The 69762-nt window shown below is 32.2% G+C and overlaps 6 protein-coding genes and 1 long non-coding RNA gene across 8 annotated transcripts in view; 5 read left to right on the forward strand and 2 right to left on the reverse strand.

The window, feature by feature from the left end:
• The first annotated feature begins 18053 nt into the window (after positions 1-18053).
• LOC18038484 lies at positions 18054-22757 on the forward strand. Its single transcript, XM_024182507.1, has 11 exons — positions 18054-18116; positions 18881-19003; positions 19238-19279; positions 19357-19449; positions 20194-20274; positions 20357-20475; positions 20572-20673; positions 21785-21901; positions 22045-22104; positions 22262-22328; positions 22686-22757. Exons 1-11 carry the CDS (start codon positions 18093-18095, stop codon positions 22755-22757), a joined length of 900 nt encoding a protein of 299 aa, XP_024038275.1. The 5' UTR covers positions 18054-18092.
• A 96-nt stretch (positions 22758-22853) lies between these two features.
• Positions 22854-23645, forward strand: LOC112097171. Its single transcript, XR_002904788.1, has 4 exons — positions 22854-22924; positions 23119-23181; positions 23272-23310; positions 23409-23645. It is a non-coding gene; the product is annotated as an uncharacterized LOC112097171 (long non-coding RNA).
• Positions 23646-26855: 3210 nt separating this feature from the next.
• On the reverse strand, positions 26856-28162 carry LOC18038206. Its single transcript, XM_006428513.2, has 2 exons — positions 27746-28162; positions 26856-27609 (listed from the first exon to the last, which is right to left on the reverse strand). The coding sequence occupies exons 1-2, from the start codon at positions 27833-27835 to the stop codon at positions 27346-27348; spliced, it is 354 nt and encodes a 117-aa protein (XP_006428576.1). The 5' UTR covers positions 27836-28162; the 3' UTR covers positions 26856-27345.
• A 1968-nt stretch (positions 28163-30130) lies between these two features.
• LOC18038207 (zinc finger CCCH domain-containing protein ZFN-like) lies at positions 30131-40621 on the reverse strand. The gene is made up of 7 exons (XM_024181455.1): positions 40307-40621; positions 38566-38723; positions 37803-37865; positions 36130-36249; positions 35352-35642; positions 31792-32121; positions 30131-30783 (listed from the first exon to the last, which is right to left on the reverse strand). Exons 1-7 carry the CDS (start codon positions 40386-40388, stop codon positions 30508-30510), a joined length of 1320 nt encoding a protein of 439 aa, XP_024037223.1. The 5' UTR covers positions 40389-40621; the 3' UTR covers positions 30131-30507.
• Positions 40622-43773: 3152 nt separating this feature from the next.
• On the forward strand, positions 43774-50338 carry LOC18039541 (GDT1-like protein 3). The gene is made up of 8 exons (XM_006428518.2): positions 43774-44111; positions 44188-44301; positions 44480-44578; positions 44740-44812; positions 47841-47926; positions 48680-48763; positions 48904-48963; positions 50034-50338. The coding sequence occupies exons 1-8, from the start codon at positions 43962-43964 to the stop codon at positions 50220-50222; spliced, it is 855 nt and encodes a 284-aa protein (XP_006428581.1). The 5' UTR covers positions 43774-43961; the 3' UTR covers positions 50223-50338.
• Positions 50339-53057: 2719 nt separating this feature from the next.
• LOC18039519 (CRIB domain-containing protein RIC4) lies at positions 53058-54710 on the forward strand. 2 transcript variants are annotated; one of them, XM_006428519.2, is made up of 3 exons: positions 53058-53275; positions 53388-53522; positions 54323-54710. In XM_006428519.2, the coding sequence occupies exons 1-3, from the start codon at positions 53116-53118 to the stop codon at positions 54559-54561; spliced, it is 534 nt and encodes a 177-aa protein (XP_006428582.1). In that variant the 5' UTR covers positions 53058-53115; the 3' UTR covers positions 54562-54710. The 2 variants fall into 2 exon arrangements, with proteins under 2 accessions (XP_006428582.1, XP_024038182.1); XM_024182414.1 differs by having other exon boundaries at positions 54368-54710.
• A 13617-nt stretch (positions 54711-68327) lies between these two features.
• LOC18038304 (tyrosine-protein phosphatase DSP3) overlaps positions 68328-69762 on the forward strand; it is a 2305-nt gene continuing 870 nt past the window's right edge. The window contains exons 1-4 of the mRNA XM_006428520.2: positions 68328-68764; positions 68869-68962; positions 69142-69199; positions 69332-69375. Of these exons, the coding sequence (XP_006428583.2) occupies positions 68613-68764; positions 68869-68962; positions 69142-69199; positions 69332-69375 (348 nt within the window). The 5' untranslated portion in view covers positions 68328-68612. The remainder of the gene's footprint in view (positions 68765-68868; positions 68963-69141; positions 69200-69331; positions 69376-69762) is intronic.

Raw genomic sequence — 69762 nt, forward strand, 5'->3', positions numbered from 1 at the left:
GCAACTGAAGCTGTAAAAGAAGCTATCTAGTTGAAAGGCTTGTTAGGTGATTTGGGAGTAATCCACGAGAACATTGCGGTCTTCTGTGATAATCAAAGTGCGATATTCCTTGCGAAGAATCAAACATATCACGCTCGGACGAAGCACATAGATGTGAAATATCATTATGTGAGGGAGATTATCGAGAGTGGTGTCGTGTTGTTGAGAAAGATCGATACCAAAGATAATCCATCAGATATGTTAACGAAGGTAGTTTCTGGAGTTAAGTTTCAACATTGCTTGAAACTAATTCAAATCCTTCGATTGTATTAAGATATGTCCTTCGGGAATTTTGAACTACGGTTGGCTTGATCCCAAATTTTGGGTACGTAGGCAGTCATAGAGATGCAGCCACTTTAGAGATGATGATTGGTTGGTAGTCGGCTCAGATTTGGACAAATCTTTGCCGAAGTGGAGAATTGTTGAAAAATCAAAAAGTTTTGGTTGAAAAAAAAAAACAAAAGGAGCCACATGCATTGCTTTTATTTTTTCAAAGTCGGCACTAAATTGCAAGCTATAAAATATTTGGCATTTGACAATCCTGCACCAAATAAAGAAAAATGGAAAAGTGAGCAAAATTTGTCAAATTGACAGAGATGGAGATTGACAAATTACAGAGGGATTAGGTGGAATAGTGCATGCTTGAAGCCTATAAATTGAAGTCATTTCTTCATTCTATGACATCCCAAAATTGTTAAGTTTATAAGTTTCTAAGCTTTTGAGAGAAGTGAGAGAAGTGTGTCTGAGGAATTTATCTTTCCTGCATAGTGTGAGAGTACTGGGTAAATTTGGGTTTTTGGGAAGTGAGATTCGTTACTCAAATATTGTACTCTATTAATTGTTAAATAAACAATTATTCTTTCTTGCCTCCGTGGATGTAGGTTTAATTACCGAACCACGTAAATTCTTGTATCCTTTATTTTTCTGTAATTATTTAGTGCGCTTGATTCTGCATTCCGCGCACAACAAATTCCATGTACCACTTATTACATAAGAGCATTACAATAAAATCCTTGCCATGTTATCCACAGGTATTCTAAATTCAACAGCGATTCTAGTAGGTATAGCATTTGTAGCCTTTCTCTTTCCGCTTGGATTATGGACACAAGTGCCATAAACCATATGTGCTTCCTTTTAGATCTTTCCTCTTTTTATAAATCATATCCAGAGTGTCCTAGAGTAAAATTACCAGACGGTACCACTGTTTCGGTTACAAATTTTGGAATTGTCGTTTTTTCTTTGGACTTTAAATTGGATAATGCCATTTACATCTCGTTCTTTAAATTTGGTCTTTTATCTGTTTACCAATAAACCAAATTCCAGTTCTTTTCAGTAACCTTCTTCTCTAATCATTGTATTTTTCAGGAACCGTACACGAAGAAGAAGATTGGAATGTGTAAAGTTCATGACAGCATTTATTATTTTCAACATCCAATGGCTTTACTCGCTATCACCACCTTACCAAATTTCGATCTTTGACATTGGTGACTTGGGCATCCATCTTCGAACCGTTTACAAACTTTAGCTAAACATTATTCCTCTACTGTGCGGGATAATGTTTATGATGCTTGTCCCCGAGCAAAACAAACTTGTTTATCTTTTCCAGTTAGTGTTATTTGCATAAATAGTTAATTCATTGCGATATTTAAGATGCTTTTTCCTAGCCTTCGATTTCTATGGCGTATTATTTTTTAACTATTATCGATGATTTCTCTCATTGTACTTGGTTACATCTCATGCATTCTAAAGCTGAAATGATAATTCACTTGAAATCAAATCATTCTTTGCTCTCACTAAAACCAATTTGATTCACAAATTCAAGAAATTTAGAATTGACAATGGTACTAAATTCATTTCTAAGGAGTTGCAATCTTTCTTTCAGATGCATCACATTATACATCAATGTAGCTGTATGGCCATACACAAAAATGGAGTGGTACAGCGAAAGCATCGGCACCTTCTTGAAGTTGCTCGAGCACTACGATTCCAAGCAAATTTACTAATAAAATTTTGGGGAGAGTGTGTTCTTATAGCTATGTCTCTCATCTATAAGATGCGAACATCATTACTGTCAGGTAAATCCCCTCATGCAATACTTTTCAAGTCCGGACCAAATTATTCTCACCTTCGTTTTTTTTGTGTGTCTATACTTTGCTCATAATCATAAAATTAAAAATAAATTTGACCAACAAGCCAAAGCTGGAATCTTTACTGGATATCCATATGGCCTAAAAAGATATTGCCTGTAAGACATTGAAACCAAAACTATTTACACCTCACGTGATGTTGTCTTTAATGAAACAATTTTTTCATTTCATAACGCAGTAGCCACTCATGACCAAGAACTTGTTTTACCAAACCCGCTTCAAGATTCCTTTGATTTTAGTTATCCTCCGTTACCTACTCATGATCTCCAGTTACTACCAGATATAAACACCAGCGACCCTCCAACTGAGCAGTTGAGATACCTATACTTGATACCAATTCTAATAACCAATTTAAACCAATTGTTGAGAAATGGCCTCGACATGATCATTGCCCTCCAACTTACCTTCAAGATTATCATTGTTCATCAACTTCCCATGACCCTTCATCTACTGCATTTTCTTCTAAGCAAACTGGTAAGCCATATCCTTTTTCTTATAATGTTTGTTATGATAAATTTCTTGCTACACATAAATCTTTTCTTTTAGCCGTATCTTCTACAAGTGAACCAAATACATTTGGTTAAGCTGTGAAAGTTCCTGAGTTTTGTGAAGCAATGGCTAGGGATGTTCAAAATCCAATCCAATCCAATCCGTTCAATCTGTCTGATCCGTTGAAATCAGATTCATAAAAATCTAATCCGTGGATTGGATTGGATTGGATTGAAATTTTGAAAATGCGCAGTCAGTGAATTGGAAATGGATTTACTTCTATAAATCCGCAAAAATCTGCGAATCCGTAAAAAGAATAAAAATTATTCATTTAATAAAAATTAAACTTGTAAATATGACATTATACTTACTAAAAAATAAATAAGTTAAAATATAGTTATATTAACACTATATTATAGCTTATCCGATAATAATATAAAATAAAATTAATTAAATAAAAAATATAGCTTCCTACGTAGTTAATTTTCATGTACTGATCTAAACAAATGAGATTTTTTTTCTTTTTAGTGTGTTATATTTTAAAACTTTGAATGTATTTTTTAGTTTTATTTAAATTTTATTTAATTTTGAATTTAATCAGTAGTAAAATTATTTTTATATTAATTTTTTTATTTAGTTAATTCGTGGATAGTACATGATTTAAAAATTTTAGCCTGCAAACCAATCCTTAAAATGTTGGATTGAATATGAATTGATATTCAATCTGCAAAATCCGATCCGCGGATACCCCTAGCAATGGTTGCTAAAATCAAAGCCTAGAGCAGAAAAATACTTAAATTCTTACTAAACTTCCAAAAGGCAAAAAGCCTATTAGATGTAAATGGGTATACAAGACAAAATTCAAATCTGATAGAAGCATAGAACATTACAAGGCACATCCCGTGCCAAAAGGTTACTTCCAAACTGAGGGACCAGATTATCACGCTACTTTTGCATTTGTGGCAAAATTAGTCACTATTCTAGCTTTATTGTCCTTAGCTGCAATTAAAGGTGGCCTTTGCATCAACTTGATGTTAACAATGCATTTCTAGATGAAGATCTTAATGAAGTTGTTCACATGACCTTGCCACTAGGATTTTCTCGAAGTAGAAAGCTTCTTGTTTGTAAATTAAACAAGTCATTGTACGGTTTAATGAAAGCGTCATGGAATTGATTTGCTTAATTCTGCAATTTAAGCAACTAGTTTTTCTCAATCTAAGGCAAACTACTCATTTTTTACCAAGATATAAGATAGCTCTTCAGCCTATAGTGTATGTTGATGATATCATAATTGACGTTAATGATGATTCTTTCATCATGAATTGAAGGCTTTTCTAGCCAAATTTTTTTTTTCCCAAAAGATTTATAGAGGCTTAAGTATTTTCTTGGGATGAAATGGCAAATTCTGGGCATGGGATCTTTTTATGTCAAAGGAAAACGTACCTTAGATGTTTTACGAGACATAGGCAAAATTGATACAAGAGTTTCAGATTTTTCTATGGAGCAATAAATTCGCCTTAAGCCAACTGATGGTGTTCTATTGCCGAGCCTTCCTGATATAGAAGGTTGATTGGTAGACTCTTTTATCTCACCATTATAAGGCCTGATATTATTTATGTTGTACATATTCTGAGCCAGTTTATGCACGAACTACGGTTTAGTCATGTGGATGAAGCTTTGAGACTTTTACGATAATTGAAGGGATCTTTAGGCAAAGGAATGCTTTTATCTTCTTCAAGCAATTTCAATATTTATGGTTGTTATAATTTTGATTAGGGAAGCTATCCAATCACACGTCGATCCGTTACTGGTTATTGTACTATTCTTGGTTGTAGTCCAATCCCCTGGAAGTCGAAGAAGCAATCTGTGGTATCTCATTCTTTGGTAGAGGTAGAATATCAATCGCTTGCAACATTAACCTGTAAGCTGTAGTTGCTTAAGTTTTTATTTCGTGATCTTAGTTTTCCTCATCAAGAGCCAATGATAGTCCTTTGCGACAATCAAGTTGCTATCCATATTGCCGAAAATCCAGTCTTTCATGAATAGACTAAACACGTAGTTTGATTGTTATTTCATTCGTGACAAGATCTAATCTTGATTGCTTATTCGTTATTATATAAGGACATTACTGCTGATTGTAGACATATTTACAAAACCACTTGCAAAGGATCCCCATCGATATATTTACGAGCCGGGCATGGTTGACCTCTATGCTCCACCTTGAGGGGGAGTATTAGGAAAGCAATCATGACGATCCTATACGCAATTATTTCATAATAATCATAGAATTCACTTTCTTATTTGACATTGTCTATTTATGTATATTGTAATTTTCCTAATTTGTTGGCTTGACTTTCTTTGTAATTTATCTATAAATAATACAGTTTTTAGAGTCTTCAATCCACCAAAGAACATACTATATTCCTTTGCCTCAATTCTCTTTCTCTAGATTTTATAAGAATTCTCAATGATTATGCGTATTATCGTAGATACTGGGTGACCAAGGCAATCATAATATAACATAAACATTTTTGGACCAATGAACTTCTTGTTCATTACTGTGTAGCTTTCACTTGAATTTGTAATTGCATAATATAATCCAGACGAGGAAGTTGGAAGTTTATCCAATATGCATTTTCTGCCTATGATATTTTTAGTAAGGCAAAGGTATTTTGCATTATTTTTATTTAAAGTCTCAATATGGTATCTATTTCTGCGTATATCTCTAAAACTTAGCAAATTTCTTTTGAATCTTACTGAATATAAGGTATTTGGAATATATAATTTTGTTTGTTCCATTTGCTAACAAGATAATGACTCTTCCAACGCCTTCAATCAAGTCTACAGGACTTGATATAGTGCTTACCTTTCCTTCAATAAAATTTTAATTTCTAGAAATATTTTTTATCTTAAAGGATAGTGTGTGGTACCACCATTAGCCTAGCATACATCTCTAATTTTCCTTTCTAGAATAGACAATTTATTTCTAAAATTCTTATTCTTTTAGTCAAGAAAAGTTCATGTTCAACATTAGAATTATTAAAACATAAAACAAGGTGAATCTTATGTGATAACAAAAGTACAATGTAGATAAAACATAAGCAAAGTAATGAATGAAGCTTAATTAGTATGGATATCTATAGTGAAAAGTTCATCAGGTTTAATTAAGAAATCAATGAACTGTAGGTTCTAATCAATAACTATTAAATAGAACTACAGGTTCTAATTTTAGAATTATTATTAGAAGTCAGCATGTTTTAATTTAATAATTTGTAGCGAGATTAGAACTTCAGGCTACAATTTACCACTTTGCACTGCAAAGCTTTAGGTTGTAATATTAATATTGAATAATCAATATATTGATGTTGATATTGAAGCAACCATAAATGTGGAAAAAGAAAACACAACATTTTAATTACCAACATTAATTTAAATAATATTGTACCAATATCATAATTCTTACTCTCTGATGTGGAAGATTCAACCTAGTGGCAACCATAGAGCATACTTACAAGGACCACTATTATAAAAGTAAAACTCTATACTTACCATAGCAGCTCTTATGTCAGCTAGTCATGCTGATAACATGTTATAATTTAACTAGGTTAATAATTCAATAATGACATTGATAAGAGGAAAATAATAGAGGCTGTTAACTCTTTCTTTGTATTAGATTCTTCATATTGATCAAGCGGAATACTTTTGATCACAATCCAAGGCTATTTATAATGAAAATTTCCATTACCCTTAATTAGTAAAATGAATGAAATGCAGGTTTATCAAATTTAAGCCATAACCCATAACTAAATTACATTAAACAACAAATATTAATTTGTCTTACAATTAAAACCAAACTTTGGAATGATTTTGGGTCCTAGCTAAGGTTTTAAATAAGGTTGCCATTGGTAAAATACTTTGAGAATTGGATATCAAAAATCCTCTTGCTAAATAATGGGGTTAATTTTTTCCGTGCCGCCAAGGTTTACAAAAATAAATAAATAAATAAATAAATAAAAATTGGAGTAATGCTATACTATTCAGTTAGTATTGCGACTAGTATTCCATGTGCTATCCATTGAAAGGTATAGTATTTCTCCAAAATTGTTAAGAGAAGAGACAATAAATTATTAGGCATTTGATTCACAACAAAATGAGTTCTAAATTCAAATGAAAAGTATAGCTCATGGAATTTGGGAAAATAAGGATTACCATTACCCATGTTGTTTAGAGAAATTAGGTGAATTTTTTCTCATCTTTTAAAATAGGTCTAAATCTCCCTATAGTTATAACGATATTATACCAATGCTGAGATATTTTTGGTTGCCGGTGGTACAGAAGTTGATGTGATATTTTTGGTTGCCAGTTTATCTAGCTAGTGTTACATGCATATCATATATGCAATCTAAATTTTTAATCTCAAATGAATCTAGGGTCAGGTTATTTTATTTTGACTTAAATTTTTATGCTTCGTTGATTTTTAAGTTAACATATATTTAAAGTCAGTATTAAACCTGATCTCACGGTTGATTTTTCAAAATATCTAGGCTCTATCACAAAAAGTCGAAGATGTGCTCGTGGTGCTTAATAGAGCTCTGGAAAAATACCTCATCCGGAGTTTGATTATGAATGGAACCCAATAGTCCAAATGCAAATAAATTCAACTCCCAGCTCGGGGTCATAGCGAAAAGACGGACAGAAAGTTCCTCTTACTTATGTATCTTGGACTGTCATGCCAGATGACAATATTAGAATACATTTGGAATGAAGTTAAGGCATAGAAGCACTTGCCAATAGGACACATTTGGCTAATATTTTAACCAAATTGGAATGTTATAATTATAGGATGATATGGATCTGGAGAAGGATGGGCGGATTGGAAAGCTTGAGCAAAACAAAAGTGGCATACCCCATTTGTTTATGATAAGCAACGACTAATGGTTGTCCTTAATTGTGTTGTTGCGGAGCAATAGAGGATACTAGTTGCTTATTGGAGAACTAATAAAGCAAAGGTATGCATATAAGTCATATTAGTTATTGCATATAATAGTTTTAGTTTCATCAACAGTGATAATAAATAAATCTTATAGGCAGTATTAGAGATAAATAAGGATAATCACAAGAAACAAACACAATTTCATGTCTTCGGTCGCACGTCATTTGTTCAAGTGCAAGATGAGCTAATATTTATACTGACCATCCCAAAAGAAACTGTACGCCGTTTGCTTCCCTTTGGAAAATAAATAAATGAAACAAGTCATAAAAATCCTTGATCTAGACTGGCTATCTTTCAATTTAATGTCACCGGTCTCACGCAGTGTTTTTGTATAGGTATTATATGTTTTATTTGATTCCGAAATTTCGGGGCCTTTGTTTCATGATATTCAGATGAAGGAAAATGGAGAGAAGACTGATACTAAAAAGGATGGACTATATGTGATACAGATAGGGATGGCAATTGTACCCGCAAACCCGTCCAAACCCACCCGCCAAAACCCGCCCGCTGCGGATAATTTTACCCGTTGCGGGCGGGTTTAGTATTATAAACTAAAACCCGCACATGGATGCGGGTGGGTTTGGTATTAACCTTATATCCGCATGGATATCTACCAAACCCAAAATATTTTTTCCAAATATTTTTAATTTAATTTTAATCTAAAAATGTATAAAAAAAATAATGTCATTATTCAAATTACCAAATAGTCAATGGCTTAAAGTTGTGTATGTGTGTATGTGACCCATCTCCCATTCTAAAGTCATAACCTAAAGAAAACTAAAGGCATTTCCCTTCGAATTAGTATTTGAAAATATTAATCTTAATTATTATTATAGGCATTGTGTTGAATGGGTGCTTATGGTGGTGAATGAAATGAATATATTCTCTTGGAGCTTATTTTAAATGATGATATGAAATGTAATTATCATTTTTAGATACTAGTTTATGTTTTTTAAATGAATTTGTGTAATTTATACTTAAATTTGAGAATTTGTGTTGGATTGATGTAGAAATTTTAATTTTTCAATTACATTGTTTAAATATAAAATTGAGTATGTTATATGGAATTTGAGGTTATTATTATAAATTTATTTATTAAACATTTGTGATTTTAAATACGAAAACCCACAAAAAATCTGCCGGGTACCATTGCGAGTTTGGTAATTGTTAAAACCCGCTGCGGGTGGGTTTTTTTTTTAAATTAAAACCCACTGCGAGTTGCGGGTGAGTTTGGTAATTTAAATTTTGTGCGGGTTTGGGTTTGATAATGGCAAACCCACTGCGGGCGGTGCCCATTGCCATCCCTAGATACAGAGGGTACAAATGGTATTGTAAGTTGGTAATCAGTTTCCTCTTTCCTATGATTTATTTTGTAGGGATCCTTTTCCACTAGTTGTTGTTACGGAAGTGCGGATTGAGTAATTACCAATATTATGGTGATTGTGAATTCTGAAGAAATATAAATGTAAAAAATAAAACATAATAATTTACATGGTTTAGCGTAAAGCTTAGGCCCACTGACAAAGAATGGAAGATAATTTTTCTAACAAATGAGAATTTATAAAATTGGAAAAAACTCTCAAAACCCAAAGCTCAATACACCTAAATGAATCCTTACTAGAGCACTCAAGTAGAAGCTCTTTGAAATCTCTCAAATTATTTCACTTGCAATTGCTCTCAACTCTCTCAATTGGGATACATTTGAAGCTCTTCATATCCTCTCTATTTATAGGAAAAAATAAGTACATTATTGCACCAACTCCAAAAATTTTGTCAACAAAAATTAGATGCTTAACTTAGCAACTAATTTTGAATGCATGCATGTAATTTTCTTTTCAATTTGAATGAATGTTTGTCAATTGTATGCATTAGCTAATTTTGAATGCATGTACTGAATTTTTCAATAATTCTCTACCTCGACAAAAATTTGTTCAAATCTGAGTTGACTATCGACAAACTATCTTACAATCTTTGCCTTCTCTGATTGCTTTCAAACTTATAGTATATTGATCAAGTTTAGACAATGCTCAAACTTGACCGTCGTCACTACCTTGGTCAACATATCTGCAGCATTCTCTGCAGTTTTGATTTTCTATAAAAGAATATTCCCCTTATCTATAATTTCCCGCATAAAGTGAAATCGTATGTTGATATATTTGGTATGTGCATGATAAACTTGGTTCTTTGTTAAGTGAATAGCACTTTGACTGTCGCAATACACATTAATGTGTTCTTGTACCAATCTCAAGTTTTCAAGCAAGCCTTACAACCAAATAGCATTTTTAATAGCCTCTGTAATTGCTATGTACTCCACCTATATGGTCGACAGTGCAACTGTGGAGTGTAGTATAGACTTCCAACTGATTGGTCCTCTAGCAAAAGTAATACATATCCAGTAGTTGATCGAAATTTGTCTAAATCACCAACGTAATCAAAATCGGTGTACTCAATCACACCTTGACCAAGTGTATCATCTCGCTCAAACAGTAAACCAACATTTACAATCTTCTAAATGTACCACAAAATCCATTTCACAGCTTGACAAGTCCTTTACCAAGATTATGCATATACCTACTCACTATACCAATTGCATGTGAAATGTCAGGCCTTGTTCACACCACTACATACATTAAGCCACCCACTGCTTTTGAATACGGAACTTGTAACATATATTCTCGTTCTACATCTATTGAAGGAGATAATTGTGCAGAAAGCCTGAAATGAGAAGCAGAGCACTAACGGATTTTGTCTGCTCAGTCATGTCAAACTGTTGTAGTGTCTTCTTTAAATATTGCTTCTGAAATAAACTGATTTTGCCACGAGCTCTATCTTTGCATATCTCCATGCTAAGAATCTTTTTAACTTCACTTAGATCTTTTATCTCAAATTCTTGATTGAGTCTTGTCTTTAACTTCTCAATCTCATTTTTACCCTTGGATGCTATTAGCATATCATCAACATACAAGAGCAAATATATGAAGGATTCCTCTTGTAGCTTATGAAAATACACACAATGATCAATTTTATTTCTCGTGTACCTTCGCATTTTCATAAACTAATCAAATCGCTTATACTAGGGGTGGCAATATGGGTTAGAATTCGTATATTCGATTCGACTCGATGCGAATTAAAATAGGTTTGAATTTGAAAATTTTGATTCGTTTAATAAATTGGTGAATTCAATTCGATTCACTAATTAAACAAATTGAATCCAGGTTTGAAGATATCAATTTGTTTATTCGTTTAGGATTCGTTTAATAAAAATGTCATAAACGAATTGAATACAGGTTGATTTGTTTTAAATTCGTTTATTATTCGTTTAATTAAATTACTTTTTTTCATTAAATTTATTTGATTTTTTTTAAAATTTGTAAGTTATTTATATTATTAAGGATTTATAATTTGGTATTTGGATGACTATATATTTAATCCTAAAATATAGTTTGAGTTGTTTGTATTTTGTCGTAGGATATTAAATTTGTGGCTTTTTTATATTTTATTTTGCTTAATTTTGTCTATTAATTATATTTTTCTAAACGAATTGTAAACAAATCATAATTCGATTCGATTCGTAATGAATTCGTAATAGGATAAATAAATAATAAACAAATATGTATTCGATTTAGTTCATTTATTAATTCTACTAAACGAATTAAACGAATCGAACTGAATATTCATTTAATAAACGAATCGAATCCGAATTCTGATATTTCAATTCGTTTAATAAATGAATCGAATTTGAATCAGTAGAATTTTGACCTAACTCGTTTATGATTCGATTCGAATTCGATTTGTTTACTCACTTTGCCACCCCTAACTTATACCACTGCTTCAGAGATTATTTCAATCCATACAGCGACTTTGTCAATTTGCAAATCCAATTTTCTATTCCAACAAACTTGAATCCATTTGGTTGAGTCATGTAGATTTTTTCTTCAAAATCTCTATGTAAAAATGCAGTTTTTACATCAAGCTGAACTAGTTTAAGATCAAATTGCGCAACTATGGCTAGTAAAATTTGAATAGATGAGTGTTTCAAAACTGGAGAAAATACTTCATTGTAGTCTATTCTTTCTTTCTGAGTGTAACCTCTCTCTATCAATCTAGTCTTATATCAAATTTCATTTTTATGAGGAAATCTTTCTTTCGCATGTACCCATTTGTACTAAATTGCCTTCTATTCCTTGAGCAGTGTAACCAACTCCTAAGTTTCATTTTTATGAAGAGACTACATTTCTTTATCAATTGCTAGCTTCCACTGTCTACTTTCAGGACTACTTACTGCTTCTTTGTAAGTGGAATGAACATCATCATCTACAACTGAAAGTGCATAGGCCACCATATCAACAAAGTAAGCAAGCTTACAAATTCTCTGCGTGACCTTCTATATGCAATTGAATCTTGTTGCTATGAAGGTTCTTAAGTCAAAACCTCTTTATCATCTTTGGTCAATGGAGAATTATTATTTGTCTCACCAACACCGATTGAATCATTTTTAACCTTTTCAAACTCTACATGCTGAAAAGTACCAACTAGTTTTGTCATCCTTTTGTGAATATTTTGTTTCAGCATGGTCGATTCATCAAAAGTCACATATTTGCTGAAAATAATTTTCTTTGTAACTGGACACCAAAGACGGTATCCTTTTACTCCACCAGTTATACCCATTAACAATGTTTTCTTTACTCTCAAGTCTAACTTAGATTCGTTTACATGATAATAAGCAGTGGAATCAAAAACATGTAAAGAATCATAATCAGTAGCAGGATTACCAAAAACATGCACATTAATGTAATACTTGAAAACTTGGGATTGGTACAAGAGCACATTAATATGTATTGCGACAGTCAAATTGCTATTAACTTAACAAATAACTAAGTTTATCATTAATGTAATACTTGAAAACTTAGGATTGGTACAGGAGCACATTAATGTATATTGCGACAGTCAAATTGTTATTCACTTAACAAAGAACTACGTTTATCATGTACGTATATATCAACGTACAATTTCAATTTGTGCGGGAAATTATAGCTAAGGGAAAGATTCTTCTATAGAAAATCAAGACTGTAAAGAATCTCGTAAATATGTTGTGACAGCGATCAAGTTTAAGTATTGTTCAAACTTGATCAATATCCTATAAGTTTGAAAACAGTCGGAGAAGGCATAGACTGGAGGAGAGTTTGTCGATAGTCGATTCAGATTTAAACAATTTTTTGTCGAAGTGGAGAATTATTGAAAAAATCAATATATGAATTCAAAATTGACTAATGCATGCAATTGACAAACATACATTCATATTAAAAAGAAAATCACATGCATGCATTCAAAATTAGTTACTAAGTTAGGCACCTAATTTTTGTTGACAAAATTGTTAGAGTTAGTGCAATAATGCACCTATTTTTTCCTATAAATAGAGAGGAGATGAAGAGTTTCAAATGTATCCCAATTGAGAAAGTTGAGAGCAATTACAAGTAAAGTAATTTGAGATATTTGAAAGAGCTTCTACTCTAGTATTCTAAAAAGGATCCATGGAGTGTATTGAAATTTTGGGTTTTTAGAGTTTTCCTTAATTTTGTAAATTCTCATTTATTAGTAAAATTATCTTTCAGTCTTTATTCGTGGATGTAGGCTTTACGTTGAACCACGTAAATTATTATGTCATATTTCTTTACATTTATTTGTACATTTATATTTCTTCAGAAATCGCAATCACCATAATATTAGTAATTGTTTAACTCGTGTTTCTGCAACAATTGGTATCAGAGCACATTAATCATACTTTAAATCATACTTTTCTTTTTTTTTATTAACACATTTAAATTCACTTTTCTTGTCTTTAAAATACTATCATGCGTTATTCAAAATCGATATAGAAAATCATTAGCAAACACTTTTTAATAACATATCAATACGTAAATAAAATTTATCTCGAGAAAATCATTAAATCCGAGTATTTAAATTACTTATTTCACAAACATGTTTTACTATCATAATAAATTATGAAAATGAGTTTTATATATTTCACTCACAGTGATGATGCTCAAATTTGATATTGTCAACATCTCGTTCGTGATTCCACCTAAGTTAAATAAACGACATAATTAATTTCCGTAATTAGCATATAACAATTATTACGCAAAATAGCTCCAAACAACATTTTAAATACCCCCAACAGCTTAGATGACCAAATTACAAAACTGCCCTCATTCCAAATTATGAAAATAACCTTAATTCAGAATTTACGAAATTACCCTCGATGTACGAAATTACCGAAATGCCCTTGCCGGTCAACGGCAACAGAAAGTCAACCGACGGCGACGGGAAGCTTCGGTCTGATGGTTTTGACCACGCTGAGTCCAATAGTGGCGGCGGCGACGTCCCACGCGCGGCGACGGCGGCGGATCGGACTCCCAAAGCCGTGAGCTTTCTGGCGGTCGATCGACGGCAATCCCGCCGTTTCAGGTGACGGGACTGGTCGGAAAATGATGAGGATGAGCTGAGGAACAAGATCCAAGCGGTGGCGCGACCTAAATCCGTGCACTAGCCAATTTTGAATTGAATGTACCGAATTTTTCAACAGTCGTGAGTTTATTGTCTATTTGGGTTAGAACATTGGGATCAGTTTGTTGCAAATACTTGTGAGTTTTCAATATTCTACATTTTGTTACTGAGAGTTTACCAGTTGCTAGCTAACCTGATTGCAACAAAGCAATTCTGAGAGGCTCCGCAGTCTGCACAATATAACGAACGTCTCGTTGAGATACCTGAAGATCAATCAGCAAACTGCAAGACGCACATGGACTCCAGGAATTGAAGTCAAAATGCGATGAACTCTATTCAGAGCTTCAGCTGAATCGGTCTCACTTTCAATCATGTAAATGCAGTTGTCAAGATATATATATATTTGGCTAGAAGTGAATAAGCATAATATATTTTGATTATTTTTTATTTTATTTTATTTTATTTTTTATTTTCAGCTTAGGCTTTTTTTCTTTTTTTTTGTGATTAACAGGTTGCAGAGTCTTGTAACATAACCACTAACAATCTGTACATCATCTGATTGTTATAAAATTATACTGATGGTGATCAGCATGAGCTAGCCGATGCAGCAGTCTAGGATAATTCTGGATATATTACAGGATAATGGTAATTTAAGGATGGATACACCAGTCTTGCTGGCAATGATTCTTAATGCTTGAATTTTTTTGGGACCATACAGGTTAATGGATCAACATCCCCATGGGGCTGATGGTGGTGTGATGTAGTGATGATGATTTCAGATTGGTGGTTGGGACATTTGAGTTGAAACTTTACTTGTAGGGTGTTGTTCTTTTAGACTTGCCTGTAATATGTTTTTTTTTTTTTTTTTTTTTTTGTGTATCTTTAAAGATGAAGAATCTATTGTACATCGAGTTTTAGGTATTTTTTATACAATTACTAAAAACACAATTAATTTTTCTTGCAAACCATATTCAATAATTTAGGGGAATGAGAAATGAGTATTTGATTCTAGGTAATATTATCTGCAGAGGACAGAAATTGCTATTGATAATGGCTAGCAAAAGTACCATGCATTTTCTATTTGCAGGGAAAAATTGGTAGTCAAAATTGGCACCAAAAGTTATGCACTATTTTGAACTTTTTGCGGAGAATTTTGTTGGCTGCAAAATTCTAACAAAATTCTCCGCAAATTCTATTTGGAGGGTGTCAAATGCACGAGACTTTTTGCGGGACAATTTATTGCAGCCATTATTATTCGACTGCAAATACATAAATTTTGTATTGTGGTTGTGGAGAATTTTTTTGGCTGCAAAAAAGTTTTTTTTCTCGTAGTGCCAAATTTCAAAAGTTGTTTTATGTCATTAAAATAAGGATTTGGTTATGTTGTAATTGTAGTATCTATTACAGTTGTAATTAATCATTGAATCTATTTGGATCCACTGTTGCACCTCTTCATCTAAGTGGATCCAATGGCTGGTTGCAACTGTGGTACGGTACCACAATTACAACATAGCTGGACCCTTAAAAAAATAGTGATACTGTTTTGACAAAAAAATTGTTATAAACTCTCGTGAACTTTTAAAAAATACCTTTGGATTAATTTATAGCATGATAGCAATCAAACCCTGTCTAAATTTATTCATATTATAAACCATTATACAGCTCTTATAAATTTAATTAAATTATTAACTATTATAGCTTTTACCCAATTATTTAAGGAAAATATTCACCAATTAACAAACTAAATCAAAATTTGTATTAGGCCGTGCTGTCGGTGTCAAAAGTTAGGTAGAAAGTAATTGTCCAGAAATTAATCCACAACAAACATCATGAATTGTATTGAAAGTTGAAATGAACCCTGCAAATGCTATATGAATTGGCAAATTCACATTGGGGAATTTTTTTTTAAAAGTTTATGTTTCTGAAATAGTCCTTTGATGCCACCATGAAAAGAGCAGTTTCAGAATTAACACATATAATATTTATTTGGTAATAGATTTAATCAGATTGGTGAATTATTAAAATGAGATCATATAATTTGGAAAATTGGATTTTAACATTATCATATATTTCTTGACTATTAGTTAAGTTCCAATTACTCTAGAACACTTGTAATACATAGAATCGATTGAAACAGATTTAATCAGCTAAAAGCTTATCGCTTCCTCGCTGGCAAATAAATCCTATTTGTTTTCATATTAGAATACAATTACTTTGTCGTTAAAGTTGTAATAGTACTAGTTAAGATTTTTTTTATACATTATAGGATATGTTATTTTAACTTAAATTTTTTACATACAATTTTGGTACAAAATTTTTTTTTGCCGTTAATTTCATGTAATATAATGATGGATAAATTGATAGCATTAAATGTTATTTTGATTTTTAATATTTATCCTTAGATTGCATGAGATTAATAACTTAAAATTTATGTCGAAATTTTAAGTCAAGAATTAAAAATGAAGTAATCCTTTCTAAATAAATAATTTTAATGGGAAAAGTAATTATTACCTTAATTATAATATTGATTTTCACATTGCAATCAATACATGACGCTAGAGAATAATAAGCTTAATTAATTTATTGATCATGCTTCAAAATATTTGTCAAAAAAGGATTTTTCATGCATGCATCATTCATATCTTTCAAAAAATACTGTATCAAAATCAGATAATTAATAAGACTTTATTATTTATTTAATTATTCTTTTTAAGAGGCAAGAAAAGGGTAAAATTCAAAATTTTAGACCCTAAATAATTACTTGAATATCTTATTAATTAATGAGATTGTGTTACATCATATCTCACGTGTAACTTGAGAAAAGTCCTCACTTATAATAATAAATAAGAAGAGAGAATAAAGGAATATTATATAATAAAAACAAGCAAATCGGAAGAACGTGCGTGGCCTTTATCTTTTGTTTTTTTGTCGATTAAAATATCGGTCCTTATACTTCTTCAATTTCTCAAGAAAAAGTACAGTGCATTTAATTATATCAAATTGGTCCCTTTATTAGTTTATTTTCTACTTTTCTTTTAAACGGTAGGATCTCTATCTTTTAGTGAAATAATCAAAATATTCTTTTGTGTTAAGTTACATACTCTTATATTTTAAAATTAGAATTCAATCTTATGAAGGTATTTTTGTCACTTCTATTAATATAAGTTACATTATTCGTAACATGACTGTCATTTAGTGTGTTAAATTTCACTAAATTACATACTCTTATATATTAAAATCAGAATTTAAACTTATAAAGGTATTTTTTTTCTCATTTCTATTGATGTATATTAAGTCATGATAACGAAAACAACCTAATCGTCATTCTGGTGTGTTAGCTTGTTAACAGACTAATAATAATAATACAATAATAATACTTAGATGGATGATATATTATAATAATAAGCATCATAAAGAAATCCTAATAATAATAATAATAACATAACAATAATAGGGGTCAAGCTACAGTGTAACCGTGGTACCGTGCCACAGTTACACCAGCCGTTGGATCCACTCAAATGAGTGCGATCCACTTGAATAAGTAAAAATTCAACAATTGGGTGCAACTGTAGCACGGTACCACAGTTGCACCACAATTTTATCCCAATAATAGATGGTGTAGTGGCATAGGCAAAACAAAAACTCCACTAAGTGGCCGTGCTTTTCGGGTCGTCCTATAAATTTATCCAATAACATTACTTGACACTCAACACTTTCTCCCGGTTCTTCTCTTCCCCAAAAGCTGTTTCTCTTTGTTTCAGTTTCTGTTTCAGTTGCTGTTTCAAAGTGCATTTTAAACACAAACAGGCGCTTTTGTCTTTTTGATATACATATATATACATTTGCACAGCCTTTTTTTTTTTTTTTGCCCTTTTATCACTGCTAGCTGCTGTCTTTTAATGTGGTTGCTTTGACGTTTCATGAGCATGAAGTCCACAAATATTGTGAGTATATTTTCTTTGCTATTTGGTATTAAGTTCTGTTTTGATATAATTCAACTTGTAGAATGACTTTGAGATAATCACACGTTTGAGAAAATATTCAAACGCTGTCTCATGTCTTCCTTTGCACTGCGAAATTTGATTGTCAACTCTTTAGCGAATATTCATTATATGATTCTGTAGTGATGGCAATATTTGAACCTCTTTAAATTTGGGTATTGGAGCTGTAATTCAGCTTCAGGGTATTTTCAATATTACACATTAAATTCATTAGAGTTGGGGTTTCACAGACTTTAGCATTGATTTCGGGCCTCGAGCTTTGATTTTTCTTTTTTTTTTGGGGTTGATAGTCATCATCTGCTCTGTACTTGTAACGTTGGCTAAATAATTATAAAAATACTCCTTGTACAATGCTGGGATGTTATTTCTTCTAGCTTCGCGTTTACTTTTATGGCTTTGGGCTAATTCAACACTCTATGCTGCTGTTAACTCAATATTATGGTCGAAAACATGTAGAAATTACAAGCCGTTACACTCATGGCTCATTGATCATACATAAACATATGAAATTCCCTGTTCTCTCATCAATGAAACTATATGCAGAACTTCTATTTGGTTTTTTAGTCCAAAAGTAGCAGATGGCCTGTGTAGCTGATGAATTCTGATTACATGGATGCATCTTCTGGGCAAAGTTTATGTCATTAATGTATTTGCTTCAAGTCATAAAGGGAAAGTGTTGTTTATATCTTTTTGACATATTTTTGCAGGTATCTCTGTTTGAAGATCCACACAATAGAAGATCGTGTGTTTATAGTGTTGTTCCAGCAGTTTCTGCACTATTTCTAATATTATTCTTTGGTGCTGCATTTATATCACCAAAATATGAATTGGTATATTTTTAAATCTGTACTCTCTTTTATATTGTACAATCACTATTAGTTTTGTGTTGTATCTGTTCTTATTTTTATTTCATTTAAAATAGCTTTTCATGTTTCTCATTCTTGACCTGAAGATTTGACTTTGAATTTTAATTCAACTCTGTTATTCTGCCTCTATCCTTATGCACCAAACTGCAGTGTTAGTTCATTGAATGTTTAGTATAACTTTTGAGTCCCGTTGTGCAGAAAATAGAAGCTTTGCCAATTCCAAAGTTCAATAAATGCCAGGTTTGTTTTGCTTCCTTAAAGATTTTGTATCAAATTAATTTGTGGGGATCACACTCTTACATTTGTTTGTGTTATAGAAATGTAAGCCTGATGGAAGTGAGGCATTACCTGAAGGTATTGTCGCAAAGACATCCAACTTGCAGATGCGACCTTTATGGGGCTTTCCCAAGGTAACAATCTTCGGAATAACTGATGGATGTCTTCAGTTTGTGATGTGTGATCACTTGAATTCCCAAAACATTTTCCATTGAGTTTCTTAATATAGTATTTAAGAACCATATATTCTATCATTTGGAGTAATTATTAAGTATCCGTCCTATGAACAGCCGGCAGCTCTAAGTTATGGCCTTCATTGTAATGTAGGAACTATGCAATTCACCTTAATGAATTCAATCTCTTCTTTTGCCCATGATACGAATAACCATGTCATCATTTTTTTTCACAACACATTAATGGTTGATGATTCAATTCAATGCCCCATACTGGATTTTAAGTGTTTGAACTGTCGTTTGAATCAATTTTCAAACAATGTTATCTTTTTACCAATAACTTTCGCTATTGTTGAAAAATTTCAGAAGTTATAGTTGGAATTGCTTAACTTCAAAGCCAATTAAAAATTTCAATGAACTTTACTGGGATAGCTGTCTGAACTCTGAAAACATGTTAAACAAGTGAGTTTGCATGATAATCTCTATAAATACTCTATAAATACGTTCGACTGTAAGGTCTCATGATAATCTCTATAAATACTCTATAAATACGTTCGACTGTAGGGTCTCATAACTATCTGCTTTTAAAACTTTCGTCTGGTACGTTTCAGACACAATATGATATGTGATACGTGGTTAGTCTGCTTTGCACCTTGGTTTTTAATTAGTTCCAGTATAATATTGGCTTGTTACCATTTTGAACAGAGTGATAATTCTTCGTTCAGCTTATTCGCAATAGCTGCAGGAATAAAGCAAAGTGATCTAGTGGATAAAATGGTCACAAAGGTATAAAACTAGCCCTTGCATTTCCAGATGACAATGTTCTTCTGTTTCAAATTTTGGTTAATTGTTATGTTCAAATTTGCAGTTTTTATCAAGTAATTTTTCTGTGATGCTTTTCCATTATGATGGAGTCGTTGATCAATGGAAGACTTTTGAGTGGTGTGATAGAGTAATACATGTTTCTGCAGCTAATCAAACAAAATGGTGAGTGGTCTAAACCATCTACTGTTGCAATCACTTCTAACTGAAGTTTCATTATCTTGAATTTGTTCTCTTGGAATTTGATTTCACGATGACTAGGTGGTTTGCAAAGCGCTTCTTACATCCAGATATAGTTGCAGAATACAGTTACATTTTTCTTTGGGATGAGGACCTTGGTGTAGAAGATTTCAACCCTCAAAAGTACGTAGACCACAACCCCATTTTTTACATGCATTAAATATGTGCTTGACTCAAATATTTCTAAAACATGCGCATAAAAGTGGAATCTGCTGTATTTTATATTGAAGTTGAGTGCCTCTTTGCTGTTAGATAAGTGATGACCTGAGTACACAATTGTTTCTGGTGTCCAAAAGGTTATAGAGACTGCAAAGCCTGAGAAATCTATCGAAGTGTTGAAATTCCTGTGATAACTTATTTCTTTCACCTAAATAAGGCTTGTCCTAGCTGCAAAATGAAGGATGGACTTAAATTTGCAAAGTTTTTCAGTCTCTACTAGATGATAAGTCTTGAAGATGATAAGAATTAGTAGAGCCTGAGACAGACTGAGAGGAATCCAAATGATATGGTCGAGTCTCGATAGGCTTAGATTAGTGACGTACACTAGCTTCCTAATGCATACCACACAAGCTGATTCTTCAACTGCATTCCACTTACAACAATGTACTCAATTCATTGTAGTTATACGTCTTGATTAACTAAGGTTGGATCTTAAAAGATAAACTCCCATTTGCACACTATACTCAGTGATAAAAGTTTTTCTAGGTCAGGAGATAGAAATATAGCCTTAACTGAACATCTTGAAGTCTGGGAATGGGAAATTTGCTTCATTCACTGCCTCTGATAATTAAAAGTGTCACAATCTGTCCACTGGTACATGTATTCCTAGCATGATGTTTCCGGTTTCTCCAATCTGGAAAGGTAGGATAAACGTAGAGTCATAGAAAAACCAGTTACGCGTATCAAAAATCTGGGAAAGCTTTTTTCTTATTGTTATTTTTCACATTTTTCTTGTATATTTATGAAAGAATTTTCTTTGCTCATTATCTGTTATAATGGTATACAGCTCTATGCGTGAACTTTTGTTGCATCTATGTATAAATATAAAAGTTCTTGTTAAAATAAATAAAGATAGACGTTGAATTGTTTAAATTTTAGATTTGAACTGTTTAAATTTTAGATTACTTGCATCTGCCTAGCAAACCAATATAACAAAATATATGTTTTGACAATTAACTTGTGACAAGTGCTCAAATGTGATTTTTTTTTTTGGCCAAATGTCGGAAACTTTTAGGTATGTCTCAATTGTTAAGAGTGAAGGACTCGAGATATCACAGCCAGCACTTGATCCTGCCAAATCAGAGGTGCATCATCAAATTACTGCACGTAGCCAGAGGTCAATAGTGCACAGGTACTTGTTACCTCCTTTTCTCCCCTCATAATTCCGCAGAATAATACTTATAGACTCACATTGGACTCAAAACTAATTACCTCTTTGCACATTAATTACTTTCTCTAGTAAGTTGTTTCCTGTGTTTTTCTCCACGCTGTCAGCAGAAGGACTTACAAGCCTGGACTTTGTGACAAGAACAGTACGGCACCTCCTTGCACAGGGTAAACTTTTACTAACAGCCAACCCATTACATGTATACAAAGTTCATCAATAGTTTTATTTTCACAGAAGAGGTCAAGAAGCTTCTCTCTTACCACTATTAAGAAATCATTTTTCTTTTAATTTTATTTAGAAAACTAAGATGAAAACTTATTATAGGTGGATAGAGATGATGGCCCCTGTTTTCTCAAGAGCTGCCTGGCGTTGTGTATGGTACCTGATTCAGGTGTGTCATTGTTCTATGTTACTATTGTTTTTTTATATTATTATTTTCTTCTTTTTCTTTTTAGACTGTAGCCTTTTGAATGCAATATGTCAAGCAATGCATCTATATTTTGAGTTCAAACTGATTGAAATGCCATTATAGTTTATAAGATATATTGCTTTAAGAAGTGCTGTTAATACTGTTTTAAAATTAGCTAGTGTTGGTATTACTTATGGTGTAGCTTGGTGAACTTGAACTATTATTGGTTTCGTGAATAATTTTTTTTTCACCCCTTCTAGTTTGGTGCAATTTATCCCATACTAGGTCATTTTATCTGACATACCATTTTACATGCCTTCCTCCTTTATGTTTCCACAGAATGACTTAATCCATGCTTGGGGTCTTGATATGCAGCTCGGTTACTGTGCACAGGCAAGCTCCTCTTCTTAATCTTATTTATTCTGTTTGTTTTTGCTTCCTGGTACTTTTGTTTGGCCCAAGGCCTATTGCTTAAGTCATTCTTTTGATAGGGTGATAGAACGAAAAATGTTGGTGTTGTTGATGCTGAGTATGTAGTCCATTATGGTCGCCCAACACTTGGAGTTCCAGAAAAAAAGGTGAGACATATGGTACCCCTTTATCAGTTTGAGTAATTTAAATATTTTCTTGGCTTCATCGTTGCCTTTCAGGCAATACTGAGCTCGTAGAGTTATCGACATTCTATTATCCTATCCATCCCTTGCTCAGATTTTCTTCAAAGCCCTTACTTTTATCGGATTTATTTTATGCTAATGAATGTTCATTAATGCAGACAGATTTGTTGGAAATCGGTTTTAGCCCTGAAACAGAAAATATAACCCATGTAATGACAAAGGTATCTTTTCCAAGCTTTTCAAGCTCGCTTCATCATTTCTCTCATCATTCATCAATGAAACTTAGTTTTGTCATTGGCTATTAATTGCAGACATCATCTCATTCTCACAAGAAAGATCCACGATTGGAAGTAAGTAGCAACGCTAAATATATCCGTGGCAACTACTTCCAATTTTATAGGTTCCTTAGTACCAAATCATTTCTTCTGTTTTATTTACTTTTACGCAGGTGAGGAGACAGTCGTTCCTCGAATTCAAAATTTTTAAAAGACGATGGATACAAGCTGCCAAGAAAGATAATTGCTGGATTGATCCATATTCACAGTCATTGAAATAGAGCATAAATGGTCTTTGAAGCTTTCATTTTTGCTCTACAGATGATTTAGTGGAAAGGCAAGAAGCCAGAGCAGGCATATCAATGATAGATTTCATGTTATATTTCATAAGTCAGGTCTTGTAAGTTGTAATTACACCATTCTTTTTTCTTTTTTTTTTTGGTGGAAATAAAAGAAAATGTAAGGTTGTAGACATAAGCAAAGGTATAGTAAAAATGATTATTACAATTATTAGTTTCCAAGCTCTCTCTTTACATTCTATTTATTTTGTAATGGATGAAAAAATCAGTCATTTTAATAAATCAAAATTTTAAGTTAAGGGAATCCAATCTATAGACATATAATGTGTGGGCATAATTAGACCATGATATACATTAGAAGTGGTTGTGTGTAACGGATCAGATTATATTGAATTAAAATTCAATTAAAATATAATTTTGTATGATAGTTCAAAATAATATTGGATTGTAAGTTCAAACGAAAACTTGTTAAATACAAAAATAAAAGTTCATTTTAATTAAAGTACTTCCTCAGAGCGATTAAACTAGCCTTTTAACTAAATAGATATGGACATAGAGATAATATATAAATGCTTTCTATTTCTAGTAGAATACATTTGTACTGTATATATATATATATATAGTACTATCAACTAGGGTTTGCAATGAGACGGGATGGGATGAGATTTACCAATCTCAGTCCCATTCCGTATATGCAAATGGGACGAAAAAATGTTCTAAAACATTCCCTATATTTTTTTTGGGACAAAAATATGTCTCAATCCCGTCCCAAAAGAGATGGGATCCTGCGGGATCCCATCTCAATTGGAAAATCTTTTATTCTTAATCAGTAATGAGACGGGATTGGACGAAATTTGTCAATCCCACTCCCGTCCCGCATATGTAATTGGAATAAAAAAAATGTCTCAATCCCGTCCCTAAATTTTTTTATGAGACAAAAATATGTCATAATCCCGTCCCAAATGGGATGGGATCCCGCAGGATCCCATCCCATCGGGAAAAATTGCAATCTCTACTATCAACTGAAGAAAAGGTGTATTATTTAAAGATTGTATCACTACTCATTATTCGCTATTCGAATAATATTATAACAAAACTAATTATATATAAATCAAATTTCAATAAGTTAATATTTTTATTTATGTAATATCTTTGTATTAGATTATTATTATATTATAGTTATATATTAAAATTTACAATTTTAATAGTTTAATAATAAATTTGTTGTTACAATATAATTTAATTTTATTAATTATGAAAATTACTAGAGAGCTTATCCCATTTCATTTCATTTGGAAGATTAATCGGTAGGCCTTTTGTGGGACCAATAAGACTTATTGGTTATTTTATGCATGAAGTAAGCTTGAAAATTGAAATTGATCCAAAAATTGTCCAATTCCATGAACCGTCTTACAACCAAACATATTCGGTTATTTTATGCATGAAGTAATGCTAGAAACACATCTAATGCAACATTATTGAAATAAATGAATAAAAATTTCAACAAAAGGTTGTATTTTTTTAATCTAAAATTTAAATGAATCTAAATACAAATGTCTGAATGACATTTATTTTTTTAAATATATGAATTAAAAAAATCTTAAATATAGTTATTTGACATTTATGTCATTATAAATCAAAACCAATATATAAAAAAAAAGAATACCTAATAGAGATATTATTTAATGTAATATTACTTCATATCTTTTCTCATTTAGATACAAATCACAATAGTTTACTTTGTTCATGTACATGTCTGAAAATCAAACATGTACATGAAAAAAGTAAACTATATAAATTATTAAAAAATAAATAAATAAATTTTTACAAAATTCTAAAATTAATAAAATTTCAAACATCATATTTAACAAACAAGCCCTAAGTTCACATCATCGCATTTTAAGCAATAAGCAATTTCACTAATTCAGAAGCTTCTAGAAGGATCTATGAGATGTATTCATATGTAGATAGAGTTCCATCGTGATGGGCCTCGGTGTATCTGAATTCTAATGTAATTTGTTCATGATTTCCACCGACATAAATGGAGACGGCCTCTCTAAGCATTCAAGTAAACACTTACACATGGCATAAGTAAAAAAAGTACAGAGAAAGAAAGTAAAATGGATTTTCATGGATGTTGGGGAAGGTACAAGTGAAGCAACCATTGTAACATCATCAATACTCAATAATAATCATTCTACTATTTTGCAATGTTCAAAACTTTTTTTAAAAAATAAATGAATAAACATAGTTTTGATCATGCTCATTTTCTTCACTTTATTTATATGTGCTGTACATTTTAGCTTTCTGATTGGACCAATTTTTTGAGTTGATCTTATGAGACTATTGTAATGCCAACTTTATGATTAGATGCAAGTCATTTTCTATAATGATTGTCATATTTTGAATTGGTGATATATTAGTATATATTTTCATCAATCAAATCTCATTCAAACCAATTATCAAGCAACAAGCAAAATTAGAGATGATAAATGATTGGTCAGCACAAAAACATTGACAAGAATTCTATATGAAAGCATAACCGTGCATGATGAAATTTGCCCAAACTTTTTATTACAATTGGTCCTCGGAACAAGCACATGGGTAGTTTGATTGCACTTGCAAGTTGCAATGTTGCAATGTTGCACTACAGAGTCACAGATGAGGTCAATGAGATTCCCAAATCACTCTTATCAATGCACTATGCACCACACCAACAAAAATTCTACCGCATGTGCCCCCACAAGCTTAGGCTTGAAAGAAAATGAAATCCATACCCAAATGTGAATGCAAGATTTTATGTCTGAAAACAATAATACAAAATAGAAAATATGTGTTATATATATATATATATATATATATATATTAATGGGACTCTCAAGAAGTCTAAAGCTACCACCCTTATAATTTGTAGCAAGTAGTAGCTAGAATTAATTGCTTCCACCCAACATCTACCCTCCTTCATATTTTGAGTTGGCAGCACCTATATGCATTAATTTCACCCATCAATCACAACTAACCGACCTTTAAAACTCATCTATTTTCACTTTTCTAAACTAAATATTAAAGGAAATTTATTTACGACCGTTTTTAAAAATTCAAACAGTCATTATCAATATATCTACCAAAAATAAGTGAACAAATAAATTTATGCTTCCTATAGAACAATCTCATTTTTTTTTTCGGATGAGATAGAAGAATCTCATTAGGTGGCCATGCCATCATTCAATCAATGTGCTAAAAAATTGGGATAGAGCAATACAAGAATGCTGAAGAATCAAATGGTAAATTAGAGTGGGAAGCAGCAAAAGCAATAGTGGAAAATTGAAGACTTTTGATGCTGATAAAATTATTATAAATAACCAACATGCAGGCTATTGCATTACACCCACTAATACAAAATAAACAAATGACAACAACAAAAAATAAAAATAATTAAGAAAAGATGATACCTTAATCTTTTGTCATGAGTAGTACAAGCCAGCCCTACTGTCTGCTGAACACTATTATTAAAATAATCTCAAGACAAGATTATGGTAACCCCAATAGCTTCATAAACAAAGAACATTGTCTCCTCAAATACTAATTTATTGCCCTAAACATTACTATTTTTTTCTTTCAAACTAAGGAAGAAACCCCGCTAGAAATAGCAATCCCCAAACAGTAATAATACTAACAGTTAATATTAATAAATAATAAAATTATAAACAAACAAATCAAGAACAGATATTCTTCTTTTGCTTCACATTTGACACTCCCCAAAAGAAATCAAGATTAAAACCCCAAAATTAAACAAAAAAACAAAGCTTAGTTAGAGATGGCATCTCAAGCAATTACAGGTTTGGGGAGTGAACGAACAAAAGCCAAAGGGCTTATTGGGAATGTTGCAATTAATGGCATAGCAACAAGGAGATGGCAAGCACAAGCCTTTAGCTCCACCACAGCAAGTGCAAACCGCACATATCTGAAAACTATTAAGCTTTCTTCTTGTTTCATTCATCATCATCACCGTCTTTATCTCCATTAATGGCACCATTTCTTCACTCTTAGACTCCAAGCTCAATGACCCATTTGCCTCCAAATCAAGAAACAAACACTCAATGCATACCCAGAAATTATAAACATATAAGAAGAGCAAAAGATCTATAAACTGGGTTTTGGGGGGGAAAAAGTGAAACATGCAAATAGAAGAGAAAAAAAAAAACACTTACTTGGTTTATTTTACTTGATTCATTGGGACTGATTACATTAGCTAAAATCAGGAGAAACAACAGAGAGAAAGAGACCCCATAAGCAGACATGATAGTTGCCTTCTCTTTTCGAAGATGGGCTTTCGACTTTTGATTCTTTGTGTGTTTGTAGAGAGGGTTTTGTTTTGTGATGGGTTTGATTTGATTTTGAATTCATACAAAAATATATACTTTTTTTTTATACTTTATTTTGGTGGGGTTTTAATGAGTTTTTGGTATATTGTTTTCAAGAACGGAGAAGACGGAGGATAGTTTTGGAAAAAGAAATAAAGGGTTTTGGTGGTGCACTTTTTCTTTAGTACGGTGGACTGTGAAGAGTGTGAGTGAATGTCATCAATCAACACTCAACAGTCAACACTCCTTATTCAATAAAAGTAAGAACACACACACTCATCGTGAGAGGCATTATACAGTGTTGACAAGACTGCGTGCTCTCTGAGATCAAATTGCCACGTGGCAGTATCATGTAGTGTGTTACTTAGAGGTTCACATGATAGGTTTTAAATAGTGTTGTTTCCATCAAAGTCGAGCTGTCATTCGCTCAAACGGACCCATCTATATTCTATCAAGTTTTTCCACGGGCATATCGGTGTGACCTGGATTTAATAAGATTTGCTCAAGAAAACCGACCATGGTAGGTATCACAACTTACAAATTTTTGATAAAATGCTGCTAAATATCAAGAATAACGAAAGAATAGACAAGAGAAACCATAATCTAAATTGTCGTTTTGCCTTATTTCTCTCTCTTCTGTCAGCTTTTTCGCTCTCTCTTTTCTCTCAGCACATGTTTCATTCCCTCATTTTTCTCTCGTTCTTCTTGATACTTAGTATTTTCCTTTCGGAAAAAGAAAAATACTCTTTTATATATTATATTAGTATCACCTTGATAGATGGTTTTTAAAATGAATGCTAAGAATGAAAAACTTACGAGCATTGTAAGCAAAGTTCCTTCGGTCAAACAGGGGGCTGTTCCGTGCTACTAGGTACAAATGAAGCAACTTAGGGGCTGCCATTTATATTAATCTAGTTATTTTGAATTTGGGGTGTTACAGAAGTTCCTTCTTCAAAACAAACATTATGATTTAGAGATTAAAATAGATGAGAGAGAAGCAAATTCTATCATGTTGTAAAAATTATTTTGATACTTAGAAATCAATCTGTTGTATTTATGTGACTAAGCCCCATATGCCAAGATTAATGAGATACAAGGACACCCAGGTTATGCTATGAACTTGTAAGATGCAATGATTCACAAATGAGATATCATGCGTTCTCAAAAGTATTAATACATAAATAATCCTAAATCCCCAACAACCGATAACCATTTTGTAAACCAATATCTAAGAAATAGCTGCAAACAAGGTCTAGGTTTGTTAGCACAAACTTTAAAAACTTTCTAGTAAGAATGGCAAAAATGATGCATGATCTTATAGAGCTACATAGGACAATTTCCAAAAGTCTTGATACTGTACAAAAATAAATCTAGCAAAAAGATTTGCTGCATAGTTGTCATTTCTTGGGTTTAACTGTTCGTGATTCACAGTTTAACATACATAGATATGCATATACGAAGATTCAAGAACCACTCAAGAGTAAATGAAGTATCATACAAAAATAATGCAAAACCTTGCTCATGTATAAGCCAAAATTCCAGCAAGTTCTTGATCATAGAAGATCCCATTTCGCCTTCAAACTTTGAAAGAGGCACCAATTTTTTTTCATTTTTCTCGAGTTACCTGCTATAGTTTCTTTGAGCGAAATTTTTCAGAAGACTGTTGTGGTTATTGGAGCGAATAAGCTGTGACTGTTTTTGTGGTATTTCAAGGCCCTGAAAAGATTAAATGTGATGTTACACCACAAAACAACACCAAACAACAAGGACGTGAAGCAAACTCCAAGGATGACATTAAAAAGAAAAAAAAAAGGTCTAGATATTCCATCATACAACTTACTACTTGAACTGAGATATATCCATCAACGAGGAAAGATTAGCCACAAAATTTGGAACTTAAAGGGGGCCCTATGGTTGGAACAGGAATAACATCATTCCACTCTGCTGCCTCCAATTTCTTCCGTTGAAATGAATAGTCGATCTCCATAGATTTCTGCAATATGAAACCAATCAATCAAAATGATTAGGGCAATCAAACATTAAAATACAAAAGCAAACTGAGAATTTCACAATCATATCAAGAAGGTGACAGGGAGGGAAGAATTTTACAACAGGCATCACAGCAGAAAAATAACTCAGTGATGTCAGATTAGTGGCCATTGTAGCCGTAGTAGACACGAAGCAGGCGGACCATATTCATGTATTAGGAAAAATTAGGAGGCCTTGTGAACATTTCTAACCGAGGAGCAGCTATGATACACTTTCACTGAAAAGTAGAGTAGGGCAAACAACTTGCAGAAAGATGCATTACATAACAAACTGGACAAAAAAGAAAAATAATAATTCGCAGACACAAGAAAGATTGGTTTCAGGAAAGATGAAATGTTCACATTGGGTTCTACCAATTGTGACAATATTTTCAGATTTTTATACAAAGCAGCAACATGAAATTCAGAGTCAAGACTGTCAACTGAATTGTATTTTCAGATGAACATAATGAACTTGACATGAATCTGTACATCTCCAGCAACGGAAATGAATTTACAGATTACTTCACTGTCCAATCAAATATCGTGGAAAAGTAACCAGCGCATCACTTGAGACACTGCTTATCCCTCTGTGTCAATCTCATCATCACCGGAAGACATCTGTCTAGTCTCAGGTAACGAAAGTCGCCTGCCTGAGCCTGCTTCAACTAGGCCTTCCGACGATAAATTTAATGCACCAGTTGCAGATGATGACCCCAAAAATCGTCGGACCGGGGCATCAGCTGAAGATGATGCAGAGAGATTGTATGTGAAAATTCCCATTGGGTGATCAAACTTGCAACTTGGACCAAACTTGCATATGCCATAACGAGAGTAGAAGATGCACAAAGGTTCTCCCTGTTGAAGTTCAGGAACCAACTTCATCAGTCTCATTAATAAAATGAAATGAGAAAGACTAATATATACCAAATAAATCAAAGTACTTCTACAACACAAATAATTTTGCAAGGACATGGCAGGTACCCTGCTGACAAAACTAATCCCACGAGTTAAAATAAATAAATGAATAAAACACAAGAAGAAGGAAGAATGGCACAATGTTTGATTACTTTGTTTCTGTGTTCATCCGTTTGTTTCCGTTTGTTTCCTGGCCTCTTACAGTACTCTTTTGTAAAGTTAAGACATCTGGTCTCTTTGGATCACAGTTGCTGAACTAAAACAAAATTAGTGCAGGCCAATAATTACTTTATTTTTTGGCATCTTCCCTTATAATAAAATAATTGCATTCCACATTAATTTGGATTCCTGCCCCATTGCTTTGACGTGTTTCGATGTTTATATGTCTAAACAAGCAATACCGACATTCTGACAGGCATGTATGCAAAATGTTTAGAGAAAAAGACAAAGGACAAATATTTCCTAAAAATAGACTTTCAATGTTTTCAACAAATGCTCACAATTCAAAAATGTGAATAATGTTTTAGCGCTGGTCACCATAAAGGCATGTGAAATGATTAAGTTCAATGTTTCAGTGGCATCCTCTGCATAGACAGTAAATGTGCGTTCTGTGCCAGATAACAAGCCCATAGCATAAGCCAAAAGCTTTGGCTGTTTAAATTTTAGGAGAAAATGATGGTCAAAAGTTCATGTCAATGAAATAATTTTGCAACAACATATATTTCTTCATTTCTCAAAGTAGCATAAGAAAAGATAGAAAAAGAAAAGAAATAAAACCGCACAAAGTAACCCGAATGAATTTTAGTGAAAAGCCACGAAAGTGAAGGAACAGCACAAAATTTAACTAAGAGAACTCCACTAGGATTAAACAATGAGTAAAGGAATATGCCAAACGTAAAATCAGAGAACAATAAGTTAATAGAAGAACTGATCATTTGTGTAACTCACCGGACGTAGTGGTAGACCTATGGGACTCAATACACAGTCTGGAACAGGGAGTAGTCTTTCTCTTGGATGATGGAACCTACAAACAGCACCAAACTTACAATCTCCAGTCTTCATGTAAAACTGGCATTCAGGCTGGCCAGGTCTCTCTGGAAATACACTCTCCCTTTGCAATGCATAAAACCCTACGGGAATAGAACCAGAACGAAACGGAGACATTGTCCCTTGGGACCCTGAATTTGAGGGTTCAGTCTGGCGTGAGGCTCCATAAATTTGACTGTTTCCTGATGTTTGTTGCAGGTTCTCAGAAGAAGAAACTGAACCCAGCTGACCCTGGAAATAGGCATCCCATGAGAAGGTCACCACAACTCAAAAGTAAAAAGTTTTATCCGGAAAAAGAAACTCGATCCAAGATCAAAAGTAAGTAATGCAAATCAACAGCTAGACAGATATACTTCAACAGTGAAATTAAACAGAATAAAAAAAATACTTAAGGGATGTTGTATCACATCCATATAATAGTAAAGACAAAAGCAACTTAGTTTAAAATAATAAATCAACTATGACTCCAAAACTGCACCTGGCAAGTCTGGAACCTGATAAAACTCTTTTAACTGCTGCTAGCTTATGACTGTTTGTTAAAAAATTTCTCTGCTAATAATATATTTGGCAAATACCATATTGGAGCAAGTGTTTTGTATCTCCCAAAAGAAGTTCCTAGGTATATAAGAAGATTCCAGCTGAGATGAAGACCATCAGACACTGATTCTGAGGATCCAGGTAACAGTCCAGGAGATAGATGTGGTCATCTGGTTGAAACACGAACCCTAACAAATTAATCGAATTAACGTCTCACTTTCCTATGAAATACCATGCTCTAACTCCAATTTACAGAAAGCTAAGCTTTCCATATATAAACAAGTTCCCTTAAAGTTCAAATCCATTTTATCCTATTTCAGCATTGGCAATCAAATTCGGCATCCAAATCCAGTTCAAGGTAAAACAGCATATTAACAATGGTTTTTTCTCTTTCATTTTCATTTTATGGCCACCACACATTCACTTCCACTATCCCCTCACAACAACACAAGAGACACCACTCTATCCGACCACGTTATACTACTAGAACAGTTGCTATCCCATGATCACAGAAAAACAATTTCACTAGGTTTCATGTGCATTAGACAGACAATGAAAGCAAGGAGAAAAATCTAGATTAATAGATTTATGGGAAACTACTCTTTTCCACCCAGAAGATGGCAAAAGGCCAAAAATATTACAACACAATAAAATCTACCATTTGTAGAGATGGCAATGAGCACCACCCGCTGCCACAAAAAATTTAAATTACCAAACCCACCTGTAAGGGGGGGAGGGAGAGAGGAGGTGTGTGTGTGTGGGGGGAAGGCCCGTTGCGGATTCTAACAATTACCAAACCCTCTCACAACCCGCAGCAGATTTTTTGTGATTTGTCATTTAAAATCACAAATATTAAAAAAATACTTTTAATAATTAAATTATATAAAAATTTAAATTATTTAATTCAAACTATAAATTTGTAATCAATAGTCTAAAAAATCCACATACAATACTCAATTCTAGATTTTATCACTCTAAATAAGAAATTAAAATTTCAACATTAAAACGAATAAACAAAATATATTAATCTAACACAAATATTTCTCTTGTCGGCAGATCGTCACACCTAATATTAATGCCGTGCTCCATCTTTTAATCAATATACGAGTATTATCAACAATATTAACAAGTAAATTTCGTACAACTATTGTTAACAATTAATTAAACAAATAAAACCCAACTTTAATAAGCAATCATTAGGTTCAAGTCATTAACATAAAATGAACAAAATCAATCAATTAAAATAAAACATCAGTAATATTAATCTTGAAAAATGAAAATTATAAAATTTCTAGCTATTAAAAGCTTATTGTATATATGTGTGCGTGCGCGCGCTATGGTGAGATAAGTTCAGGAATTAAGAACCTTAATTTAAATATATTTATAATTAAATTTTTTAATGCAATTTTTATGGTTAAGATTAAAAATGTAAATAATGAAAACAAAGAATTGACAGATTTTTCTAAATACCAAATCCAGCTACAACCCGCACTGGGTTTTAGTTTGAAATACCAAACTCGCCCACAACGTGCAAAATTACCTGTACTGGGCAGGTTTTTGCAGGCAGATTTGGACGGGTTTGCAGGTTGGCAAGTAATTTTGCCAGCCCTAAGTCCATTTGTATACCTAAAATTTCTAAACATACCATTTTTACACAAAATTACTTGCAGCAAGCAAGTTTTTGCCGACAGGTTAGGATGGTTTGTAAGTTTGCGGGCAATTTTGTCATCCCTAACCTTTGTATACCCAATATTTCTAAACATACCATTTTTACACCTTGCCATTAACAAATTTGGAATATGCTATAGTAAATTTTTATGAAAAGACAATTTTGCCCTTGTAATGTAACATTATGATATAGATCATTTTTCAGCAATGGCTAGATATGGCAAATGATATCAAATTTGGATATATAATATATCATTTTGAAGCTCTCAATTAAAGAAACAAAAGTCATATCAAATGTTTTGTCAATTTCTGTGGTTCAGTGGCTCAAAAAGCTATTTGAATATTAAAAAAGACTTGAAAGAGATTTTTAAGGCACTGAATAAAAAAATTTGGCAAAGACTTTGCTATTGCTTTCATTCCTCTCGATAAGATATTCAAAATGGTATATTATACACTCAAATCCAACATCATTTGCCTATCTAGCCGTTATCGAAAAATATCCTGCATCATAAAGTTAAATTACATTACAAAGGGAAATAGCCTTTTTGCATAGATGCACTAATAGATTCTAAAGCCAAGGTGTAAAAATGGTATATTCAGAAACTTTAGGTATACAAATGGTAAATTTCAAAATGTTGTAATATTTTTGGTGTTTTGCCATCTTCACCATGGAAAAATTTTAATTTCCCTAGATTTAAAGAAGAATGAGAAACGTACAAAGAGAAATGCCATGTTAGTACAAAAAAACCATTTTCCTAGAAAAAAGATGCGACGTAATAAGAAGATCCTTTTATAATAATGAACATTGGCTTGTTGAAGATTATTGGACAGGAAAAGGAAAGAGTGAACAGAAAAATTCACAGAACTTATTCCTTTGAAGTATAAGTTGTACCAGTCTTTCAAAAAATGTTAGAAACCATCTTCTTGACTTGAAGAAAGCATGTAAAATAATCATTGTCATACAATAAATCACAATTTAGTCATTTTCTTTCTTCCTATGATCACTTTTGCTGATGTTATTTTTTTGAAAGGCTAGCTGTTGCCGTTCACAGAAATTTACATTCATCGTATTCTTTCTGTAATACTACATTCAATCTTTTCCCCTCTTTCTCTAAGTAATATCTCTGACAATCAGATATCTGATCTTGATATTCCTATTCCTAAGTTCTCTCCAGTGACACAGCAAGCATTCAAAGTAAATAAGCATGCTCAGCTTATGACATTAAATTTGAAAAGAGAGAGCACAAAAATCTTACACTGTATGTGTTCCAACCAGGAACTGATACCATCCCCTGAGGTAGAAGCATCGGTGCATAACTTGAAGGACCTTGCCAGCGTGGGCTGGGAATAAAAGATGCCCTAGACCAGTTAGTAATTCCTCCAGCATACGACTGTTGACTGGGAGTAGTCGGAGATTGAACAGTTGGATAAACAGGAGAGCCTCGCAAAGAAACCATCATGTTGTTTGGTTGAGGATGGTGGAATTTACACGTGCTTCCAAACTTGCATTGTCCAGTTCTTAGATAATAAGCACACTCAATCTCATTCTGTAAGGGAGACAAGGGGGAGAAAAAAACAAAACAAAAATGTGAATATAAACATCAGCAAACCTAAGAAGACAAACATACCTACAAACAGAACACCCAAGTGTCAAAACACAGAAATTACTTGCAGAACTAGAACATTCTCGAATGCATGATCAACTCAACAAGGATCCCACATGTCTATCAATATATCCATCTTGATACATAAATTATAAAAGTCCACAATTTAGATTCTTACACTTAGCCAGATCTACAGAAAGACAAATCATATTATTCTTCCAGCAATTGATGATAAAGTAACATGATAAAAGTATAGATGTTTATTATTTCCTAGTTATTCCAAAATCAAATAATACTCCATTCTTTGTGTCCCCTATTGTACTTTATAAGCTAAAAGTAGCGAAAACTGTGCCAAAAATTGGTTAGGCATTGATACAAATTACAAAACCTATGCTACTTATATAAATTAAAGGAAAAATAGGCTTCAAACCGGGCGTAGTGGATAGCCCAAAACATTTAAGGAGACTCTTCCAGCAATCCCAGCCTTGTCTCTTGGATGATGAAACTTGCATGTGGCTCCAAACTTGCATGTTCCTGTCTTCAGATAGTACTGAAGTTGATGAAAGCAGCATATTAGTTTGCCAAACTCAGCAGATACAATTAAAAAGGAAATCTCTCTCCACATAAAACATACAGGTTACTTAAAATAATTTTTTGACCTATTCCATACCACATATTAGTACACCAAAAGCATTGTTAATATTTGGACCTAGGCTGTGCCACATATTAGTACCCAAAAGCAATGATAACTACTTGTGATGTCTACCTTTATTGACAATAAAATGGCAATATCAAAGATATTACATATACATATATCTATAAACCAAAATATCTTATCAAACAGAGGTTTGGATTAAACTTAGATAATTGCCCATGGACTAATTCATATGGCAAGAAATGAAGCTAAAACATCAGTGCATGAAATCCACCAATCTTGATTCTCGAAGGAAAAGACCTCTCTATAAGCACCCAAGAAGATAAATAGCATGCGATTCAGGCTATTGCAACGATACATGGTATAGCGCATTCTAAAAAATGTCAATCTCCTAAACAGACAATATGATCTTCCACACAGGAAGAGAAAATATATACAACAACATAATTTTAACAGCTAGGGCAAACATAAATCAAGTTAGATGACCTTTCAAGACAGAATGTTGTTGCAAGAAACCTACAAGTCAAACCAACTTAACACGCTATGGTTCCAGATTTCAAAATGATACAGCCAACACATAAGACTTTGTTCTATGTCAACAAAATAAATATCTTTCCAGTATCAATGAAAATTGACCAACAGTACTAAAAATTGAGAGTACAGGAAACTTAGGACCACTATAAGAAAGTAAGAACATTTTAGGTCCCAATAAATAGAAAACACTGTTGATCTCAATCACTGCCCAAACCCTTAATTCTACCTCCTAGTTCCACCAATGACCTTAAATATTAAAAAAAGAGCCAAACTAGAAAAATAAAGCCGGTCACTTCCCATCCTACATCTTCTCTCCATGTCCAGGCTCTTAGTTGCCGGCATCAAAATCAATCAAGATGACCAAGGATGGACAGTGACTAAAAGAATATTTTCTACCATTGCAATAGCAAAAAAGAATGGTTTTATCATTACCCTTGGGGTAACTAAAATGTTGCTTTTGACACAACTGAATTCAATAATCAGGCTTTTCTTTTTTCTGGCTAGCAAACATTAAAAAAGCAGATAACCAAATATTAAAAAAGCAAATAATATATATATATAGGAGAAATAAAGAGAAAAGGATTAGAAAAGTAAAGCAGAAATACACAAAATTCAAAACTTCCCCGACCTGGGAAGAATCCCAGAAAGAAAATACAATTGATTCTCTATAAAAGTATATCCCAGAAACATGAGGCAGACCAGAGAAGGGAAAACCCAAGACCATATCCCAATCGGGCTGTACTCTGTAGGCACATAACAATGGATGAGTACAACTCCACTGTTGTGATTGCAAATTTTTTTTATTAATTAACTTCTGCCCAACTTATTTCCTTTAATAGTTTCAGTAAATGAACTAATATAAAACAGAGTAGTAATGTTGTAAGTTATATAAAAGATGCAGAGTAATTACATGCCTGGCATTCAGGTTGTCCAAGTCGTTCTGGGTAATCACCCTTTATCCTTGCTGTGGCAATGGCCTGCAATTTACCTTAACCTGAATGAATATATCAATCTCCAAACAGCCAAAAAGTACATCATTGAGCAGGAAAGAAGAAACAACATTAATACATGAAGTATGCTAATATGAGTGTCTTAAGGTGGCAGGTGGTTGCTTGTGCAAAGGAGCATTTTGGGCATATGAAAAACTTATAGTGAGAACAGGAGGGAAAAAGAAAAGAAAAGAAAAAGCCTAAATCAGCAAAGAACCTAGTAAAAACCCAAAAAAGAAAAGAACAAAATTATATCAACTGAGAATATTAGCTGTTAAATCCAAATGCCAGGCAAGAAAATGGCATTCTTTCCATTCTAGTCTTTTGAAAAGTTAGAGACAGGCTACAATTCAATACCATCTGCCAATAGAGAGGGGAAAAAGGAATATTAAATACTAAAACTAAATACATGCATAATACATGTCAAAGAACAATAAATGCCTTACCATTAAATAACAATTGCTAAATCATTAAAAAAAAATTATGGGCTGTGCAGAATTGCTAATTTTGATTTCACATAGAAAATGAAAAACTTTTGATGAATAATTCATATGGAGCAATGCTAGGTTAATTGAAGATAAAAACGGTTTTGCATTGATCTAACAAAGAACCTAGATACTGATAATCATTTGCCTTTTGTTTACTCTTGAGTTCACAAATATTTGTCAAAACATGCTGCAGCTTATACCAGCTTCCTGTTAGGAGGATGATTAAATCGACATGTTGCCCCAAATCTACAGAGGCCTGTTCTGATGTAGTAAGAACAGTCCGGCTCCCCAGGACGCTCAGGCAAGGACCCGGATTCCATTGCTTCATTTGTTCTCAAGTTCATTTGCCACAAAGCATCTAAAAGACCATCAAGAGAGTAGTTTCAGAATACCATTTGAGAATGTTCATTTGCCATAAGTAGTTTCAGATAACATTAAGTATGTTCATTAACCAAACAAGTAGTCATATAATGCCATGTTCTCTGATTAAGGGACACTTTGTAATCTCAAAGGGAATCCTCAAAATGCAAGAGATTCATGAATTGCATGAAATACATGAGACATAAAGGCACTGGTCCACCAGAAAGAGTTTGTCATGCCTTCAAAATAATTCAGTTAAGTGAGGAATATATTATTTGCAATGCTATTGCAAGAAACCATTTAAAAGCACTTTTCTATAATTCTTTCTGAGATCCAAACTACACTAAGCTATATTTCAGATATTCAATACATTATTAATTAATAAATGACGATGGACAAAAAATCTTTCATATTATTTTTTCCAGCACAAGGCAAAATGTTGGATACCTTAATACAAGTACAATTCTGTGAAAACGAATAATCCCTTCCTCTCAAAAAAATAGTGGCCATTAACAAGCTGAATTTAATCAAGTAGCACCCATGCAACAGAGAAACCCAAACAAATAAAAGTAAATAAAAAAAAATAGAAGGCAAAAGTAGAAGACAAAAATAGAAGACAAATTGGAAGTCATATCACCAAAGAAGAATCAATTATCAAACATTCTACAACAAAGATGCATGCTTTGTTCAAGGGCAGAGAATTAGAATATCTTGAAGTCTTCTCCATTTAAAATTCGTAACTCATTAACAGCCACCTCTGGATAAAGCCAAATAACAATTCATGTGAGATTGTGACCATAAACCCAATCATTTTGAAATAAAATAATCAACAGAGGCTCAAAGTAGTTTTACTATTCTAGTACAATACAAACAAACGCACAAAAATTTAGGGAAATCCTATGAGGTTTGAATGTCATAAATGACACTTCCACATTTAGAAAGGTTAAAAAGACCCAAAAAAGAAAAGAAAACTAAGGCATAATAAAAAAATAACATCATAATCAAATTCTAACTATCTTGTCCTCAAAAGCATTTTAGAATCAAATGAACTACATAATATTCATGATCTTCTCTTCATTGGCTTAGTTTCCTATCATGCTTGACTGTAAACAGAAACAGAAATACATAAACAGAAACAGAACACCAAAAGCAAAACTCGGAACTCAAAATTAGTTAATTTTTTCTTTTTCTTTTTAATATTCACATAAAACAACTAAAATTTTAACAAATGCTTGAAACAAAAACGGAAACAGAAACACAAAAGCAGCTAAATTGATTGAAAAAGATAATAACGATCAATCACGATAATTAACGTGCAATAGGACAAAAAGGACAAATCACAACTGATTGTCTGATATCACCTGCAATCGAGACTATTGAGTAACCGAGTGAATGATGAAAAATGAATTTCTAACCAACACAGATTCTCACCAATGATCAGTCTACCATCAAAAGGGGGCAAAAGCGACAATTCACGAAGTATTTTTTTCAAATTAAATTTTAAAATTGAGTTTTACAAAAACAGAAAGCAAATATATTTTTGAGGAAAAAAAACCGAAGTTAATTATTCAGAAAAGGCACCTTGGTTCAAGGACGGTGACAGTGAGGGTCCCTCGGTGACAGCAGCCCCTCGGGACAACGAAATTCCGGCTTCGAACTGCATTCTACTTCCATCACCACTCTGTCACTCTATCATTTCCCGCCGGAACCTCCATTTCCCTCCCTCACCACCACAACAACGCACCACCACCGCGACCTGATGTCACTCTTATCAAAAATCTCTTACAAAAAGGTACAGAATTTTTTACCAACAAAAACGCAGCGTTTTGTTTGTTTCAGACAGACTAAGATAGGGAAGAGGAGGAGGAGGAGAGACTGAAAAGAAATAGAAGAATAATAATTTTTATTATTTATTATTTTAAATTATTTGATTTTTATTTTGATTTATTCACACAGAGAGAGAGATGAGAAAATAAAAATTTTAGAGAGAGAAAGAGCGTTCTCGTCTCCTCTCCACATAAACATGAGAAAGAATAAAAACCAACCATCCAATTTTCCGAACCAAGACAGCTCCTCCTTTTCTCACCCGCGTTTTTGCACTACATGGACGTCGATCCTTCTCCCCACTCTCTTTCTCGAAAGCGTGATTAGAACTCGCCCTTTCATCCCGACACGTCATGCTATCGTCTTTATTATTGGTGCTTTGGCTTTCGTTTTCTCTTTTTGGTTCGAAAGTGGAATACTTCAATTGGCCACGCGACGAATGGAGGAAGCGAGAGAGTCGTTGTAATGCACGCGCAGAGAGTGAGATTGAAGTCGAACCGGGGTACCAGAATCTCGGACCGCTCCCTACAACTGCCTTTACTATTTCCAGGTTTTTTTTTGTTTTTATATGTTTCAGTAACTGCTCTTTCATTTCTGTCCTCATTTTTTGGTGCCTCATTTATTTTTTATTTTTTGGTTAAAAAGAATCTCATTTTGCCGTTTTAAAGAATTGATTTTAGTGTTATAGAGATATTTTATGGTGCATTTATCATTTATTTATTAAAATAGAGTTAGAATCGGAATCAAAATCAGAATCGTAAGACCTACTTTAATTTGGGAATGGGAAATAAGGTGAGAATGAGTTTATCATTTTTTATAATTATCAATTTAGCCCCCTCATAAAATCAAAAATACCTATTTTGTCCTCAGTTCAAAAATTAGTATAATTAATTAATTAATATATTAATATAATTAATTAATACATTAATATATTATTAGCAATAACTATTATTAATAATAATTTTTGAATAAATAATCACTATAATGTAAATACAGAATAATAATTATGACAATAGTTCCATTAAATACTCTTTAGTAATTTGTTACAATCTAACTCATTTTAATTCTAATTTCAAGATAAAATAAATACATTAGATAAAGTAAATACATTAATGACAATATAACTAATTTCCATTCCAATTCCTATCTATTCCTATTCTTGTTTACTAAACGCATCATTAGTGTCAATTTATCCTTTGAATTTTCAGTTATTTGATTGTGACGATAAAAATCTAAACTATGTCATAATAGATTTGATCTAAGTGATCTTATTAATTATATGAAATATAAATCGATAAATTATTGATCGTATAATATATATTAGTCATTCGAAAAATTTGATTTTTAAAATTTATAATTATCTTTTAATATTTTTATATAAGAATAAAGAAATAAATGATGCAAGAACGACTCTTGTGTTCAGGCACTAATATGAATACAAAGTTTATTAAAAAAATGTCACAAGTTTCACTTACAATCAGTTATCCGCCTAAAATTGAAATCTGTATTACCGAACCACCCTTTTTTAGTTAAAATTTGTTATTTTATGCTAACGTCCCAAGACTAAATTTCTAAATTCTAATGACATAGTGCTCTTTTTTCAAAGATTAAAACTGGTTTAGTTATAAATGTAACAATTAACTAACATTTTCCAAAACTTAGGTCAATAGGTGATAATATTGTGAGAGATTGAACAAAACCAAAAACGAGAACCGGCAATTGAAAGAGCAAACGCGCAACAATTTCAATTATTATTACACGGTTAAGTTACGTGATGGGATAACAAACTTTGGTGAAAGAAGCCTCATTAAATTTAATCAAATGATTGAAAATGTAACGAACAGTTAAAAAAAAAAAACAATGGTAAAATATGATAAAAACTGATAGGTAACTTGTCAATTTCCTTAATGTATGTAATATGTAATAACTAACACCCTATTATGCACAAGGCAATGACCAAGTAAAAGTAGTCTTCTTATTAATTAGCTCCTTTATGCATGTTTGGTATGACTTATTTAATAATAATAAGTGTTTATTTAATCCCGTAAACTCTTATTAAAATTTTTGTTGTTGTTTAACTATTTTCCAATAGAATTTTTAAAGATTAATTAAATTATTTTTCTTCTACTAGTAAAAATTTATATTTTAAATTTCTAGGAGTAAAGGTTGAAAAATTCTTTTTAAGTGTTAAAATATTTAAAATATTTTTTATTTATTTGACAATTTTATTTCATTCTTTTCATTAACCAACCAACTAATTTTTTTTTTTTTATAAAAAATCTACTTAAAAAAATATTAAAAAAAATCAATCAAATCGCGAGCTAGGAGAGTTAAATTTACACTTTTTAATTAACTCCATGGGAACCACAAGAACCTTCTTCAATAGCCTCAGATTGGGCCAAGGCTAGCGCGAGATGAACACTAAGTTAAGGGGAGCTAAGCGAGCATAAGAATAGATTCTAAAAGATCTTACAATTAATTTCTAAATAAGTAATAGAAAAATGCAACTTACATTCAAAAACTTTTTCCTCACTCTTCTTCTCTCCTTCATCAGCTCCTTCTTTCGCATTTTAAGTGGGTTTGGGGCAGTGCATCGAAACGGACTCTTAAGCACATTCATGTAGACTTAAAAGAGTGACCCTATTGGCACCCCTCTTTCTCTCTTATAAATCTTTACTATTCTGTATTTATAATTTTATCCTTTATATTTTAAATAGTATTAAAAATAAAAACTTACCTGATTGAAGTCGCATGTGATTTTGCTCTCGATATCTTTTTCCATCACAAACTCTTATACAAACAATAAAATGAAATTAATTTAAAAAGTAATAATTTAATTTAAGATAAGTTTTCCTCACTTATTAAATTTTTTTTTCCACATGTTAGGGGGCCAATCAAACTTTCTGCATACATTTGTTTTTTTTTTTTTCTTTCGAAATGGAATGGGATAGAAAGAATCGCTTATTAGGGTTTATTCACGAAAGCAAGCGGCATAAAAAGTTGAAAAGGGTTGAAATGAGAGAGGAGAGTTGCTCGTGCGGTTAGTTGAGGATAAACAACAATGAATGTTATTTTCATATTTTAAGAGTTAAATAGAATATTAAAAAAAAAAGGGTTCGAAAAGTAAAAGAGAGGGGTGCCAATAGCATCACTCATTCAAATGGGATTGGATCTTGCACATTTTAAATTTTTATGACTCCACTTTCGTCTTACTTTCCTTTAAAAATCGAAGCATTTTATTTTTTAAAAATTCGTGGTCAAATCCTCGGCAAATGCAGCCATTTCATATATAAGCCCCCCCCCCTCCCTCCCGCACTGCCACTGCAGAGATCTTGGCGCTTCAGCAAGGTCTCTCTCTCTTTCTCTCTGGCAGATCTGTTTGTTTCCCTCCAATTCTCTCTAAATTTACGACATGGGTTTGGTTTCAAACCCCGTCCGCTTTCTCTTCGTCGCCCTTTCCATCTTCTCTGCTCTTTCTGGCATCTCTGCTCAGGACGTCCTTTTTGAATCCGATAATGAAGACCCATCTCGATCTGCTAAAGATCTCGGCCGCCGTGGCTTGGTTAGCTTCTTTGTTCGCTTAGGATGCGTTAATGAGTTTCTTTAATTTTGTTTGATTAAATGGATTTCTTTGACAGATTTTATCGCAAGACCTTGAGAATGAACTCGGTACGATCCCTTTGAATATCGACTCGGGTCTTGGAGTTTTTGATGCCTTCATCGCAAGTTTTTCGATGATCATTGTTAGTGAGGTTTGTGCTTTCACATTTCCTAATCTTTTATGAATGCGTTGCTTCTTTCTGAATTCGCCACTTAGATTCATGTGGTATGTTTGTTTTTTGGTTGGGGGCGGGGGGGGGGGGATTAATATTTAAGACTAATCTGTTGCTATGTACCGCCTAATGAATCTTTGGAGGTTTGTGATACTAGATTGGAGATGAGACTTTCATAATAGCAGCACTTATGGCAATGCGTCATCCCAAGTCAACCGTTTTGTCGGGTGCGCTCTCTGCTCTGTTTGTTATGACTGTAAGTTAGCCCTCTCTGATTTGGTGGTTGAAGTATTGTATGTTATACTTTCTTTTACCCAGATCATTTTTGTTTTCGATAATGCAATGCTTTTGCAGGGCCTGCCCTTTTCATTTATACTTGATGTTTTCAAGGTTAAAATTGTAGTGCATTTCAATTAGGTACTTTCTACTGGACTAGGTAGGATTGTGCCGAACTTGATATCAAGGAAGCATACAAATAGTGCTGCTACAGGTATATATTTTCTTTATTCCTCTCTTCCCCACCCCTTTTACTTAGCTATCTGTAGCTTTATGCTTCTTCCGTGTTGCCTTTATGCACTCTATATGTTATGTTGCTTTTGTGTGCTTTTGTTTTATAGATATGCAGAAAATCAATATTGGTTATGTAATTCTGTTATTGGTCTCTGTCTGGCAGTATTAGATTCCTGTTTTCTTTTTGTCCTTTTTTTTTCCAATTCTCTTTTTCTTTGAACTACTTTCTATATTGTAATTTGTTTGATGTAGTTTTCTTTTATATGATTTTACTTATCAGCATAGTTGTTTGTTGTTTAGTAGTTATTGAATTTATTAGCCAATCGAGGAGGCAATTCTGTTTAACCATCTGTGATCTATGGCTTATCGTGAAGGGGACTTACCAGCTAAATTGAATGGGATAAAACATCTATCTGACTAGGTTATTTAGTTGAGGTTTTATTTTCTTTTATAAATTTGTAAAACTTCAAATAATTGAACATTAGGAAACCCCTCGTGCAGTCTAGATCTTTAAGTTATGTGTTCTGTCTATATAGAAAGTTATTAGCAATGATGGATGTGAGATGAAGCATCCATGGTGAAGGAGAGTATACTTAAAATGCTAGAAATAATGTAAAAGAAGGACCAATTATTGAGGGGAAGTTAATAAAAAACCAACATTTTCAAAGACTTGAGGCTTGCATAAATGCAAAAGGAAGCGAAGAGTTCTTTGACTGAAGGAAGAGAAGATTTCGGCCACTGTTAAGGTATGTCTTTTAGATTTGGTTTCCTGTGAGTTGTATTTTCTCGCACTGACAGCCATAACCGAGTCTTAGCTGGTGGTTTTTGGCAAAACCTAAAATGGGTACAATTAAAAATATGGGTACTTAGGTTTTTTGCCAAGATTAAGATTTGTGAATTGGCACACACATTTGGCTGATAGTGTCTATCTTGTCTGTTACACTTTGAGGCTCGAAATTGAGTTTGTTTAACAGTGTTTTTGCCTTGAATTTTTGTTTGTACTTCACATAAGTAGACAAAGGCAGAGATGAAGCAGAATGGGTATTGGGACATAAAATGTGAAATTAGAGGCATTACATAGTTATTGCTTGTTCATCCCCTTGGAGTGGTCTGTTAGTGGTAGATAATCACGTAAAAAAATAGGAGGGCTAGGATTCACTCTCTCATTCTCAGTTCAACACATGTCGCACTGCACTTTTTCTTTGTTAATTCACAGCACAAAACATGTCTTTTGTCTCTTCTATTCAATTTTCTATTTCACTTGAACATCATCCAATATTTCAAAATAATTACACCAACACCCAAGCCACATGTTAACTTCATTTAATTTTACAATATTTTCCCTTAAAATATAAAGCTTATTGAACACTCTTGCAAAGAATTTGGAAGGTATTTCGTCTTTATTTGTTAATTGTCATTAAAAAAAAATATTTCTTTGAAATTATGTTTGAATAATCATTAAATTACATATTAATAAACTTTGAAAGCTAATTGCTTGCTTAGAAGACTAAATTTTACATAAAAATTTTTTGTATATTTTTCTTTTTTTCTCTTTTTTATTTTCTTTTAAATCTAAAATAATTATTTAATTCAACTTTAAACTTTTAAAAATATCTTTCATAACCATTCAACAGATTATAAATTTTGGAAAGTCATTTCTGAATTATGAACCGAATAGTTTTCTTTATGCGAATTCTACTTTTTATATGGATATAAAGGACAGTGTCGTATCCTAATTCTCTCATTGACTCATAGAATTACAAATTAGATTAGTGACAGTTTCAAACAAATCATTGATAGACATGAGTTAACTATAAGATTGATTTTTAGTATCTGAGGTATATTGAAAGCTGAGGAGTATTCAAAAACATTTATATTTGAAGGCACAATATTGTTGAATTAATTGAAGTGGACATGTGGCATGGATGTAGTCAACTTTGAAAAGAATTAGGTGATGTTTGAGTCAGCTTAAAAATAAGAGACAGAACATGTTTGGTGCTGTGAATAAACATAGAAAAGGGTGCTTGGAACATGTGCCACATTGATAATGAGAGAGTGACTCAGTTGCTCATTTGAGCGACTTAAAAACTAGAAAGCAAAATCTGCTTTTGCCAGTCAAACATTGAAAAACTATAAGTAAATAATTATTTGTTGTGTTTGGAAGTCATTTCCTTTTTGAATGGGAAACATTTCATGCAAGATAAATGGTTGCGTTGTCTAAACTGCCTTCAATCAGTTCCTATATGCCCCATAGTGTTTGTGGAGATAATAATGCAATTACCTGGAAAAGAAATTCGAAATTTCTCTTACTACAACTGATGGAACATTGCCTTACCAAATAAATTGTAGTATGTATGAAATTTTCTAGTGCTGAAATTTGGCGCTTGCAGATGATTTATTGAAATGTAATTAATATAGGAAAATGTTATGATCAGATTTTTTTGAGATATTTGAGCTATCAGATGATTTGGTGGTATCATTGATCTGGCCTGAGTTCTGATGTGGGTCAAATCAAACATGTCAATGAACCAGTGGATTTATCCTCATTAGTCTGATTTCATTTTAGTGAGATATTTAGGTTCAATATCCAGTGCTTACTAACCATTAAAGCAAATTGTATGTATCATGTCCGGATGTCCCTTTATGGTAGACCCTGGAAGTATAAAGCTTTGAGCTTGAGCACAATGGCGCTGGTTCACATAGGAAAATGAAAACTAGTGAAGAATGCCCCTACCAACTTTGGTTCGCTCTTCTGACTTCTAAATTTTGTGTTGCATTTTGTCTTGGCCGTATTTCATCCTATTTCATTTTGATGTTTGACAATATGAGCTAATTATGAATTAGACAGTTTAACATGATCCATGCATCTTGTTTCCTTTTGTGTGCAGTTCTGTATGCATTTTTTGGGCGTATTTCATCCTATTTCATTTTGATGTTTGACAATATGAGCTAATTATGAATTAGACAGTTTAACATGATCCATGCATCTTGTTTCCTTTTGTGTGCAGTTCTGTATGCATTTTTTGGGCTGCGGTTACTATACATAGCTTGGATGTCAGATCCAAAATCAGGTCAGAAGAAAGAAATGGAGGAGGTATGTTTTTGCTGCGGTCTAAGCCAGTTTCAGCTTTCAAAGTTAATTTCCTTCAACTGAAGAAGACAAAAAAGTTGAATATAATATGGATTGCTGTGCAGAGTTGGTGATTGTTGTGTGTAGCTGCAGCAGTATTCATTCTTATTTTCACAAACACACACACTAGATACTCTGAAATCTCTCAACCTTTGTAAATTGACCAAGCTTTAAACTGGAGACTACTGTTGGACCCTGTAATTAAGGCACTTCTGGGCTAAAATTTCTAGGATGTGACTTCAAGGTTTTGAATACCTGACTTCTTAGTTGGAAAGCCAAAGTTTTAGCTTCGGTTAAGGTATTGAGAGGCCAAGATGCTTGTTTGTTTCCAGTGGTAAATTAACTTAAACCATAATTGCAAGTCTTATTCGTCTTTAAATAACTAAAAATGTTTGGTGTTAGTTAAACCTTTTACTGTGGTACTTACATAAACCTAAGCTCATACAGAAATTTCTTGCTGCATAACATATTGAAATAGACAGAAGTGACATGTGCTAATCAGTCTGCTAATATTCGGTAATCTACTTGTGTTTGTTATTTTTAGCTCATTTTTTATTGTTCTATTTTGTTTTTTTTTTATTTTTTTCTGCTGTTATGGCACCATATTATTACTGTTCTTATTCGTGCACTAATTGGCTTTCTGATCCTTTTCTTTTTTTACCCCTCATAATTATACCATGCATAACTTGAATGCTCTTTTGGCATTCAAATATTCAGGTGGAGGAGAAACTTGAGTCAGGGCAAGGGAAGACAACCTTCCGCCGTTTCTTCTCAAGATTCTGTACTCCCATATTTCTAGAGGTTGGCTTTAGTAATTTACTTAAAATTCTGTGCCTGTATTGGTACAATTTCCCTGCTTTTATTGTTTGTGACATTGTTATGTTAGTTCACTCCAATTTTATGATTGTTATTTCAGCTAAGCACCTGTTATTATTTTGCAGTCATTTATTTTGACATTCCTGGCAGAGTGGGGAGATCGTAGCCAGATAGCCACAATTGCTGTAAGTTTATATTTTCTTTTCTTGATTCCTTTTCTTTTATCATAGTAGTGCTGTTGAGTTTTAAATTCACTCTGTATCTTTGTCCTATGGAGACCGCTATGTATTAGTATTATATAGTGCTTAACCTTCCGTAATGGTAGAAGTGACTTATACATCATTTGCAATTGGAAATATTTTCATATATATATATATATATATGTATGTGTATGTATGTATGTATGTATGTATGTATGTATATGTGTGTGTGTGTGTGTGTGTGTGTGTGTGTATGTATATGTATGTATGTATGTATGTTTGTATGTGTGTATGGAGAGAGAGAGAGAGAGAGAGAATAGTTTTTTGGTCCAGGATTTCAAAGTGCAAGAAAATTCAGGAAAGTTTTAAAACGTGGGGTTTAAAAGGCTTAAAACTTAAAGCGCATTTTCCCAGACTTTCTCACACTTTAAAATCTCAAATCAGAAAACTATTAATAGATAGTTGGTTTTTTGGTTCGGGATTTTAAAGTACGGGAAAGTTTCAAAGCGTGGGTTTAAAATGTTTAAAACTTAAAGCACATAAATCGCACGGTTTATGTGTTTTTTAAGACTTTCCCGCACTTTAAAATTCCAGACCAGAAAACTTATCTATATATATATATATATATATGTATGTATGTATATGTATATGCATGTATTTATGCATGTGTATGACCATATTTTTCCAGTTAGTTGATTACATGTTCGCTTCTTACTGTATACGAGTTTCTGATGAGTCTCTGTAAAGCACTGTATATTCGGAGTTGTATTATTGCAAAAATTAAGACACCTTTTTTTAGTTTCAACACTATCAATTTTTTATTGCCAATTTTTTGGGTAAGGTCTACTGTGTATTTCCTTGTAATTAAGGCCGGTTTGGTTCATTCTTGTTCTTTATTAATTGAGTGTGAGAATCTTCATTAATGGTATGCAGCTGATATAATATTGGTGTTTGTAGAAACTATATGACAATAGCACGAACCTCAATGTCACGCAGCATATTATTCTTGTACCATATTTATAGTCATGTATACATGATAATTTCTGTTTCTGCAGTTGGCAACACACAAAAATGCCGTTGGAGTTGCAGTTGGGGCCACAATAGGACACACAATCTGTACATCACTGGCCGTGGTGGGTGGGAGCATGCTGGCGTCAAAGATTTCACAACGTACGGTTGCTACAATAGGAGGCTTGCTCTTCCTTTGCTTTTCCTTGTCTTCATACTTTTACCCTCCCCTGTAAGTTTGAAATCGTAGCCTAACCTCATTCTTTTAGAGTGTCTACGCTCTCTTTTTCAATTTTGTAATGATAAACACTGAAAAATGTTTTATGATAATTAATTAAGCACCAGTTTTTCTTATTCTTTGTACAATTAGTGATATTTTTTTTTTTTGAGAAGGACTTGAATATCTCAACTTGAAAGTATCACCAACCAAAGTATATTTGATGGATTTTAAAAGTTTTTGCAAGCAGTACCTTTTGTGTTGCTTGCTTGTTTCCTTTTCAGCAAGCAAACTACTAATCTCATATAGAAATTTAAAGAAATGAAACAATTTGTGCAAGAAAATTTGCATGAGTCAAATATGAAGATTCACAATAACTTGTTTCTTCATGGTTTATGAATTATGTTGGTTGGACTTGGCAGAATCTACAATTTTAAAGGACTTTTTGCATACGCGATAATAAGTTAGAAAATTTATTGTACTCTGAAATTTAAAGATTACAATGACAATGGGGATTTCAAATTTCTAGAATTACAAATTAACAAGGAAACAGAAGATAAGAAGACTTAAGGATATGACTCAAAATCTGATCAAAAGTCTATGTAAAACCCTTCAAGGATAGAAATCAATATTAAGAAAAGGGTAAATTTCAGATTGGCCTCTTGATAAATTGACACATTTCAATCTTAACCTATTGAAAAAATTCAATCCAGTCCCCTTTTATCATTAAAAAGAAAAAAAAATTGGTGAAGAATCTCATCAATGCAACTGCCATTTAGCTTAATCTTTTGAATGATAAAAAGAGGTCTGTTGATGTTTTCAATAGTTTGAAGGGTAAATTTAAAAAAAAATGACCATGGCTATTTTGGAGTTGTTTTAAGGCAGAGCACAACTTATAATCACACATGCAAAGTGATAATAGAAAAAAAAAACACGTTATAACTTTAATTGTGTGGTTATTATAGAATAGTTCACTGTAGAGCGGTTCCAACATAACTAAATTCCAAAGAAAATTCATCGTTTTTAATTTACGGATAAATAGAAATTAACCCATTAAGAAAAAGAGGGGAAAAATAGAATCCCTACAAAGGGATTTGTATAAGTTGGAGGACAATGTGCTTGATGAGAATATATACAGTGACTGATCACTAAAGTTTCATTCATTATATTTGAGTATGTCTTAGTACTCATTTGAGTGTTTCTTTACAACAAGCTAGTATTCAAAAGTTATTATGAAAATTGCCATTGGTTTCTGTTAAAGAATTGTCTGTTTTCTGATTAGGTATTGTATATTCATCAATCAATTACTTGAGGTATTTGCCTCAGCGAATTATGAACCTCTAATGGTCAAGTAATTATGAGAATTTTGTTATGATTCATTCTATTAAACAGAAATATCTTTGTCCCCAACAAGAAGAAAATAAAAATAAAAATGAAGTATCTGTTAATTCAACCTTCAATCACTGTCTCGTACTTCTTTAGAATGAAGAAATGTTGAATTTGGTCTTTATCACCCAAAGCTCATATAAAGTTTTTGTAGAATTTAATGGATCGCTTGGGATGCACTACTTTAAGTTAGGTATGGTTGAAATGATGAAGTAAGCAAAACAAAATCGAAACAAAAAATCAAAAATCAAAAAATGAAAAAAAAAATCGTATAAAGATTAAAAAAGAAAAAAAAATTGGTAGCTTATTGTATAAGAGAGGCAAGTGAGTGTAGGGAGCCCACTTTGTAGAGTCTTGAATTTGAAAAAGTTCATTTGGTGGGCATTTCATCACTAGGCTTAAAATTGCAGTTCTACCTAATTCATGTGACTGCATGTTTATTTGGTGGGCATTTATGCAAGTTTGTGTATATAGAGCACCCATTAAGAAAAATTTTATGCTTAGGATCATATATATTCATCAATCAATTGCTTGAGGTATATTTTCATGCTCAAGATCATATACAAGAAGGTTAAAATCAAAATTTTCTCCTAGTGTGAGCTATAATTTAAGCAATATATGTTTGAATATACACAATTAATTAGTCTCAAATATATTTAACAATTAATATTCTCCAATATTAGATTGTTATAGAAACTTACTTGGTCTGTATTACATTAATTGTCGAAGAAACCCACTTGACCTAAAAATTTAAGTTGATTAATCAAATCTCAAAAATAGTATTAATAAGTGATCCTAACATATCCCATTACGTCAAATGAGGACTCAAACAACAAGCTTTATATGTGAACCATAAGACAAGAAAGACCAGAAGTGAGGCAAAAATTGGAATGTATTGAGAACTTGGAAAGGTAGCTTCAAACATGAGTCATAGGATGTATTAATCATACCCTCTTAATCAATAATATTATCAAATCACAGTTGATTGTTAAAAAAAATTAAAAAATAAATTAAATGAGAATAATAAACCTCACACACTAAACACCAATTCTTGCGTCTTCTTTTATTTTGAACTTTTAGTCTCGGATTACTGCAGTCTGCGGAAGCTAAACGTATTCACGATCAACCGAGCTACAACTTGGAGGAATCATTATTGTTATTTTAAGTAGATTAATTTTTAAAACAATCCTATATTTAACACTAAAATAATTACACGTCGAGGCATAATATCCCCTAGTTTGATGTATCCAAAAGCATTACCCTCTCCCTCTACATCTACCAAACTAACAAATCATAATGATGATGATCATCGTGTGTGTAGATTTGACTTTATATACGTAATATAATTGTAACTTGATAACAAAGCCATGATCCAACCATTATAACAAACCAATTTTGCATTTCCCTCAACAACTCATTGATCCACATCCACTCTCTCTCTCTCTCTCGATTCCTTTTAGCTTTTTTATTTTTATTGTTCATTTTTGGCTGCCACTAAAAGCATTAAGAGAAAATAGAACAAAAAAATGAGAGACAGAATGGAAAGATTTGTTCTTCTTCCATTCTCGGCTGGGTGTGTCTCTGAATCAAGCATTAATGTTGCTGTTCAACGACAACAACAGCAGCAACAATCTCGAAGATCAAAGCCACCACCAGCTGATAATCACAAAAGCACTTCTGGAACAGGTGCTTGTTAACTCTTTTATTTCTAATTTTCACAAAAGCACTTCTGCATGCTGCATGCATTGATGGGGTTTGTTTAATTTTTTTTATTTTTTTATTTTGTGTGTGTGTGAAGGAAATCGAGAAGAGGACGAAGAAAGTTTATCAAGTAATGAAAGCATGAAGAGTTCATTTAGGTTGTCAAAGCCTGATATCTCTACTGGCTTCCACAGGCTGTTTAAAAGCTTCAAAAGCTTCTCTCAATTATTTGGTAAGCTTAATTTAAGACTTAAATTGAGATACAATAAATTTTCATTCATTTTTCTTTACGATATCTAATGTTTTTAACTAATTTTTTCACGCAAAATGCTGAATTTTTTATGCTGGCAACTTAGACACCATCTCTACTGATGGACTAGAATGTATTCGTTCATTATTTGTGTCACAATGATGATGATTCATTCTTAGTAACTACTTTGTTTAAAAGAAAAATGTCCACGCAGCTAGTTGATTTTCTTTAAAGAAATTTTATGTATTTTTAATTTTTTTTTATGGTTTTTGACTAATAGATAAATACAATTTTTGTATTTTTTTAAAAGAAAAACTGTGCATATTTTATATTTACTAAAAAAAATTGTGGTGGACGTACTCATCTCAACTGCTGTTTTATTTATTTATCCACTTCCTAATTAACTAAGCTTTAGTTTTTATTTTTGAGATATTTTTATAGTTAAACTAATCGAAGTTTCTTGTTTTTTTAATTTGTTATATACCTAAAAATTTACAGTATCTCATGCATATTGTTAATGACAAGATTAACATGATTAAAAACATTGTTAAAAAACAAATTATTGTTGATTGTAATTTTTTTTTCTTAAAAGGCAAAGCTGTATATATTTTTAACCTTTTATCTCCCCAAAGATTTGAATCCCCTTGGGGGCTTGTCGATAGTAAATTTGTTTTTTTCATTAATTACATGAATAAACTGATCTTCATTCAATAAAAATAGGTAATTATCTCTTTTTTGATTAATTGTTTTTGGTTTTTTTTTTAAATCATGTTATCTTGTAGTGTACAAGGAGATTGATGAAGGACTGGTGAATGATATTGAAATAGGGTTTCCAACAGATGTGAAGCATGTAACACATATAGGAATTGATGGTTCTGCAACTACAAATAATCCAGTCAAAGGCTGGGAAGATCTGATTGCCCCAGAGCTTCTTCCTCATCTCCCTTCTGTTTCTTTGAGGCAATTTGAGCTTTCCATGGCTGCTCAAGCCGATGCAGATCTTGTTAAGGATTCCACTTAATTAGCTAGCTAATAATAGATCTTAAGTATTTAAACTTGTATAACCATCACTGAAATCATATTGAGTTTCTTTTCTATATATGTCGTTGTATGTATAAATATATTCTAGAATTAAAGTTTCGATATGGTGGTTGTGTGCATGATTGAAGCTTCACGACATAAAAGAATTTGCTCTTTTGTAATCATGTTATTTTCAGATCTCACCTTTGTATTATCCTCGTTTGGAAATCCTGAGGCGTGTTTGACAATGACTTCCAAAATTGTCAAAAGGATTTCTTTTGCATTAAAAAAGACTCTTTTTCAACTAATGAGCTATCTCCTTTGATTAAGTCAATTAAAGATCTCATTAGTCGCAGCTGGTGCATTACCATTAATCATGTTTACAGGGAGGCTAATTTTGCAGCGGACTTCTTAGCAAACCATGCGCTATCTTTTCCTTTGGGTCTTCATTTGTTCCCAAATCCTCCTCCTGGTATCATTGCTTACCTTCAGCATGACATGTATGGGGTAGCTTACCCACGTTTTGTTTTTCCTTAGCTCTTTTTAGAGCCACTTTGTATCAAAAAAAAAAAAAAGTGTCTTTTTAATTACTTCCAAAATTGTCAAAAGGCGTGTTTGGAAATCCTGAGGCGTGTTAAATACAAATTCACTTACTAATTACTTCAGTAAAAAATAAATAAGCTATGAGCAATATAAGTATGTACCAATCAGCTTGTATATTAAATAAATCTTTTTTTAATTTTTATAATATTATATAAAATAAAATCAAAGTTGAACATAGTATCTCCTCTCTGAGAAATTCTAGAATACCTCTGATGTATTACAACCAATTGATGCATGCATGACATGTGTAATTGAATTTGATATAACTACCACTTGCATGATGGTTTTTCAAAATAAATGCACACATGTTATAGTATTATTTACTCATTATATGACCGACGTGGCACCTCTGATGTATTCTAAAATTTATCCTCCAGAATATGCAGTTATAGTACTAACGAAAGAGCGAGAAAAAGTAGTGTAGGACAGGCGCACCACATCATAGAAAATCCGAAAGGGTTTTAGGTATGACTTTAAACAACTTGATGTGAACCATTTCAGTCCTTCAATCACTATAGAATTATGCTACGGCTCGCTCGCAGTTAAGAGGAAACTAAGAAATGTTGACTCTTTACGTAATTCCAAGCTCATGTAACTAAAGACTCTAAAGGAGTATAAGTGAAGATTAAGGCTCCGTTTGGTACAGCTTATTAAATAAAGCTTATAACAGTAGAGTTTATAGCAGTAGATTTTATACCAATAGAGCTTTTGGATAAAAAGTCATTGGGTTTTTTTTTTTTTTGAATGACATTGGGTGTTTGGTTGTCAATAAAAAAAGCACTTTTGAACCATTAAACTGTGTGATATTTTTTATATTATCTATTTTTAGAAAAGCTCTATAACCTCTACTCCCAAAAGCTCAAATTTTGGGCTTTTTCTAGTAGAGATAAATTAACTTATTTAAGCTAAAAAAAAATCTACTAAAAAAATAACCAAACACCATAAAAATTTTAAAAAAGTGCTTATACGATTAAATAAGCACTTATGGCTCTTAAATAAACCATACCAAACATGCACTAAACCACAAAGCTTGATCTTTAAGGAGATTGAAGAGACAAGATTTAGAGTTCACCTTCGAAGTAGAAAATGCAAATATGTTTTTCAGTCTTGTATTTGCAGTGATGGTATGGTTGGATAAAAACACAAAGTGAAGAATAAGAGTGGTCTATTATTGTCACAGTTCTATTTCTTCCATGCACACAAGGACTTCTCCAAAGAGCTGGATCTTAACTTTGTCACAGTTAAGATAAAACAGGTCAATATTGGCTCTTCAGGTAATTGCAAAGCTCATGGTTCATGTAAGAAACTTTGAAGGAGTTTTAGTGAAAACTAAACCAAAGAGCTTGATCCTAAAAAGATTGGAGAAACACAAGATTTCAAGCTCACCTTTCAAGAAGAAAATTCATATATGGTTTTTTATCATGTATCTGGGGAGCTGGTATGGTTGGACAAAAGCATCAAGTGAGGATACGATGGTGGTATTTGTTGAGATGTAAGTAATTAGTAATCTAGTAAATTGAATAAGAAGTTTGAAGGGTTCTATGGCTTGTTTTCAACATGAATTAAAGGGATGTGGCTTGGGAAATCTAAAACATGATTAATGTAATCTCTAGAGTTTTGTATACTACATATAAATATAAACTCTAGTTGTACTAAAAAAATAGCTGAGAAAAGTTAAGCAATTTTTCAGCAACAAACTCTGTTTCTAAATAAAATTTCTTCTATACTTCCACTTACACCCAAAAAATTTGGTATCAGAGCTTTTCCAAAACACCCTCAAAATGACGTCAAATACCCTACCCACATAATTTTCATATGCTCCCAATCAAGTTCCAATAATATTTGAAGGGGTTCATTTTGAATATTGGAGTAGTCAAATGAAAACCTTTTTTCTCTCCCAAAATTTATAGGATATTGTTAAAAAGATAGATAGGCTAAACCATCTAAATATGGGAGTTCTTCAGATTGGACTCACATCAACAACAATACAAAGAAAACATATAGAGAAATGCCACAACACTTTGATATATCCAGCAACGTGTTAGTAAGTCAAATTTTTCCAAAGTTTTTGGTGTCAAAAAGGCTAAAATTGCTTGGAAAATTCTATAAGAATAATTTCAAGGTCATGAAAAGGCAGTCACTATCAAGTTGCAGACTTTGTGGAAAGAGTTCTATAATTTATTAATGAAAGACTATGAAGGAGTTCAGGATTTTGCAACAGAGTTACTGAGATTGTGAACCAGATTAAAGGTTGTGGGGACACAACTAAAGACAAGAAGGTGAATCAAAAGGTGTTGAGAAGTCTTCATTCAAAGTTTGATCCTACAACAACCATTGAAGAATCAAGGGATCTATCTGAGATGACTTTTTCAGATTTGTCAGGATCATTATGGCCTCATGAGCAAAGAATCAATCCTTCTTCAAGTCAACCCAGGGAGCAAGCTTTTCAGTCCAAGACTGATAATCCAAATCAAAATAGAAGCGACAAGAAAGACTAGAAGAACAAAGGCTTGTCTCAAAGAAATGGAAAATGTGACAAAAGGCGAAGATAATTGAACAAAAAACGCAACAAGTGGAAAAAATGACAGAGGGAACTCACAACAAAATTTAGATTCTCAATGCATTATTTGTAATCGATCTAATCATGAATCAAAAGATTGTTGTTATAAATGCAAGATGTCGCATTCCTAACCATTCTTAAAGGAATTGCTGGTATCAAAATAAAAAAAAAGGCAAATATGACAAAGAAAAGTGATGAAGGTTACTTGTTTTATTCAAGTAAAGATGTTGAACATGAATAACAACATTTGCAGTACTCAGATAATAGTTGTAGTAACCATGTGACTAGAGAATGTGGCATTTTCATTAGCATTGACCAAAGTTTTAATTCGCAAGTGAAGCTTAAAGACGGAAAGATGCAGAAAGCTGTGGGAAAAGGCACTTTTGCTGTCTATATAGAAGGATGTGGCAAAAAGCTCATTTCGGATGTTCTTTATGTTCCAAATTTAACTCAGAACCTCTTGAGTGCAGGGCACCTAATTTAAAAGGGTTTTTCAATTTATTTTGAAGATGAAAAATTTAAAATTATTAATAAAACTAAAATCGCATAGTGGCCACTATTGAAATGTCAAAGAATAATGTTTTTCCTATTGTTATGGCATTTGATAAGAATGTTGCTCTAAAAACTGAAAATTCAGATTCGTCATATTTATCGCGTCTCAGATATGGTCATTTAAACTATAAAGGGTGAATCTGCTAAAGCAAAAGAACTAGTGATTGGGTTACCTGATGTTGGAAGACATGAAAAAGTTTGTGAGGGCTGTATATATGGAAAAATGAGTAGACTTCCATTTTCTAAAACTTCGTGGAGAGCCAAAGCTCTGTGGAGTTGGTGCATGCTAATATTTTTGGTCCTACAAGGACTCTCTCTCTCTCTCTCTCTCTCAATATTAGGAAATATTTCATTCTTTTTGTTGATAATTATACAAGGATGATGTGGATTTATTTGGTGTACCTATTGAAATACTAACTAGGCAACCCAAGAGGGGGGGTAAATTGGGATTTTAAAATTTAAGCTAAGAAAACCACACAACAATTTAATATATTGCCTTAATCAAATTGAAAACAATAAATTTAATCATGCATAATATTAAAAGAGTAAGGAAAGAGAAAACAAATACAACGATTTTTACGTGGTTCGGCAATCCCCGCCTATGCCCACGCCTCTAAGCCCACCCGCTTGAAGATTTCACTATCCAAGCCTCCCAAGATTTCAAGTTTTTACAATTGACTTCCAATGTGTCAATGAACCTTTACAATCAAGAGATTATCTCCCCAAGTGTTTCTCACACTTGTACACTCACAATTTGATAAGAAATAAAAATTACAACAATGAAACTCTCTTTAACAGTGGATATACAAATGATAGCTCAATGAAGATTTAATCTATGATGATTTTCAAATTTGAAACTCAATATTAGTTGTGTGCACTTGTTTATGCTTGCTTAGGTTTTCAAAAATGAATTGGTTTTGAGTTTATATAGTTTGAACTCAAAAACTAACCGTTATACACTTTTTGGTCGTAACTGGCTTACCGTTTATGAAATCCGGTTAGCCGCTTTTATGTTACCGTTACAGCAAAAATTTAAATTTCAGAATATCTGGTATGCCGCTTATGAAATCCGGATCGCCGTTTATGCTCCATAAGCTTACTGCCCAACAACCGGATTACCGTTTGTCAGGATCCGGTTAGTCGCTTTCAATTCGGATAGATTCTGCCCAACATCCGGCTTACCGATTTTTCACATCCGGTTAGCCGCTTGCTACATTAACTGCTACAGTGAACTATTTTTTAAAATTATAGTTTGGCCCCAAAACTTTTCATAATTATACTAGGACCCAAAACGTTATACATTTTACAAATATGTCCAATTTCAGAATTTCTAAATAATATTGGCTATTCCCAAAACTTTCTGAAATTATGATATGGTCCAAAATGATATGAAACTTTTCAAATAAGTCATTTTCTAAAATTTCAAGCAATACTTATTGATTTCAAAGTTTTCAAAATTCTTTCAATTAAACCATAAACTTGAAAACAACCAATTTCATAAAATCATTTTTCCATTAAATATGAAACCTTTATAATGAGAAAATAATGATTTATTTAAAAAGTATAAAAAATAATTTGAGCTTAAAAGATTAATCATTCTTAATCTTGTTTGTTATCATCAAAATCAACATTATGGAAACATATATGTTAACACCTATCCTAATTCCCCATCCTTAAATAAGTCTTTTCAATTAGTCTTTGAATGAAAAATTAGAAGCTTTCTCAACTTTTCTATAATTTAAAGCTCTTGCGGAAAGGTAAAGTGGATGTAAAATAAAGACCTTGAGAATTGATCAAGATAGTTAATTTATCTGCATCCCATTCATGAATTATTGTAGGGATAATGGGATTCAAAGGTAGTTTACTGCTAGCTGAAGTCCACAACAAAACATAGTGGCAAAACAGAAAAATGGTATCATTGTAGAGATAGCGAGAAGCATGTTAAAAAGCAAAGGCATCCCTAACAACTTCTGGGTAGAGCCATGTCATATAGTTGTGTACTTTCTCAATAGTTCTCCTACAAAAGCTGTCAAAGAAAAAACTTCATTTGAAGCTTGGCATAACCAAAAGCCAACTGTTGATCACTTGAAGATTTTTGGGAATATTGATTATGCTCTTATTCCAACTCAAAATAGAGAGAAGTTTAATGAAAAAGATAAAAAATATTTGTTTGTTGGCTATAGTGACGAGTCAAAAGGGTATGGATTGTTGATTCCCACAACAAATAAGCTTGTTATTCCTAGAGATGTGGTATTTAATGAGGCATTAGCTTGGCAGTTAACTTTTTTAAATCTCCTACATCTCCACCAGATTCTTCATAGTAAAATAATTTAGAAAAAAATTCTCAAAATTCAGCAATAGATGGTTCTTCAAATGATGAAAGCCCTCTAAGGAAGATAAAGTCATTGAGAGAAATTTTAAGTCATGTGAACTTGCTTTATTTTCTTGTTAGCCTTAAAACTTTAAGGAGGCTTCAAGAAATTAAGATTAAATCAATGTGATGAATGAGGAAATGGCCACCATTATGAAAAATAAAACTTTGATAGCTGGTTAATTTTCCAAAAGGAAAAGAAACATTTAGGCTGAAATAGATCTTCAAAATCAAGTACAATGAAGATGGTTCATTTCAAAAGTATAAGTTTTGGCTTGTTACAAAAGCTACTCTCAGCGATTTAGAGTTGATTTTATAGAAACTTTTGCTCTCGTAGCATGAACACACACTATTCAAATTGTTCTTGCCTTGGTAGTCCAGATGGAATTGAATATGTTTAAGCTAGACGTAAAATCTGCATTTCTGAATGATGGAAATTGAAGAAGAGGTCTATGTTGAGCATCCCAAAGGATATGAAGTGGAAGGTAAAGAAAACAAAGTTTATCAAATTCGAAAAGCCTTATATAGCTTCAAACAAGCCCTTCAAACATAGAATAGTAGAATTGATAGATACTTTATTAAAAATAGATTTGATAGAAGCTCAAGAGAACCTTCTCTCTATGTTAAAAAGGAAGGTATTGACTTTCTTATTGTTTGCTTCTATATTGATGATCTAATTATTGCAGCAATAATTTGAAATTGGTGGAAGAGTTTAAAAAAAAGTATGTTGGATGAATTTGAGCTGAAAGACTTGAGCTTAATGAAGTATTTTCTTGGTATTCAAGTGAAGCAAACCAAAGGAAAAAAATCTTTTTTTTTTTTTGTCAAGAAAAATACATAGAAGATTTGTTGAAGAAATTCTACATGTTCAAATGCAAACCAACACCTAGTCTTATGTGAAACCTTAAAAGCTTTAAAATGACAAAAAAGAAGAAAAGGCAAAAGCTTGGTTGGTTCGTTGATTTATCTCACCAACTCAAGACTTGACATTATGCATTCAATGTTCTTTCTAGATTTATGAATAACTCAAGGAAGTCCTGTTATATTGCAGCAAAGAGAATTTTAAGGTATCTTCTTCGAGGTACAAAAAAGTAGGAGATCATATATAAAAAAATAAGACAATTGCAAGCTTGTTGGTTTTACTGACAATGACTGAGCTGATTCACTTGATAATAAAAAAAGCACATTAGGTTATTTATTTTTTCTTGATACAAATGTAATTTTATGAAGCTCAAGGAAGCAGAAGTTAGTAGCTTTATCCTCAGTTGAGGCAGAGTACATTGCATCAATTAGATTAACTTGTAAAGTTGTTTGATTAAGAAGCCGCAACAACAATTTATTGTGACAACATGTCAGCCATTTGCTATGACAAAGAACCTTGTTTTTCATGCTAAGTCTAAGCACATTGAGCTGTGTTGTCATTACATCTGTGACTTAGTGAGCAAAAGAGAAGTTAACATGGAGTTTATAACATTAATGAACAGGCAGCAGATTTTCTGACCAAGCAATCATCATTGAGAAGTTTAAAAATTTAAGAAGCTACTGAAGATTACCAATTAAGAGGAGGTGTTGAGATGTAATTAATTAGTAATATAGTAAATTAAGCAAGAAGTTTGAAGGGTTTTATGGCTTGTTTTCAACATGAATTAGAGGGCAGAATTTATGGTTGCAATGTGGCTTGGGAAATCTAAAACGTGATTAACTTAATCTCTAGAATTTTGTATATCACATATAAACATGAACTCTAATTTTACTCAAAAAGTACCAGAGAAAAGTTAAGTAATAGAGTTAAAGCAATTTTCCAGCAACAAACTCTATTCTAAAATAAAATTTCTTCTGCACTTTCACTTGCACCAAAAAATATTATTATGATAGTTCATTTCCTTTCGTGCATGTGAAGACTTGTCCTACAATAATAATTTGCATATAGAGCTCATTAAAACCTAGCATACCAAAGTATCCATATGAAGCCCGCTATAATTGACTATAAGAAATCACTTTCTCATTAGTAAGACTTGAACACTCCACCTTAGAGTTAAGAGGAGGTGTTATAGCAACAAAATCTTTTTACACATCCTTTAACCTTAAAATTATTAAATTTTGTAATAAATAGGATAAACAAATGATAAATTTAAAAATATTTGTCACAATTATATTGAATGCTTTAATAATCTCCAACCAAAATAAACAATATTTCAGCCTTTTATATTATTATTTGATGAGTTATTTAATAGAGGAGATATGCTTTGCAACACGCAGTTGTTTGTTTGTACACCACTACAAACATCATCACCTAGCTAAAAAATACATGTTTTTATATTCTTTACTTTTGTTGAAGGGCCAATAAGCATTATTTTTGGAGTAATGTTATATCTACAAATGCTTGTACAAAATATTTTTGTACAAATTGATGTGGTATTACAATATGATTAGTTGTATAAAAAAAATAAAGGGTAAACATCAATTTCCACTAGTTAGAATGATGTTACTCTCAGAAGTATGAAATTTTTAATTTATCCCTCAACAACCATTAACACTTTGTTAGTTTTAGGGATGGGTGTTCAGTTTTGGTTGACTCAAACAGAACCGAACCTGAATTTTTATTCAATTTTTGGTTCGGTTAGAGTTAACCCTTAAAACTAAACTATCTACACTTACAAACTCGATCGGTTTTGCAATTCGGTTCGGGTTAATGGAAACCAAATTGCAAACAGATCAGGTTATAATTTAAAAAAGAAAGCTTACATTAAAAAAAATCCCCAAACAACCAAACTTGATCAATATCAATCCTGATTTCCCAAAGTCACAAAAGAATTAACTAATTGTAACTCATCTCTCCTCTCTCAATTCCCCAAAGTCACAAAATAATCAATAAACTATAACTCATCTCTCCTATCTATCACGTCTGAAGCCATCAGCTATAGCCACCCGCTCCACATTGGCACGACAACACAGCCCACCACGGTAGAGCCATTGACAACCTCATAAGTCCCCAAGATACTACAGTCTTATCTCTTCTCTCTGAAATCAGCATAACTAAACCGAATCGAATTAACAACCCGAAATCAAACCGAACAATGGACCCGACCCAAATCGAAGTGAATATGAAATCGAGCCAAGCCAATCTTAAATAATATTTCAACTAATTTGGGATGAAATCTTAAACCCAAATAGGTTGCAACCTAAGCCAATAATCATAAAAAATGAATTGAAAACCAAAATGCACACCCCTAATTAGTTTTAATAGCCAAAAAGATAAAATTATATTTGTACATTTTGTTAACAATTAACTAATTGATAAAAAGTCAAAAGTCTTATCTTTTTATATAGTAAAGATTGTTTGTTAAATATCTAAAGTCTGAAATTTTATTAATTAAAGACATTTTTTAAATTTACTTCTTTGTTTTTTTATAACTTATGTTTGATTTTCAAACATTTAATTTAAATAGAAAATGTAAATTTTGTGACTTTTATCTTGGCAGTCCTTCATTTTATCCTATTAAGACTCAGAATATGATTATCATGGCATGTTGCTTGTTACACAATTTTATTAGGAGGAGATGCCATGTAATCCTTTTGAGGAGTCATTTGATGCTGTAACTGGGATCGAATCACTTGGAAGCTCAATATCGAGTATCAAAACTTCGGAAAAGTGGAATATATGGAGGGCAAACTTAGCTCAACATATGTATAATCAGTGGACAACAAATAGATAGATGACATGGAAAATGGATGTAATACTCATTTTTATTTTTATAGAATTTTGTTGTACTTTAGTATCTATTGAGACTTTTGAAACTTTTGAAACTTCATTGACAATATTATTTTGAATGTGACACAGATGATTTATTTTATTACCACTTGTAATTTAATTTGAGTTTATTTTGTTTGATATTGGTGCAATTTTTATGTATATGTATTGACTTTTTTATGTCTATGCATGTGCATAAGTTGGTTACTTAATGCTCTGGTTATGCAAATTAAAAATTTTGTTTGATGTTGTTTTGCACCTAATTGACTATATTTTTATTGTTTAGTTTTTGTTTTAATATTTAAATAGCATCACAACCTCCAAAGTCAAGATTTTGGACCTCAGAAGAAAATATTAAGCTCGTGGAGTCTCTTTTAGACTTGTATCATGATGGGAAATTTATGCTGACAATAACTTTAAAAGTGGCTACATGAAAACTCTTGAGACTACTTTGGAAACAAAACTGCTTGGATGTGGTACAAAAGCAAAACCACACATTAAATCTTGCATAAAGACTTTAAAGATACAATTCCGACCCACAAATGAGATGTTTATTGTTATACTTGCTGGTTACTATTTTTTTTTATGTGTTTTGTTGTTTTTACCGTTATACTTGTTGGTTACTACTTTTTTTGCTGTTTTTAGTTGTTTACTTGTTGTCTTTACTGTTATACTTGTTGGTTACTACTTTTTTTGCTTTTTTTGTTGTTTTACTTGTTATTTTTGCTATTTTTTTGCTGTTTCACTTGCTATTTTTGTTGTTTCAGCCATTGTTTCACTTGCCATTTGCTGTTATTTTTTGTTTTTTTTCTATTTACTTATGTTTTACTTGTTGTTTTACTTGCTGGTTACTATTATTTTTAATATTTACTTCTTGTTCTTGCTATTTTTACAACTATTTTACTTAATTAAATGCAATTAAGCTTGCTTAATATTATAAGTCTATAATTAAACTGATGTTATACTTGCTGGTTACTACTGTTTGACTTATTGTTGTTGTTGCTATTATTGTTTTAACTCGCTGTTTTTCACTTTTTACTCATTGATTGCTAATGTTATACTTGCTAGTTCTGATGTTTATTATTGTTGTTTTCCACTATTTTATCTTTTGTTATAAAGTCATAAAGAACAACAAACTTCAAGAATAAAGTTTTCCCATATTATGAGCACTTATGTATGATTTATGGTAAAGACTATACAATTGGAAAAAAAATGCTGAAGCTCCTACAAATATGTTGGAGGAACTTAAGATGACAAAAACGAACAATGAAGCTCAATGAGAGAATTTGAATGTTGAGAATGTGAGAGATGATGTTGATGATATTCTGTCTTTCTCACTTGCTTCACAAAAGCGTCCAAAAATTTCAAACAACTCATCAAGAAGACGGAGAAGAAATGAAGATTCAGAAGAGTTTGGAATTTGAAATTTGATTAAATATCTTTTATTATTTCATTTGAGCATTTGAAATTTACTATTTTTGTAATAATATTATGAGCTATTTTTGAAATAATATTAATGTTTCTTATTTTGAAAACAAAATACATTTGATGAAAGCATTTGGATAATAATTGGTAAAAACATTTTTGACGATAATAAGCAAAAACACTATAAATGTAGTTAGGACATTGAGAATGAAACATTAACTTTGAGGTTAATTTTAAAATAGTTAAACATATCTGTAGTTTTATAATTAATTTAATAATAAATATTAAAAATCTAATACAAGGGTAAATTTATTCGAACGAAAAATTATAAAATTCCTTTCCTCTACTAATTTTATTTTAAACTGAATAAAGGAAATTAAACTCTCTACTTTTTTCTTATCATTTCCTTCTTCCTCCTCTCTTTTCCTCTTTTTCTCTTTTCCTCTTTTCCTCTTTTCTCCTCTCCTCTCTCCTCCTTTCCTACAACCGAAGATGGCCTAAAGGAATCGGATTTTATAGTTTTGATTTACAAGATTGTAACCCAAATTTATAAATATCCTAAACCCTAATTCATTAATAGCCAATTCACAAACACTTTAAACAGTAATTCATAATGCCCAATCAAACCCAATTCATAAAACCATCATAAACCATAATGATACACAGAAAATTCCACGGCCTAAGCCTTAATTCCACAGCCATTGGAAAAATAATGGCAAAGCATTACAAAAATTGTAAAAAAGTTTGATTTTACAATTTAAAAGCAAATGGGTCAAAACAATTTTTCCTTCAGACGTATGCCATCATCTTGTTAACTGAAACTGGTTACATTTTACGAGTAATTCTAAACCCTAATAAACTTACAATTCAACCTTGCCGTGCAGTAAAAGAAAGAGACAATAACACTTAAATCCGTGTACTAAAAAAGGAGATAACATTTAAATCCCTCAACTTTTATGATTTCTCATGCAACAATATAGTTATCCATTTGTATTAAATCCATTCCTCTAATGAAATTGTTATGGTCAAAACTTAATATTATAAACTACAATTTAGAGATTTAATAAGCGGTTTCTTTGAAAATTCAATTATAAAATTAAATCTTTTTTTCGTAGACCTAATTAGACTAAAGTAACCATAGGCTCTATGACTAGAATGAGATGGAACAGAGCATAAGAAATGAGAATAGATTTGAGATAAAATTAACAACTTCTAACTTAAATTTTCTATTCGATATTTTTTTTAATTAATACCAATTAAACATGGGGTGGTGATATTTCTACCCCATAAATTCTATAAATCCATCCACCTCTAGAAAATAAATACAAAAACTTCATATTATACAAAATTCATTGTTTCTAATTAGCCAATGCCACTTTATTAGTATGATTACTAACCTTTAATTAAACTAACATATTGCCTTTATAAGACAATACTCTTGTAAATTATCAACATGTCAAATTTATGTTATTGAATGAAAATTATTAGGCTTCATTTAAAAAGTTAAATTGTAAGTCACAAAATTAAATACCTAAAGAATTGGATAAAAGAATACATAATCCTTCAAGTAATTAGGTCATTTTATTTCATAAAGGTAAAATAATTAAATAAAACTTATATTAAAACAACTCTGATAGTAAAAAAAAGGGGTAAAAAACCTAAGTAAAAGAAATATAAGAGTGATTTAATTAATTAATCATATAAATATTATTATTAATCTATATTTATTAGAAATAATGTGAAGTTATTTTTTTTATACTTTGAAAATGGGGTATGTTTACACAAATAATGGGGTAGAAATATCCCCATCTTTAAAAATGTGGTTGGGAAATCTGGTGAAATAAACCTAAACTATTAACCTAACTTGAAAATCTCTAGTGACCAAGATTGACAAGGAGGAGGAGATTGTATCAATCTGATACAAATGAATTAAATTTATCCTAATTTGAGGGAACGTGAAACCATAGGTACTCTAACGTAATTATGGTTGATATATTGTCAGAAAGGAAAAGCGAAGGAAGGGAAGAGATTGAGAAAGCAACACGTGTCGGAATCAGAAGGATTCATGGAACATTCGAAAATGGGAAAACAAAACAAGTTACAAGTCCAAGTCCACATTTGAATTTTGAACCTACGACTAAAAGACTACTTCAAAAATTATTTATTCATTTATTTGATTAATTAATTTTTTCAAATTCTTTAAATAATCTCAAAATTGACCAATCAATTCTAAAGTCCAAAAAGACCACTAACACAACCCCAGTTCCCCTTTTCCCTCCTTTTACGCCGCCTACTATTTAGAAAATAAATAAATAGGACCTTTCTATGGTACAGGTTCTGTAACAAACATCTCCCGTCATCCCAACATCCGATTTTCTATTGTTTAGTTTCTCACTTCACATCCAACTACATCCAACGGCTGATGCTGCAGTCTGTAGCTTACAGATTCTGTAAGCTAGTCAAGTCCAAATAAATAAATAATTTTTACTTTAAATAAATAAATAATTTTATTCTGTTATAAAACCACCGGCTTTTCGTTTTCTACTTCCCAATTACGGATTCGGACCCTACAGGGAATCTGAATCCTAACAAACTCGTGCCCCTTCTTAAACGACGCCGTTTTTCCTCCTCCTCCTCGCTTCCGAGTCCTAATCTCCCTCTTTCTCTTCTTTCTAGAATTCTAGTTCTTTGAATTCTAGTTCTTTGATCCTCCATTTGAGTTTTAGGAGAAGAAGAGACCAGAAGAGAAGAGAAGAGAAGAGAAGAGAAGAGACGAGACGAGAAGCGTCGATGTGTGTAATAACGGAAGGAGACAACCAAAGCGACGGCGTTTTGGTGCCGCCGCCGAATTTCTCAATGGTTGAAGAAGGCATTTATCGATCCGGCTTTCCTCAATCCTCCAATTTCCCTTTCCTTCAAACCCTGAATCTTCGATCCATCATGTAAAATTTTTCTCTTCATTATTATTTTTATTAATTGTTTCTAATTTCTTTATAATTCATAATTATATTTTTCTCAAGATTTAAATTTGTCAAATTTTGAGCAGATATTTGTGTCCAGAGCCTTATCCAGAAGAAAATTTAAAGTTTCTTGCTGCTCAGAACATTCGGCTCTTCCACTTTGGAATTGAAGGCAAAACGGTACAGTTTTTGCTTTTCTCTCAAAGCCCTGTGTAGAATGAAATTAGCAAATAGCTTCGAAGTAAATTTATATATTATTCGGCAACTTATGATGGGGTTGTCTAATGAAGAATTGTTTGTTATTTATTTATTTATTTATTTTTCCGCTTTTTTTTCATAATTTCTGTATGCATCTACAGGAGCCCCCTGTATCAATTCCCAAGGATACTATCATGGAGGCTCTGAAAATCTTAATTGGTACTGACATAGTTTCCTAGATAGTTAGCTCTATATTCTACGAGAATCTTTAATTTTGCCCTTCTTTTCATTTTTATATATGTATATATAAATATATATCTTAATTATATTCTTTTTTGTCTGTGTTTTTAGATGTAAGAAATCATCCAGTTTTGATCCATTGCAAACGCGGAAAGGTATGTTGAGTGATTGCTTAATTTTATCATTTAATGCACATGTCGCCGTCATTGCTATTTGAATAAGACTGGCTTTTTTTCATGCTGTTGGATCGATTAGGCAGTCATTATCATTTTGTTATGGGATACATTTTTAGTATATTAACCCATCTTCAGGTCTTGCAATGCATCTAGAAAGCTAATTTAACTCTCAGCTATTATGTTAAAGGGGACAAGGTGGGAGCCATTTTGTTCTTATGGATTACATGAACTACAATCGACTCCATTCAACATTTTAATCATTTGTTGTTCACTAATTGTTTGAATTTATGTGCTTCTTATTTTGAAATTAGTCCAATGAAAAACATGAGCTTCTCTGGCATTTCTGTCATCTTATCTTTATTCCAC

This window comes from Citrus clementina, unplaced genomic scaffold (genome assembly GCF_000493195.1).
Source record: "Citrus clementina cultivar Clemenules unplaced genomic scaffold, Citrus_clementina_v1.0 scaffold_6, whole genome shotgun sequence".
Lineage (NCBI taxonomy): Eukaryota > Viridiplantae > Streptophyta > Magnoliopsida > Sapindales > Rutaceae > Citrus > Citrus x clementina.

Coding starts and splice junctions, on each gene's coding strand:
- LOC18039541 (XM_006428518.2), top strand. CDS start 43,962: ATGGGTTTGGTTTCAAACCCCGTCCGCTTTCTCTTCGTCGCCCTTTCC. Junction 44,112..44,187: donor ATCTCGGCCGCCGTGGCTTG/GTTAGCTTCTTT, acceptor TTTCTTTGACAG/ATTTTATCGCAAGACCTTGA. Junction 47,927..48,679: donor AGAAGAAAGAAATGGAGGAG/GTATGTTTTTGC, acceptor TCAAATATTCAG/GTGGAGGAGAAACTTGAGTC.
- LOC18038484 (XM_024182507.1), top strand. CDS start 18,093: ATGAGCATGAAGTCCACAAATATT. Junction 18,117..18,880: donor GCATGAAGTCCACAAATATT/GTGAGTATATTT, acceptor ATATTTTTGCAG/GTATCTCTGTTTGAAGATCC. Junction 22,105..22,261: donor ACGGCACCTCCTTGCACAGG/GTAAACTTTTAC, acceptor AACTTATTATAG/GTGGATAGAGATGATGGCCC.
- LOC18039519 (XM_006428519.2), top strand. CDS start 53,116: ATGAGAGACAGAATGGAAAGATTTGTTCTTCTTCCATTCTCGGCTGGG. Junction 53,276..53,387: donor CAAAAGCACTTCTGGAACAG/GTGCTTGTTAAC, acceptor GTGTGTGTGAAG/GAAATCGAGAAGAGGACGAA. Junction 53,523..54,322: donor AAGCTTCTCTCAATTATTTG/GTAAGCTTAATT, acceptor GTTATCTTGTAG/TGTACAAGGAGATTGATGAA.
- LOC18038206 (XM_006428513.2), bottom strand. CDS start 27,835: ATGTCTGCTTATGGGGTCTCTTTCTCTCTGTTGTTTCTCCTGATTTTA. Junction 27,610..27,745: donor AATCAAGTAAAATAAACCAA/GTAAGTGTTTTT, acceptor CTTGATTTGGAG/GCAAATGGGTCATTGAGCTT.
- LOC18038207 (XM_024181455.1), bottom strand. CDS start 40,388: ATGCAGTTCGAAGCCGGAATTTCGTTGTCCCGAGGGGCTGCTGTCACC. Junction 38,724..40,306: donor GTCACCGTCCTTGAACCAAG/GTGCCTTTTCTG, acceptor ATGGTCTTTTAG/ATGCTTTGTGGCAAATGAAC. Junction 32,122..35,351: donor CTGGTTGGAACACATACAGT/GTAAGATTTTTG, acceptor GCCTATTTCCAG/GGTCAGCTGGGTTCAGTTTC.